This window comes from Leucopleurus acutus, assembly GCF_964270905.1.
Source record: "Leucopleurus acutus genome assembly, chromosome: 20".
Taxonomy (NCBI): Eukaryota; Metazoa; Chordata; class Mammalia; order Artiodactyla; family Delphinidae; genus Leucopleurus; species Leucopleurus acutus.
In genome coordinates, this window is record NC_139162.1 from 27,988,674 (window position 1) to 28,042,325 (window position 53,652).

Here is a 53,652-nt window from a genome sequence, read left to right on the forward strand (position 1 = left end):
TAACTCTATGAAATTTTTATTTTTTACTTAACTGGTACTGAGGTATAATTTACATATAGTAAGATACATGGATCTTAAATGTACAGTTCAAAGAGTTTTGGTAGGTGTCTTCACCTGTGTGAATTCCTATCATTCCAGATACATTCCTATCATTCTAGAGAGTTCCCCAGTGCCCCCTCCCAGCCAACCTGCTCACCCCCCCACCAATCCTGGTCCCAGACATTACGGGTCTGCTTTCTGTCACTCCAGTTTCGTCGGGCCTGTTCTAGAAGTTCATATAAGTGAAATCATACAACATATATTCCTTTGTGCCTCTCAAGAATAGAAAGTAAAGCGGCTCAGGGAAAGAAAGATAGTGAGTTCAAGGAAAATCCATACTCTTTGTTTTGTTTTTCTTTTTTGGCCGTGCCATGCGACATGTAGGATCTATAGTTCCCCCACCAGGGATAGAACCCATGCCCCCTGCAGTGGAAGTGCAGAGTCTTAATCCCTGGACAGCCAGGGAAGTCTCGGAAAATCCATATTCTTAAATGAGGTTTCTGGAAATGTGGAAATGAAAGACTATGGCAATTTTAAAACTTAAAACTTGATGGTTAGAAGCACCTCTGTGGTGCTATGTCTCTGCTGTGACCTAACTCATCTTTAAATTCTGAGGGGGGAGAGGGAAGGAGCCGAGACCTGTTTTATTTTGTACTCAGGCTGTGAGGGTCTAGAATCCTTTGCAGAACCTGAGCAGGCAAAAGGTCACTGACAGTGCACGTGCTTTATTTCAAACAATCTGGTGTCTTAGGCCCTGCTGAACTTCTGTACTTTGTTCTTGGAATTCTTGTTTTTACTTGGTTTCTAGAGATTCTCCCAAATAATTCAAGCTCCAACCAGAAACCTTGCCTTTTATAGTCATTTCTGAAATCCTAATTTGGCCACACACACGAGCCATCTCCTTTAGGCCAGGAAATGGACATCCTGTTCTGTACTCATGAAATCCATCCCATGGTGACCCATGCCCACGCTAAGCCGGAAGCAGCTTTCTTTCCTCACCAGAAGTAGCGCCCACAGTAAATCCTCCCAAACAATGTGGTCAGTGATCGGGAAGTGGTTTTGTTCGATAAAGGAAGGAGGTGTCTCGGACTGGGATGCCCAAACTTCGAGTGTGACACCCACTTCCCTGTTACCTTCTTATATCTGTTTCTTAAAAGTGCATGTTACATACATTTTTATAATCAAAGAGAATGAAAACTGATTTGGCTTTGAGAACCCCAAGTATCTCTTGAATGGGAGACACTGAGGTCAGTCAAGACTGACCACTGGGGGCAACAGTGGGCCTGGTAGTTAAATTCAGGGTGCACTTCTTTTTTTTTAAATAATTTTAAAAAATAGATCTATTTATTTTTATTTACTTATTTTTGGCTGCGTTGGGTCTTCGTTGCTGCTCGTGGGCTTTCTCTTGTTGAGACGAGCGGGGGCTACTCTTCATCACAGTGCACGTGCTTCTCATTGCGGTGGCTTCTCTTGTTGCGGAGCATGGGCTCTAGGCACGTGGGCTTCAGTAGTTGTGGCTCACGGGCTTAGTTGCTCTGCAGCATGTGGGATCTTCCCGGACCAAGGATCAAACCCATGTCCCCTGTATTGGCAGGCGAATTCTTAACCACTGCGCCACCAGGGAAGTCCATGCATGGTGCACTTCTAAACTCAGCCCTAAACAGAGTTATCATATGACCCAGCAATTCCACTCCTAGGGTTATATCTAAAGGAATTGAAATCAGGAATTTAAACAAAAACTTGTTTATGAATATTCACAGTGGCAACATTCATAATAGCCAAAACGTAGAAATAACTGAAATGTCCAAGAACTGATGAATGGATAAACAAAATGCGGTCTATCCATGCAATGGAATATTATTCAGCCATGGAATAATACTGGAAAGGAATGGAAAGGAATGAAGCCATGGAAAGGAATTAAATACTGATACTTGCTATAACATGGATGAACATTGAAAACACTGTACTAAGTGAAAGAAGGCAGACCCCAAAGGCCACATATTGTATGGTTTTTATTCATATGAAATATCTAGAATAAGGAAATCCATAGAGACATAAAGCAGATTAGTGGTTGCCAGCGGTTAATGGAGGGTGATTGCTTAATGGGTCCATGATTTCCTCTCGGGATGATGGAAATTTTTTGGAGCTAGATAGTGGTGATGGTCGCACAACATTGTGAATGTGCTAATTGTCACTGAATTACACACTTTAAAATAGTTAACATGGTGAATTATATATATATATATACACACATACACACATATATTTGGAGTAGACATTAATTCCTTTTATGTTTTAATTGAAGTATAGTTGATTTACAATGTATATATACCTTGATTTACAATGTATATATACCTTGATTTACAAGGTATATAGCAAAATGATTCCGTTATACCTACTATATAAATGTACATATATATGTGTATATATATATTCTTTTTTATCATTTAGTATGATAATCTCTAGGTCCATCCCATCTATGTTACTGCAAGTGGCATTACTTCATTCTATTTTATGGCTAAGTAATATTCCATTGTATATGTTTCTTTTTTTTTTTAGCCACACCGCACAGCTTGTAGGACCTTAGTTCTCCAACCAGGGATTAAACCCGGGTCCTCAGCAGTGACAGCAGAGTCCTAACCACTGGACCACCAGGGAATTCCCCCATTGTATATGTTTGCCACATCTTCTTTGTCCATTCATCTGTCGACGGACATTTAGGTTGCTTCCATGTCTTGGCTATTGTAAATAGTGCTGTTGATACTATGAGGTGAATTTTATATTATACAGTTGAAAAAATCAGAAGTCCTACTTGGTTCCCTCTTTCCTGTTGAATGCTATCTCACAGCCTTTCCTCCAATGGAGGGAGGAACCCAAATAAAATAACCGCCACTGGACAACAAAAATCCTTCCGATTACCGCAGGAAGGACGGGGTAGATGAATGGGTGGTGTCTGCTTGATTCAATAATCTCTCTCACAGAGCACGTGCTTGGCTCTTCTCTAGGCTGCAGGCGCAGCCAGCTCCAGGTTTATGACTCTCCTGGCTGCTTGGGTTTGGTTTCAGGGCAAACACCACTCAGGTGAGCCCTGCCCTCCAGGCCTGCATCCTGGGCAGGATCATGGCTGAACTCTGAGGCCCAGGAAACCTCAAAAGCCCTCACTTCCCCATCACAGGTGCCAGTCCAGCCCTCTTCTAAATATTCTGATCGTAGTCCAGCATTTTACTTTAAAAAGAAAAGAAAAAAACCCATATTTATTCATCTTAAGTTTTATAGTACCTTTTCATAAATACAGAATCTTTCCTGTACTCTAAGTAAAATTTTGACTGGGTGTTAGTTTCTTTCTTTTTTCTCTAGCAAAACCCCCAGCTTCCCCAAGCTGGTTTCAGACTAGACCTAGCACTTAGGCAAAGATGAATAAGACTACAGAGATAGCTATAGCAATATAGCAATATTCTTGTCAAAATGGTGGGACTGGGCTTCCCTGGTGGTGCAGTGGTTGAGAGTCCGCCTGCCGATGTGGGGGACGCGGGTTTGTGCCCCGGTCCGAGAAGATCCCACATGCCGCGGAGCGGCTGGGCCTGTGAGACATGGCCGCTGAGCCTGCGCGTCCGGAGCCTGTGCTCCGCAACGGGAGAGGCCACAAGAGTGAGAGGCCCACGTACTGCAAAAAAAAAAAAAAAAAAAAAAATGGTGGGACTTGATACTTTCCTCCATGAATTTCCTTGCTCAGCCCTCCCATTCAACTCTGGACTTTTCCTTTCCCAGCCCATAACAAACATCTCCACTCATTCCCCTCTTATCTCTGCCCTGGTTCCATCAGCTTTCCCTGCCCAAGGCCTACATCAATCACTCAGGTCAGCAAGATTCCACTTGCGGGTCTGGTTCTTTGTAAACAAGCTCTGGCCCCCTCCCCCTGCACCTTGCCCTAATTCCCCAAACCTCCTTAAGTTAACCAACCCTGCCTTTCTCCAAGACAGGACCCTTGAACATCTCCCGTTGCAGGCAGCCCTGTCTCCCCCTCCTCCTCCCCATTGTTGCTTCTAGGCTGGTGTGCATCTTAGCAGCCACTTCTCACCGGAAGGCTTACCTGGCTGCAAGTATAATCTCTTGACCTCTAGGGCTCTCTTCCAAGATCACAAGCTTCCCTCCCATCCCTTCCCCATCTTAATAATTCCAGCTTCCAGATCATACTCCCTTTCATTCAGTTCTACTTACATTTATCTCTGCTCTGCTCCCACTGCTCACTGGCATAATCCATTCTTTTGCCATTCATTCATTCATTCATTCGACAAACATTTATTGAGTGCCTACTCTGTGCTAAGCCCTGTGATGGGTGCTGGGTTGCAAAGATGAGTTGATGTGGTCACAATCAGGGCTGATATGCACTCACTCAGCCATTTCAGCAGTTACGATATTGAAATACCACCATGCCAGCTGGCAAGCATGCCTTGAATACCCTCCAGCTGCCCCGGCCCTGAGACCACCAGATCTTCCTACCATCCAGTAACTAAAAGTTTCATCCCAACTGCCACCTTCATAGAGCTCACAGTCAAATGATAGACACCCTAGATTTTGCTCAAAAATGTTTACCTCCTGGGACTTCCCTGGTGGCGCAGTGGTTAAGAATCCGCCTGCCAATGCAGGGGACACGGGTTGGAGCCCTGGTCTGGGAAAATCCCACATGCCGCGGAGCAACTAAGCCCATGCGCCACAACTACTGAGCCTGCGCTCTAGAGCTTGCGGGGCACAACTACTGAACCCGCGCGGCAACTACTGAAGCCCGTGCGCCTACAGCCCACGCTCCACAACAAGAGAAGCCACCACAATGAGAAGCCCGTGCACCGCAACGAAGAATAGCCCCCGCTCGCCACAACTAGAGAAAGCCTGTGCACAGCAACGAAGACCCGATGCAGCCCAAAATTTAAAAAAATAAAATAAAATAAAGTTTACCTCCGCAGAATCTCAAACTTTGAAATGCACACATACTGACCACTTCTTTCGATCTCTTCTCTGGTACCTTCTAAGGCCCTTGGTTACCTGGGTTCTCCTTCTACCTCACCAATGATCTTTTCTAGGCTGCTTTGCTGGCTGCCTATTCTTCCTCCTACCCCTAAATGTAGCCCTTGCCAAGGTCCAGCCTCCAGCCCTCTCCATTCTCTTTACTTTCTTTCCTGGTGATCTCACCCAAGGTATGACTTCGATTTCCTGTCATTTAGTGTTGACTCCCAAATCTACGGATGGTCTCTGTTCTTACAGTGTCAGGCTAACAGTGGACACCCTGAGCTCTTCCTGAGCTCCGGGATCACAATTCTGACCACTGGGATGTCTTCATACTTAAAGTGTCCAAAACCAAACCCACCTACTTGCTCATTTTCTACAGCAGAAAGCCTGTTACCTCGCCCTCCATATTACATGGTTTGTTCATTCTTACAGCTGCTCAGGCTCAACTCCTGGGGCCCTGTTCCTCCCACACATGCATCCAGGCAATTCCCAGTTCTGGAAGGTACTATTCTTCCTCCTCTTTTCCCGGCTCTTCGCCACTCTTAGAGTGTTGAGACTTGCTGACTTGCCTTTGCAATTCTGCACAGCCTCCTCTCTGGGTGCCCTGCCTTTTCTCCTCCAGCCTCCTTCATCTCCTGTCTGGCCAAGCTTCCTCAGGCTCCCATTGCCCCTTCCCCTTCAGTGGCTCTCCAGCACCCCTGAGTCAGTCCTGAGCTCCTCAGCCTCTCAGTGGGGGCCTTGCACACTACAACCTTCTCAGTCTTATTCTCCCCGGGTATGCATCCCTCATACACCAGGAAGACTGGTTTATTTCTTGTTCTCCAAACACACCTAGTAAGCTGGTCCTTGCTCAAGGCATCCTGCCACTTGGGTTACCTTCTCCCAATCCCAGCTCCCATCTCTGTCTATAGAATCCTATCAACTGTTCAAACCTATTTTAAATACCATTTTCTCTAGAGAGAGTTTCTTAATTCCCTTGACCTTAGTGTTTGCTCCCTCTTTTGCATCCTTAGAGTGTTTTATTTTGTAACTCTCCTATGAGAAAATGAAAACACTTGTCCTTTCTTGCCACCATCTTTTGTCCGTATGATGTTCTGCTCTTCAGCCTCCCAGCCAGGTGGTTCTTCTTAACGCTCTACCACAGGGTATTTTTAGAAATTGAGTTTGTTGTGGCTCCCTTTCAGGAAGCGGCGCTCATGTCACGCTTGTGTTTTTAGTCATAAGGTTGACCCTCACTTCAAGTGGCCAATTAACAATGAAGCTGGTGGCTGGGCTTTCCTGGGCCCCGTTTCTGTAAACACTTTTGAAGTGGGCGGTATGTATTTTCTGATATCCTGAGCTATACACATCTACAAGTGAAACCTGGCTGTTTTGCATGTGCTTGGGGGCCTCCCAGCCAGGTGGTTCTTCTGGAACGTTCCAGCTATTCTCTTCCCTGTGAAACCCACCTCTCCCTCCTAGCCACACGAGAGGCTAGGCAGGTGTGTAAAAGGGAATTCAGTCCAAATGGGGCTCTGCATGCTCTAATGAGACCTGGGAGGCGGAGCTCAGAGAGACTATCTGGTGAGCTAGATAGGCGCTAACAGGCGCTGCTGTACTTACGTCAAAGCCATGACAAGTCTGGGCAGGAACTGAAAGAGGATGTGAAATCTGGAGGCTGAAATGCCAAGGGGAAAATAAGGAGCTATCTGAGCAGTGGATCCTGGGGGAGATAAATGAGGAATTCCTTCTGCAGTGGCCGTTGTGGCTGCTGGTGGGGGCTGGGTCCCAGCTCTGATGACCCAGCTCTCTGTGGCTTTCCATGCACAGTGCAAGGGTAGACTACTCACTGATGTGGAGTATCTACTCGTCCAAAAGCAGAGAAAGACACACACACACTGTTGACCAAAATCTCATACCCTCTCAGGGCCCAATATGCCCAACAATGACTTGGAGGGCCTTCAGAGCCTCTGAGCACACAGTAGGGCAGCAGGAAGTGGTGGGCCAAGTGGGGGGGACTGAAGAATGTGTCCTCCCTCTGACCCCTCCCCTCACTTCCACAACTTTGATCAATCATGCGTGGGCCAAACCACAGTCAGCAGCAGGCCAGCTGGCTGGTGACACATGCTTTGGTCCAATTCTCTCATTTCACAGACCAAAGCTCAGAGAGGTTAAGGGGGCATAGCTGAGGTCACAAGCCAGTTTTGGGGGGAGACAGAAACTCAAGTCCAGGTTCCTTGGTGGCCACGCTGTGGCTCTTTCCACTCAATCTCTCTGCCCCTCGGTTTGAGGCAAGATTGAAAATTCTGGGAGACTTTTTAAAAGACTAAAGGGACTTCCCTGGTGGTCCAGTGATTAAGGCTCTGTGCTCCCACTGCAGCGGTCACAGGTTCGATCCCTGGTAGGGAAACTAAGATCTTGCATGCCGCGCGGCACGGCCACCAAAGAAAAAAAGACTGAAGAAAACAGGTTCCCTGTGTGTCTGCAAAGACATGTAAGAGAAGCAAAGGGAAAACAAGTGGCTCCTGTAAATGTCCATGTGGAAATCTGGCAATATGACCTGTAGAACCAGTGGAAGCTCAGCACAAAGTTCAATCTAGGGTTGAAAAAACAACACAGTTTTTTCATAACACTCAGCCTAGTTGAAACACAGTGTGTTCCAAAACAAATGAATTCTGTTGACTGAATAAATGTATTTTTATTCATTTCATTGTTTTTCACCTTACTGTTAACTCAAGACTTTAAAAAAATTTTTTTAATTAATTAATTAATTACATTTATTTTTGGCTGCGTTGGGTCTTTGGTGCTGTGCGCGGGCTTTCTCTAGTTGCGGTAAGCGGGGGCTGCTCTTCATTGTGGTACAGGCCTTCTCATTGCCGTGGCTTCTCTTGTTGCGGAGCACGGGCTCTAGGCACGCGGGCTTCAGTAGTTGTGACACATGGACTCAGTAGTTGTGTCTCACAGGCTCTAGAGCGCAGGCTCAGTAGTTGTGGCACAGGGGCTTAGTTGCTCTGCGGCATGTGGGATCGTCCCGGACCAGGGCTCGAACCCATGTCCCCTGCATTGGCAGGCGGATTCTTAACCACTGCGCCACCAGGGAAGTCCAAGGCTTTTTAAAAATTATTTATTTATTTATTTTTGGCTGCATTGGGTCTTCGTTGCTGTGTGTGTGCTTTTCTCTAATTGTGGAGAGTGGGGGGCTACTCTTCACTGTGGTGCATGGGCTTCTCATTGCGGTGGCTTCTCTTGTTGTGGAGCACGGGCTCTAGGCACACGGGCTTCAGTAGTTGTGGCACGCAGGCTCAGTAGTTGTAGCTCACAAGCTTAGTTGCTCCACGGCGTGTGAGATCTTCCCAGACCAAGCATCGAACCCGTGTCCCCTGCATGGGCAGGCGGATTCTTAACCACTGCACCACCAGGGAAGTCCCCAAAGCCTTTGTTTTTTTTAAACAAAGTTATTATCATTGTTCAAAATTTGGTTTCCAACATGGTGAATTTTTTTTTTTTAATTCCCAAAAGCAAAGCATTCTCTGTTCTTGGATCAGTGACTCCCTAAGGTCAGAAGAGGGAGCACCTGTTTGCCAGGAAATGGTTTTCCATGCGGCTCTAGAAAGGCAAGCATTCCCTGATGGAGCCTTTGCCTTATCTGGAGTTAGAGTTGGTCCAGGTCCACTGAAAGGCTCAGAGGCAGCCCCCTCTCCATCCTTCAGGAGCTCAGCCAGGCGCTCTGGCTCCCTCAGCAAAGGCCTGATGCAGTAACAGGACAGTGGGTCTTATCACAGCCTGGGAACCCAGGGCCTTGGTCTCTGTAGTGGGACGAACACTAAAGTCCTTTGAGTCCCAACCCCAAGAAAGAGACTTTCGCCTTCATGACTAAGTGGGTGCTTCAGTGCACTTGTAGGGGGTCAACCAGACCCAAAGATGTCTGGTTCCTTGGCCACCCCAGTGCAATTGGAAGAAGGCTCAGCCAGTGGAATCCCCCAACAGCTCACCTTTATGCTGCTTGGGTACGTCTGAGCTGAAATGCCCTTTCAGAGAGCCCCACGCACCAGCATTGGACATATCTTAATGTACATTCTGCACCTGCATCCCAGGTGGTGGTGCAAACATTCTGGGGGGGTTCCATCCACAGTAACCTGAACACACTTACCTGAGCAAGGTTCGTCTGCCCCAGGTTCTCTCTCTTCTCTGAGCCCCATCTTACGTTCCCCGCACTGCAGCCCCTCTGCTACTTACTCTGTTTCCATCTCTTACTGGTGGTTCCTCCTCCCTGTCCTTCCCCCCAGCCTTGGGCTGGGTTTGGACCTTTCTGATTCTTTGCCCAACGTTGCCATCTTTACACCCACCTCTCTGCTTCCCCATTCCTGACTCACCAAACCTGCACCCCCAACCAAACCTGAAATTTAACACTCCTGCATGAGACTCCCTAAACCATGCCCCTTCTTTGAAGCTCTTTCCTGACACACCCACCATCCATACCCCTCCTCCTGGTGTTTTTGTTGGTTCCCTTTCCTTCCCTGTGGGATGAGCTGGGGAAAATGGCAGTGATGCCCACCATGGCCTTTCTCCAAATAGATGAACTCCCTGTTGTATAGAAAAACACAGGGCACAGAGGAAAGTCTAAGCTGTATTTTTCAAATCATGAGTCAGCACCCATTAGTGGATCCCAAACTCATTTTAGTGGATTGCAACCAACATTAAAAGGAGAACAAGAAGTAGAAAGAATAGAAAATACCAAAGTGCATCACTCATAGTAAGGATAAGGATTGTTTTGTGACACTTCAATTTCACTCTGTTTGTTCCAAACCTCAATGTAAAATAGATTTCTTACTGTGGGTTGCAGTCTGAAAATGTTTGAAAGTCCCGGTCTACCAAAGAACCAACCAAAACACTGAAGACATGCTATTGAAAGCAAAGGAAGTGAGAGGTGGTTAAAAAAATTTGCATTGCTATGGAGGCTCAACGAGCCCCTGTATTCCCCCTGTAAGGGCTGTAGGTGGGGTGCCCACTCTCCTGATATTGGAGGGGGGAGGCGTGTTTAGGGGGTGCTCCCAGGAAAGGTCTGTAGAAACGGCCCAAATTCACACTCAGCACTCTGACTAAAATTTGTATACAAATCAAAGATTGAAATCTTAATTTGTTGTAATCAAGAGCAAAAGAAAACTTAAAAGGAATATGAATCCACCAGAGAGTTTTCCAGACAGCTCCACCTGCTACTTCTCCAGCCCAGAAAAACAAAGCCCAGAGGACTTGTCTGATGGGAGTGGGGTCCAGATGAAATTTGGAAATCTCCCAGCTTCTTCCATGAGATCATCAGATGCTACCACTTCAAGTGCGTTGGGGCGTGTGTCCTGTCCCCGTGGACAGGCGGGCACCCCCTGCATCCTGGCTTTGGGCAGGCGCAGACAAGCCCAGGGTTACTGACAGTAAAAGGTGAGCACGTTTTCCTGGTTTCCTCGGATCAGGACGACCGGAGGTCTGAGGTCCTGGGACAGCGTCTCCAGCCAGGCCATGTAGAGCGAGCTCGGGCACTTCCCCTTCCTCCCTATGGGCAAGGTGCTGTGGGGCAGGAAGAAGCAGCAGATGGGGAATTACCAAGGGGCCTTCCCCACACGGCCCAGTTCCTGGTTTGCTTTCTGAACAGCGTCTCTGTGTATTGGCCCCTTCAGAGCTCTTTCTTCCCAGCCACCCTAAGAAGGACCTGCTGCTCTCCTTGAAAGCATGACCTGAAATGTACCTTCAGCCGCAAAGCATTTCTTTTCTTTTCTTTTTTGGCCGCGCCCCACAGTTTGTAGGATCTTAGTTCCACGACCAGATATCGAACCTGAGCCCCGGCAGTGAAAGCACTGAGTCCTAACCACTGGACCGCCAGGGAACTCCCACAACGCATTTCTAAACAAAGCCATGGCCTGCAACATCCCCATGATCTGGTCCCCACCAGCCTCCACAACCTCACCTCCCACCACCCGCAGCCTCACTCACACTGCTACAGTCACAGAAGCTTCCTTTCCACTCCTGAAAAAAATGGCAAGCTTGCTCCTGCCCCAGGGCCTTGGCATGTGATGTTCTTTCCACCCAGAAGGCAGTGGCCCCAGCTCTTCACCGGGTTGGCTCCTTCGATTCCCTCAGGTCTTGGCTCAAGGGCACCTCCTTCTCTGATCACCCTCTTCGATAACATCTTCCCATCTCTCTTCATCATGTCACCCTGTTTCATTATCTTCATAGCACTTCACACTCTCAAATCCTATTTTTATTTATTTGTGTGTTGTCTGTCTCCCCCCACTAGATGTATGTTCGCTCACGAGCAGGCTGGGTCTGTCTTATCCGCCTGTGCCTAGAACACAGTCTGACACAGTGAGGCTGTATGCCACTCATCCGACCACTCAGGTCATGCCAGCCTCGCCTCTCCAGCTACACACCTGCCTGTGGCCACAACAAAGTGATATGTTCACGTGTTTCAGCTGAGCGGCCTGGTCCTGCTCCCTGCCCCGTAGGTAAGGCCCTGGGAGCAGGACTCCGTTGTCGCCTGGGGAGGGCCCCTTGTCCGAACTGCAATGCTGTGCAAATAACAACATGCCCTGGGAATGCTCTTCAGCCACATTTTCACGGCTATGTTGGGAAGTGACTTTTCTACCACACTGAGATTCCAAAGACACGTGGTGATGCCTGCAGCCGTCCTGCTCTTGGCTCTTGGAGGTGGCAGCATCGCAGCTGCCAGCTGGCGCTACGTGAAGCTGGGGCACCAGCACCTTACGTGGGACTGCATTTTGTTTTCCCAGAGTACATCCACAGGTACTATTTCATCTGAACCTCAGAACCACCCTGGGGAACAGCTGAGGGAACTGGGCAGCCAGGAGGGTGCTGTGCGACACTGGGCTTCAGAGCCTGGCTCTGGGGTCAGAGAAGCTGTAGGAGTCATGGCTTTGTTACTCCCTCAGCCACGTGGCTTTGACAAATGGCTCACTGGCCCTGAGCCTCGGTTTTCTCTTCCCCGAAGTGAGAACACACATGCCTCCTTCATGGACGCTTGTAAGCTCTAACGAAAACCCAACTTAGGAAGGGTGCTGCACAACAATGCTCGCACAGAGTAAGCACTTCACGGTGTCAGCAGTACTGTCACCACGTATTACTATTTACCAGCTCGAGATGACCAGCCAGTGAGTGGCAGAGCTGGGACTTGACCCGAGGTCCTGGGATCTTTCCATCCCAGCGGCCCCTGCTCACTGCAACTCCCACCTCCACTGAGAAGGTGAATTGAGGTCCCTAAACAGCTGTCCCTTATTTAAAATTCCATCCTCAAAGCTTCACTTGCCACAAACACTATCCTCCCTTAAAAAGCAAGGTCCCCAGGATTGGGGAACCCGGTGGGAACAAGGACATTCCATTAAGCCAGTGTCACTTTAGTTAGTAGACTGTGTTTATGTTTGTCTGGTGCCTTTCCAGGGAAAAGGGAAGTGGGAATATGGAAAGCAAACTTTCCTGATTTAACAGTTACGCTAAAGGCTGGAAATGCCCTCCCGGAACTTCTACATCATTTTCCGGGACTGAATTCAAAAACTTCAAAGGCCACGAGGGGACTGGTGGCTGCGTTATCCAGGGCAGGGGACTCCCATAGCTCCTGCTGTGGCCTTTCCCTCCTGGAGCGGACCCTGTGCACCTGTCCATGCTACTGATTCCCTCGGCAATCTCCCCCAGTGCCAGCCAATGACACACTCTATTTATGTTCACAGGATGTGTGTGCTGTAAGCGACTAATCTTTAGAAATAAAGCTGCTTCAGAACAAAGGAGCTTCTTGTTCAGAACTGCATCTCTTAGCCACAAAGAAAGGCAGCCTTGGATCAAACCTAGATGCGGAAATATAACCGTGCTTCAGAATCAGCATCTCAGGCTTCAAAACCCAGTTGCCACTTGACAGCTGTGAGATCCCGGCAGGTGCTGAATTTCTCTGAGACTCAGTTTCCTCATCTCCTAAGTGTGTGTGCTGCGGAGGGGACGGGGGTAAAATAGAACCACTTCATAGAGTTTTGAAAATTAATAAGGCCCCAGTGGGTTGGGATTTGGGGATTAGCAGATACAAACTATTATATGTAGAATGGATAAACAACAAGGTCCTACTGTATATAGCACAGGAAGCTATATTCAATATCCTGTCATAGGAACTTCCCTGGCGGTCTAGTGGTTAAGGCTTTGCCTTCCAGTACAGGGGGTGTGGGTTCGATCTCTGGTTGGGGAGCTAAGATCCCACACGTCTCGTGGCCAAAAAGCTAAACATAAAACAGAAGCAATACTGTAACAAATTCAATAGACTTTAAAAATGGTCCACATCAAAAAAAAAAACAACTTAAAAAAAAAGCCTATGATAAACCATAATGGAAAAGAATATGAAAAAGAATGTATATATATATATATGTATAACGTAATCACTTTGCTGTAGAGCAGAAATTGACACAACATTGTAAATCAATTATACTTCAAAATAAATGTTTAAAAATAAAAAAATAAAATTAATAAGGCCCAGTGCCTTGAGTGTCATAGAGGCCCAACCGATAAAATGCAATGTCGATCACTGTTATTTTGACTACTACTATTTGGCTTTGAGGAGGGAGCCTTTATAGAAGAAACAGGGGTCTAGACCCAAAAGTTATGCCAGAAGTAGGCTGTTAGTGTGGTCAAAGTTTGTTGCGCTGGTTACGAGGCTGCTTTATCAGCAGCGCAGGTTAAGTTGAGCTCAAATGTGGGCCGTTAATCAGATAAACCGCTGATCAGCAGACGGCAAACGAGCCAGTTCTGCCTCAGAGCTGCTCTAGAAAAGCGTCCAAGTGCGCTGACGTGCTGGAAAATGTGATTTTTGTCATTTCATGGAGGCTTGGGAGGGTTTTTTCATCCTTAGAATTTCTGGGAAATGCAGGCTCCTGGGCCCCACCCCAGGCCCTGATCTGGAAGGAATTGAGGAATTTGCCGTTTTCCACAGTCTCCCGGTGCTTCTGATGAAGGTGACCCTCAGAGTGAACTTTTACGGGCACGTCTCCGGGCTGGAGACTGAGCAGCGCAGCTGCTGCGCCCTCCCAGTGGATCTGGCTTGACAGCCAGGGCCCCTTTGGGCAACAGCTGCGGCTGCCGCCATTGCGGGGGGACGCTGTGTGCAGGCCTCTTCTCTAAGGTGACTGGACTCCTGATTATTTGTATCAGCCAATCCCACAAAGACTGGTGGGTGGGGGATTGGTTTTCCCTATGAGATCCAGGGCATAGAGGAGTGGGAAGGGAGAGGTGACAGCAGGTAGTCACCTCCTTGGATGAAATTCCTCATCTTACTGCTTGAGAGATGGACTCATTTTAGCGGCGAATAAACTTAGAATCATAGCATGTTAGCGTGAAAAAGAATCTTGGAAATAATTTAGTTTAACTCTTCTCTATAATCAGGGAAACTGAGTCTCAGAGAAGGAGGGTTACCTGCCCCAGGCCACACAGCGTGCTGGCCGATGGCAGAGACAAAACGCAAATCTGTTTTGGAGGTGGCACTCAGGAAGAGGAGGTTTGGCACACCCACACCCCCTGGCTGGCACACAACAGGTACCACACCCAGGGAAAGTCGGGGAGCCATCCCAGGATGAAGCCATTGCCACCGTCTTGCCGTCTGACCCAGTCAACGGCCAGGCTAACCTGGCCCTTGAAACATTTTCTGCAAGATGTTAGCCAGAGGCTTGGAGATAAACCCACTTTCCTTATACCACAGTCCCCACATCAAAGGCAACATGAAGCACTTTCTTTGTACAAAAAATGATCTTCCTAAAAGCTCCAGGAAACATGGCTTCATAGAGCCATCTTCGTGGGCAGCCACCTGTGCATTCACAAAATGCCCCACTGAGAAGGGTCCCAGGCTGGGCTTCATGCTCTGCTGTCACTATCTTGACATTCTTAATCACTTTTGAACAAGGGGCCCCACCTTTTCATTGCACGCGGGGCCCTAGAAATCGCGTGCTCCATCTTGATTTCTGGGTACGAACAAACAGGTTCCACAGGCTTCCCTGCTGTCCTGCGGAATCCGGAATCCGCATGTGGCTCACCCCAGGAAATGTCAGGTACTCCGCTTGGCAAATGCCCACATCGCCTCTTGAGCTGGGCCTTTCCCAGCCACGGTCTGCCACCCTGAGACTCCCTGTGCCACTGTTACCTTCCACTCAGCCTCAGCCAATACCTGCCCTAGCGAGGCAGCTCCTAACCAGACACAAGCAGCAGCAACGAAAGCTCGAGGAGCTGACAGGCACGGAGACTGGAACAGCCAGGGCTGGGGCCGGGCTCTGCTTCCACTGCCTAGACCTGGCACCAACATCAATTGGGGGTGGCTGGTGGCCAAGGAGGGCTGGGTGGTTCCCAAACAACTAGGAATCGATTTTCTTCTGGAATGAGCTGGGTCTCCTTTGTCAAGCCAAGTTTGGCAGGAAAAAGCAGTGGATAAGGGAAAAGCGGTGGTGAGGGGAGTCGGTGAGACCCGGGACACTGGGGCCCCAAGACCTCTGCCAGCTGGCGCTCAGGCGAGGGGCACGGGGCAGATGCAGGCCCGGCCACGTGCTGAGAACCCACCCGGGCTGTGTTTACAGGAGCTTGGGGCCCTGCATCCTCACAGGGGAAGGCTTGGGTCCTCAGCCAGTGGCCACCCCTGCAGAGCTGACACCTTTGGGCTCGGCGACAGACTTCTCCTTCTGCAGGGTGCTACTTACATGATGACCAGAGCGGCATCCCGGGAGTAATCCAGCAGAATCTCGTTCAGCCTCACCTGCCGAAGGGACTGGGCGAGGAAAAGCCACGTGGTCACTTCCCATGTCTGGTGAGTGGTCCCGGCCAAGTCCAGTGGCCTCTTTGAACATCTCAAACCAGGTGTGTGAATTGTTGCCCCTAAATTATTATAGACTCTCCCACCCCCAAGAAGGTAAGTGAATGCCAAGCTCACCTCCTGGAGAAGCCCCCTGGGTGTTTCCATCCTGACTTTATTACCATGACCAGCAGGATCATGGCAGGGAAGAACCCCTCACATGGCTGGGAAAGCTGGGCTCAAATCTCAGCCCTGAGGGTTCCTGGCAGAGAGCCAGAGCAGGTAGCTCACCTCCCTGAACGTCACTGTCCACAGCTGTGCAATGGGTACAACAGTGCCCTCTCCCGGGGAATTTGGGGAGGCCTGAGGGAGATAATCTATGCAAAACCTGCAGGCCGAGGGGAAGCACTTGATAGGCGGACTTGGAGCAGGGGTGGAGCTGCTCCACCTCTCCCGGAACAGAGTAGCCAAGAGGCTTCTGTGGACACGATGCTTTACTCAGCGTTTTCCAAGGAGCTGGGCAGCTGTGGGAGGGTCTGGGGCCTCAGGGCTGCTGGGTCAGGGAATTCCCCAAAGCTGGGGTGGGCGCTGGGTTGTGTGGGGCTCCCTCCCACACCAAGGCCTGTCTCCAAATTGTTCAGAAACGACTGACACTCAGGGTCTCATAGTGGACGGCCACCCCACGTGAGAGAATGGAAAACCGAGGGGAAGTGAGTTCACGTAAACGTCCCAAGGTCGGCATTTGGGTGGAATCATTCTTCGCTGTGGACCCGTCCGGTGGGGTGGAGGATGTTTAGCAGCATCCAGGCCTCTACTCGCTAAATGACAGTAGCAATCCCGTCCGCACCCCCCACCGGAGGTGACAGCCAAAAATGTCTCCAGAAGTCACCAGGTGTCACACTGCCCCTCAGAACCACTGACGCAGAGCACACGGGGAGCAGAACTGTGGTCCCCAGGCCCCCAACTGCTCACCCTACCTAAAAATGGCCTTGGCAGCCACCACTCTCCTTTAGGCCCTATCAGCGTCCTGCAGATGCTGCCTGGGAGGCGGGGCGGGGTCTACAGCTAAGGGGAGAAGATCAGCCAGCTTTGTTGGCCCACAGGACAAATTGTGCCTTGACCTTCACCACCTGCCTTATGCATCCCTTCCTGCACACATGGAGGAACAGGGGAGGGGAGGGAGAAGGACTCCGGGCAGTCCATTGCCACGGCCAGGGGGCGGTGACTCAAAATGGGCAGGGGGACCAGGCTCCCACGCCAAGGAGGCTCCGAGATCAACCACTGGGTCACCCGTCAGCCCGAGCATGTATGGCTTGAGGACACCTCAGAGGCTTGGGGCAGGGAGAGTAGAATCGAGGGTTGGGGAGGGGGTTAAGGAAGCCCAGGACAGATGGGGCACAGGTGCTGACCCTGGGGAGCCCCTGGACCCCCACCCCACACCAGCAAGGCCCATCTCTCTCCTGCACCTTGATTCTATTCTTGTTAATCTCCTCATCTGAGATCTTCCAGGGGCAGTCTCGCCTCATCTCGGTGACCGTGGCCTCGTCTTTGAAACCATCATTCAGGCGGAAGGGCGCAATCATGTCCTCAAACCGCTTGGTGCTGGGGACAGAGAGAGCAAGTGAGACCGGGTGAGATGCCCGTTTCCAGGGGAATCAGGTCCTCAGAGGGAGATGGAAGTGGGTGCCACGGGGACATACATTTCAGGCTAAAACCCATTCTGACATTGCCTCTTACATCAAAGCAGCCTCTGTGTTGAATTCAGCACTGACGGGTGGGTCTGACTTTCAACAGAACTTCCACAAGTCGTCCACGAAGACCAACCTGTGATCCACCTCCATCCACCTGTCCATCCCCAGGTATTTACTGAGCACTATTCTGTGCCAGGCTCTGTGCTACACAACAGTGAACAAACCAGACAACATACCCCATCCTCACAGAGCTCACGGTCTGCTGGGCAACAAATAAGCAAATAAATACATATTGGAAGTATTATGAAGGCACAAACTGAGTACCGGGATGGGGACTAATTGGGCAGGAAGACCTCCCTGGACCCAAGGATGCCCGTCCTTCTGAAACCAGCTATGCACAGGGCAGGGGGTGCTGGAGCAAACAGAAACGAATGTGCAAAGGCCCTGAGGCAGAAGCATGCTTGGGCTGTTTGAGGAGCAGCGAAGGAGCCCATGAGTCCGGAGCAAGGCAAGTGCAGGGGAGAATGGGATGCCAACCAGTGTAAGTCAGGTAAAGGATGCCAACCAGTGTAAGTCAGGTAAAGTCAGGTAAAGGAGGAGCCCAAACATGTTTGGGCTGTTTGAGGAGCAGCGAAGGAGCCCATGAGTCTGGAGCAAGGCAAGCGCGGGGGAGAATGGGATGCCAACCAGTGTAAGTCAGGTAAAGGAGAAAGAGCCAGCAAAGGATACTGAAAGGAGGAACACAGAGGTAGGTGGGAACCAGGAGAGGGTGGTGTCTTAGAAGCCAAAAGAAGGACTGTTTCAAGAAGGATCACTGTGTCAAATGCCGCTGAGAGGCAGAGAAAGATGAGGACAGCAGTGGGCTCTGCGGATCTGGTGGTGTGGAGGTCACGGCCGAGGCTGGAGAGAATGATTTCAGTGGAGCAGTGGGAGGGCAGCCAGACTGGAGTGAGCTGGAGAATGAGGGATGGGGAGGAAGCGGCCACAAAGAGTGTAGCATCACTTTGGAGAAGGTTGGCTGTGCAAGGGAGGAGAGAAATGGTCCAGGAGGTGGAGGCAGATGTAGGGGCAAAGGGGGGCTTAAATATAATATGTGCTGGATGGGGTCTGCACGCTGGCTTGCGCTATCCTCTGCACTGAGGAAGGTCTTCCCCCATCTCTGTTCACGGCCTTTCTCAAGGCTCTGCTCCTTCACCAGCAGAGACGACCCTATATCCTCCTGTGCATTCTGGTCCCTGTCTGCAGCATTCTGATGGCTCTTGATATCCTCCCTACACCTAAGCCGGGGTAAACCCTGCAGGACAGGGCTGCAATTTACTCATCTCTGCCCCTGCAGCTCAAGCACAGTCCTGAGAGAATGGGAGAGTCAGTATATCTGTCACTATTAAATAGTTCCTTTCTTCTCTTCTTGATTTCCTTCCCTCTCCAGGTAAACAAGGGCTAAAGAGGTCAGGACAGACCTTACTTTATTGAGAAGATAGAGTCCTGGAAAACCTCACGTAGACAGATTGAGATAAAGCAATCCTATTGTAAATGTCTTCTTTTAAGAATATAAAATTGAACCATTAGGAGAGTAAATCATCCCTTCTGGCCCCACAATTGAGCCCTGATACAAATTCACACAGGAGTTTGCTTAAAGTCCACCAACTTGCCATTGCATGGGCAGGCAGGGGGAGTGGTCCCTCAGACCATTCGACATCTTCCCCCCTCCAAGTGCCAGTGGGTTAATATAACATCAGGGCCCGCAGCTGCCATGTTTCTGCCTCAGGGCCTTTGCACCTTCTGTTCTGTTTGCTCCAGCATCCCTCAGCCCCGTGGAGGGGACGTGCCTCTGACATGGCCCCTGCAGAAGGAGCTACCCTTTAGCTGTGTATTTCGGGGCATATGATTCTGCCATTCCTGGCCACAGCTAACTGGACCAAAGGTAGCCAAGAAATAGGCCTTCCAGTGGACTTTACCTTAGCTTGGCAGGAAGGGATGAGCTGGGCCAGTCACAGTCCCTTTTTTAGGCACTTAAATTAAGCAATGCCCAGAGAAGGAAGGAGGCAGCTTGTAGAGGATTGGGACTGCAGGGAAAGTTCGAGACGCAGAAAGAGCTCGGAAGCTACAAGCAGGCAGAAGCCACAAATCTGAAGAAAACGAGTGGAGGTAAAATCAGCCTTTTGTGAATAGCAAGCAGCCTGGGTTCCTGAAGTGTGAAGCTGGAGACTCCCTCAGCCCCCAGGTCTGTGGGGTAGGTGGGGGGGTGGTCCCTGGCAGATGAAACACAGGCTTCTGCTCGAGAGGCAGGATAGCCATGATTTGTACCAGAAGAGCTTCAAAAACACTTGGTGTGTGATAAAGCGTAAATGTGAACACTCTTTGGCCTCCCGCCCAGGTGTGTTTCTGGCAAAGACCACAGCTCTGATATGCAAAGGACCAGCAGGCAGGGGGAAGAAACACAAACAGAAATTAACGGCTGCACACTCGACCCTTCCTCTTTCTTTCCATGAGCCCAGTCTAGGTGGGGGCAGGAAGGACCATGTCCTTGCCCTTGGCTCACCAGAGAGAAAGGGCCGACCCTTCTGCCTGGAACCCCCAGCACAGAAAACTCACTGCTCAGCCTGCGGCTTCTGGTTGATGTCGGGAAGGATGTGAACTTCGTGGAATCCCAGCCGGAACTTGCTCAGCAGAGAAATGATCCTGGGAGATGGAGGTTTTTTTTTTTAATGTATTCATTCATTCAGTGAGTTTTTATTGAGCTCCTGTGGAGGATATAGCAGCAAGCAAAACAAACCCTGCCCTCGGGGAGTTCACATTCTAACCTGGGAGGAGGGCAGACAATAAATAAATATTGATAAAGCAGGTCAGGTGACATGAGTGACATGGGAAGGGAATTGTCCTGAGTATCTGGTGGCCACCTCTGGACTAGGGCGCCTCACATTTTAATGTCTGAGCACCTGCTGGGGTGTTACAGTGCAGATTCTGATCCAGCTGGTCTGGGCTGGGACCTGGGATTCTGCATTTCTCACCAGCTCCCAGGTTATGTGAGGCCAGCTGGTTCACCGGCCACACTTTGAGAAGGAAGGGTCTAAGGGATGGGAGGTGAACTGCAGGAAACTCCTCAGGTGGCTGAGGAAACAGATAACACACATGAACTAAGTACAGAACCAGGAGCAGCAAGCCAGATGGCCCTGACTTTGCATCCACAGGGAGGAGACGCCAACTGTGGTTTGCGGCAGTCAGGGAAGGCTTCACAGAGGAGTTGGTGATCTGGCTGGATGGTGAATGGTGGGTAAGACTTATAGGCCAAAGAGGGTGTCCGCACTGGAATCACTCAAGGAGCCTTCCAGACAGTACACGTGCCTCGGCCCTAGCCCCCCCATTGCATCAGAATCCCGGGGCAGGACACAGCGTTGGTGATGCCCCAGGACGAGGTGGTGGGGAGTGAGCACCCCAGGAGGGGAGTCCAAATGACCAAAGACATGGGGGTGCAGGGGATGGTGTGGAGCACGCTAGGGGACAAAAAGGAGATAAGCCCGAAGGAGCAGGCTGGGGCCCATCTGTCAAGCCACTGCTGGTCCCTGAACTGGGGAGTGAACTTAGGAACGCAGAGCTGTGGGCAAACATCTTGGTGTGCGGTGCTGGTTGGCAGGCCTGGGCAGGGCCTGGGTGGAGGCAGTCATGAGGAAGGCAGAGGACGTGGCCTGGTCAAGAGTCAGCTGGGGGGCAGAGGAGATTTCACACCCTTTGCTTGAAAGACATCCTATGACCCCACAGTGCTGCAGCCTTGAACTAAACTAAACCTGCTGAACCCAGCTTTCAGTTGGAGCTGGAACAGGAAGTCGAGAGGGCAAAGCAGCCTTCGAGGTGTGTTTACCTTTTGGAGAGCACAGGGAAGCTGATGCTGCGTCTCCCAGGCAGTGCTCTCCTCTGCATTGCTGAGAAGGGCCCTCCGGTAGAGAAGTTCTCAGTGGGGGATGAGGACAATGAGATGGGATTGCTGGTCACCCTTAACTCACGCAGTGGGTGATTCAGAAGGGGTCGTGGGGATGTGGTCCTGGCATAGGACTAAAGTGGCACAAGCCACGGGGTCCTGACCCTGGGGCGTCATGGCAGGCACTAAAGGCTGGGCAGGGTTTTCTCTCTGGTTAATTAACTGCGTGATTTGAGGCAAGCCACCCACCCCGTCCTTCCCAGCCCGGCTGCACCCTCCAGCAGTCCTCCATCCTACGACCTTAGACCTCACTTGACCTTGCTCTAAAGAAGCAGGTGCCCAAATCTAGGCACATATGTGCCACCTGCCCAATTCCTGCCACCTCCACACCTGTGCACCTGCCTACTATTTACTTCCTTCTCAGCTTAAGTCAACTCATATTCTTACTTAGATACATCCTGAAAGGAAATTGTCATCACAATTTAAACGGAAAACCAGCACCTCTTGCCAGAAAGATATGACCAATAAAGCCAGTAAACCAATGTCACTAAATTCTGGTGGATCCCATTTCCTGCCGAGCACTCCAGCCAGGCCTGCTTCCTCTTGTTTAGACAGAGAATCAGCCACAGAACTGGAGAATTAAGTCACTTCTCACCAAGAGATTCTTCAGGATTTTCCGCCCCTTATCCTGGCCACTGAAGTCACCTCTGGTCTCACCACGGGCAGCAACCCAAGCTTGGGGGGACTTTGCCCTGAAAGATTCTAAGCTCCGCCTCATTTCTGAGGAGGAGGGGCCTTCTCCATCCTTCATTTCACACAAATCTCCTTGAGGTTTGTGGGTTTAAAATTTAACAGCTCTCCCTGTCATGGCCGGGACTAGGGCATGTGCATCTTATTAAAGGGGGACAGGACACCAAAACCACCTCTGAAATGGAGAGAAACCTGCTCCTGCCCAGAGCTTCCTCACCACGGCTGTGACCTGAGAGGGGCAAGCCCCCGGGGGCAGTGGAGTGGGGGAGGCAGGCTGGGGCAGTGCTGGGATGACATCTACCGCTCCCGCGCGACCCACACAGTGCCCCCCACTTACGCCTTTCTCTCCTGGTCCAGCCTGTTGATCTGGCCCCCCACGAACACACGGGTCCTGCATTTATTCCATCTCTTCTTGCGGCCGAGGAGATAGGGGATGAGGAGGGTGAGGCCTGGCAAGGAGGGTCTCATGAGTCAAGAGGAAAATGCTCTCAGGATCCAGCCCTCTCTGAGTTCCTGCCCCGCTCTGCCACTAGCAAACCGCTTCCCCTCTCTGGACCTCAGTGTACCCACCTCTGTAATGAGTGTGTCAGACTAAACCAGGGGTGAAACGCGGGGCTCTGTGGGCTGGGGTTTATGTGGCCTGCACGATGCTTTTAAACAAGTGAGCTGGCATTTAACAATTGGGATATTTCACACGTAAATCTAGATCGCTGTCACTTATCACTGTGTAATCCACAAATGACCTCACTACTCTGTGCCTCAGTTTCCTTATTTGTAAACGGGGTTAATAATCGTTCCTACCTGGGGATTGCATTAGGTTAACCCATGCAAGCACTTAGTGTCAAGCATACAGTAAGTGCTCATTCAATACTATCTATCACATCCTATATACAATAGGATATATCTTACTGGAACAGAACATTTTCTCTGCATCTAGGACTCAATCAGGGTGGGAACAATAAAGCTGAGAATGATATGCTTTAAGAAAAATGGGAGAGAGTGTTTTTCTTTGGGAAGTGATGGATATCCCTACAGCTTTCCTGCGCACCAGGCCATCTCTCCCATTTATGTCTTGTGCCTGTGACCCCAAGGGCCTGTCCAGTCTGAAGGTTCCACCTCATGTTGACCTCAGCTGCTCCCCTAAGTCTCCCATTTTATAGTTGAAAAGCATGGGGCCAAGAGAGGGGCCCAGCCAGGCTCCTGTGAGCCCAGGGGCCCCTATTTCCCTTTGCTGGGCTCCAAGGTCCCACAAGAAGCCTTGTCGAGAGTGACCAGGAGGGGCATGCTGAGAGAGTAAGTTATAGAGGGGAGACGGCTGGGGGGGATCCGGCATCCTGGGGGCGCTGACCTCCATCGTCGAATAGCCAGTAGATGTCAATGGTCTTCTTTCCCTGCTCCGACTGGAAGATGGTGCTGGCCTGCTCTTCCTGCACCAGGCCCTCGGGGTCCACTGCAGGAGCAGAGGGGCAGGTCACATGGGAGCAGAGCCCAACCAAATACCTGAGTGTGTCTGAAAACAGAGCGAGCTGCCCTGGGAGGTGGGCTTGCCGTCACTGGGGCTGTACACGTGGTGGCCGGAAGCCCCTGCTGCAGGCATGCACTTGGGGACTGGCCCGGAGCACCGCCAATGGGCCCTCCTGATGCCGAGACTCAAGGAGCAGGGACCCGGGATGGGCAGGGCTGGGATGCGCCCCTCCCCTGCTCCCAGCTTCTCTCTCCTGGGATTCTGGTTGGCACTGGGGGGTTGGGGTCATTCTCTTAACAACTCCACTGTGCCCCTCACAGATGCGCACAGGATGCCCCCAGCTCCTGCACTGCAGGTTCCCCTGCCTGCCAGAGAATCGCTGCCCCTCCTGGTTGAAGCCTGGCCAGGGGGGCCTCGGAGGGGTTGGGACTTGGGCTCCAGAGCTCACTGGGTGGGGGTCCCATGATGCCTGGACACTGAATTCTCCAGCAGGGCTGGCAGTCTTTATCCTGCTCCCTGCCCCACCCCCCGACTACCTGTTGCTTAATCCCAGGGGTCTCAGGCACCACTGTCACGAGCAAAAACCTCCTGCCCTTGCCCAAGTTCCCCGGTGGCCCGTCACTAGCTGCTCCCAGGGTGAGAGCGCCCTGAGCCTCTGAGTGGGTGGGACTGACCCGTGCCGGAGACAGACGGCCTGGCTCCACTGGCTCTGGCTTCCTTGCCATCCTCCGCTGGGTCAAACACGGGGTTAACTGCAAAAAAGGGGGAGCTCTGTTCCTAGGTTCTCCTGCCTGGGGCTCTTCCGGGCTCCCCCTTACCCTGGGAAGAAGGTCCTGACTCTCAGCTTCCACAGATCTGGCCTCTGCCTCCTTTCATGCTTCGGCCCCACCCGGCCTCCTTCTGCTGCTCCGACAGGCTACACTCCTTCCCACCAGGCCTCAGTGGTGGGTGGCGTAGTGAGAGGTCCCTGGGCCGGGAGCCCTCTTTCCCCAGCCCTCCCCTTCTAGCCACAAGCCCCCTCCTCAGAGAAGCCCTCCTGCCCGCATGCCCTGTGTTGGCCTCCTCAGGGCACCTCCTCAGGACGCTGTCGCTGCCTGAAGTGAGCCCAGTGTCCGTGTGTTTCCCGCCCGAATGTCAGCTCCTCAAGGGCAGACTTTGTTTTGCTCCCTGCTGCACGCCCAGCGCCTAGAGCAGCCTCGGTCAGGAGTGTGGCCACTGCTCTGTAAATTCTGGTTGCATAAATATTCAGTGAACTACTGCTGGGTGCCAGGCATGCCCTCGGTGACCTGGATGAACAAGACTCAGGCCAGCCTGCGGCGTTCACACCTCCCGGTTCCTTCAGCACTGCCTCCCTGTTTGTCTTCACATGCGTTCTTTCTTTCACATCTCTAAAAATTACTCATTCAGATCTGCCTGTTTACATGTGACTTTACATGTAACACACATCCCTACTCAGTGCCCCAATCCTGGTTTTGGAGACCAAAACACCCAGTTTTCATGGCCTTTCTGGGTGTGTTTTCATACTCTGTTGTCTTTACGTGACCCTCTCTCACCCCTCTTTTCCTTTTTCCTGGCTATTAAATCCTCTTTATCCCACTGGTTACAAAAGTTCTTATCGTGATTCGGGGGTCCAGTTCTGGTTCTGGCCCCAGCTGGAAGTAAGACCCTGAGCTCATCACATCCCCTTTCTGGACCTCAGTTTCTCCATTTAGAAACCTGATGATCTACATCAAAAGCTGACTTTCTAGGAGTCTGTGACCTTTTATTTACTAATTTCCCCCTGTCTTCCCTGTACCACTTTTAAAAAATGTGTTCTAGAACTTCCTGATATCCTGCTCTGATTCTGATGGGGTGTCAAGAAGGTGGGGTGTGTACTCACTGTGCGCCTGCATCACCTTCGAGATGTTGAGCCCCTCACGCATCCTCATGACACACACACTGTAGTTGAAATCAAAAGCGTCGCTGGAAAGAGAGGAGGTGGGGTCAGCCTCCCCTTGGCCCCAGCCCCCAGCAGGCCAGGTGTCTAGAGCTGACCCTGCCTCCCCCCATACCCTTCCTCCTCTCTGGGCCTCAGTCTCCCCATCTGTATAATGTGCAGGCAGGACTGGAAAGGCCCCCAGGACCTCTCTAGCTCTACCGTCTGTGGCACTATGGATTCTACAGACCCTGTACTTGGGGAAAACTGAGTCAGGCCAGTCTTAGGGCCAGGCCCTGTCCTCCTGATACATGCAGCTACTCCTCACAACTCTGCCAGCAGAGGTGGGGATGGGAATTACTCTCTCCATTTGACAGATGCAAAACCTGAGTTTTAGGGAGTAACTTGCCCATGACACACACTAAGGAAGTGGCCAACTGGGATTAGAATTAAATAGCTGAGGCTGGAAACCCTGAGGACAGGTATGCACACAAGAATGGCCTCGCTCATGAAGACATCAATAGGTTGTCTATATAAATGTCTACAAGGCTCCTACCCCACAAGTATATTTACTGCCTGGTTGACACAGTGCCCAAGAGCCCACCACTAGGGCTAATCTAATAGGTTAAGCACTGCCCTCTCTGGACTCCTTTAACTACACATCACTGGGACAGGGGCCTTTCAGGCCCCAGCAATTTGGAGTTTCGGCATGTTGAAGCTGGGGGTTCCTGAAAAGCAGGTATACACCGCCTCCTATTGTAATTTTGTTAGAGGCAGTGAGATGCACTGCTCAGAGTCATATAGCTGGTTCACAGCAGACCTGGAAGCAGGGCCCAGGTCCCCAACACTCAGCCTCACGTTCTTTAAATGCTCCTGCACACTGCCTCTCTGTACCACGTCAATGCAGAAAACAACTCAGGTAGGCATTTTCTGGACCTTGCACAGCAAGAGCTGAAGGAGAAAGAGTTTGGAGTTAACCCTAAAATCCCTAGGGAGTTTATCCCCCTGGTCCCATCTCCCAAGCTTGTCGTCTCCTCGGAGGCCTGGTTTCAGAGGTACCACCTCACAGCTTGAGAGCTGGCCATCTGCAGGTCTTCTGAAGCCTCCAGGTGGACACAAGATTTTCACCTAAAAACCCACATTTTCATCTTCTCTGAAAAACTAGATCTAGCAACACCGGGCCCACGTTTCTGCCTGGGCACGATTAGCTGGAGCCAAATAGCAGCTGTTCTCTCCAGTTTGCCACAATCCCCACTGCTCCCTAATGCCCATTCTGGGCCCACTTCACTGTGTTACCTGCCTGTTTCTGCTGATCTTGGTGTCTATGACTCACAGGTCAGAGTGGGGAACCCTCAGACTGTCTTTTTCTTCCTCAGCTTCAAACCAGTGGACTCAGCTTCTTACAGTACCCACTGTTTCCTCCTCTACTTCCCAAGGCCCAGGAAACTCAAAAGGCCCAAACTGAGAGACCACAGGCTCTGCCTCCCTCATGCCCTCACTCACTGCAGGATGCCGATGTAGTCTTCCACTGTGGCCGGGTGAGCCGACTGCCAGTTCTTCTTGAACCCGACCACCAGAATGTTGGGCTTCATCTTCCCGAGACCTGCAGCCTGCCATGGGTGGGGGGGGAGGGGATGAGGTGAGGAACCAGGCCGCAGGCCCCACGGGGCTCTGTTCTGTGACTAGGGTGGGGCTCCGTCTCAGCCCCAGCTGTCCTCTCTGCCATGTCATAGGGGCTTAGGAAACACATCTGCCAGTTCAGGGTCCTGTCTGCCTGGACACACCCACGAGAAAGGTGAAGCTACAGCCAGAGTTATTCCCCTGTGGCCTCTCCAAGCCGGGGCCAGCGGCTGGACTGTCCCATAAGTTCTGGATTATCCCAGCTCCAGCTTCTCTAGTATATTATTTCTTATAACAAGGGACTTGAATTTGGATGTCAAGCTTGGAGTATTCCTGGGTCATCTAATTCTTACATCTTTTATATTTCTCTTTTTTTTCATGTTAAAAATTTTTTTTTACTTTTTGAGGTGAAACTTACGTAACAGAAAATCAACCATTTAAAAGTGTATAATTCAGTGGCGCTTAGTATACTTAAAATATTGTGCAATCATAACTTCGACCTACTCTCCAAATATTTTTATAATCCCAAAAGGAGACCTCGTATGCTCTTTTTTCTAATTTTGAGAAATACTGAAAAGGATTCCCCTGTGTTGACTCAGAATTCACAACTGTTATTTTATTCATGCATCCCATTACAAATGAAAAAACTGAACAGTAAAATGAATTGCCCAGTGGAATGTTCTAGAACTTGATCTGCCTGGTGGTTTCACAGCACTGAGCAGTGTCTGCATATGTAAACATTTATCAAACTATACACTATTTCAGTTTGCTGTGTAAAATTATATCTCAAAAAAAACAAAATCACAAAATGTGTCATCAGCTCCCACAGGCCTCCAAAGCAGTTTCCCCAGGCCCTGGGCACTTTGAGGAAGTGCCCTGAATCAGCACATCTGGAAAGGCAAGAAAGGCGGTACTCCTGTTGCAGCAAAAGGGGCTTCAACTAGCCCCTCACGGCATCCCGCCTTCCAGGTCGTCACACCAACTAAGTTCTGTGAGGAAGCCCCGGGCCCGCGCACCTGCATGAGAATCTGGACACCACTGCGGAGGTCCTCAGCGATGACGTCGGAGTAGAAGGCCTTGATCTTCCTCTTGTTCAGCCACTTGGTGTGCCCGTTGGCGATGAGCCGGAGCTCAGGCATCCTCTGTTTGCGGGGTCCCTGTGGGTGACAGGGGCAGGTGACATCAGGGGTGGCCTTCACCCTCTGGCCTGGGACTCAGCCCCTCTCCTGCCCCGGAGGCTGTCCCCTGAGCTCATTGCTGGTTCTCCTTTATGGAATTAGGGGAGGAAGAGCAGAGGAGGAGGGAGAGGGAGGGGTGGAAGGAAGATGGAAGGAGCAGGTGAGAGGCAGGACAGTGTGGGCAAGCCAGGGAGAGGGATGGGGGAGGGAGAGAACCTGCTCTGGGCACCACAGCCCCTCCTGCTGCCCCCAGGGGTGGACCTGGTGCCCAGGGGCTCCTCCAGGAGTACAGTCCCGCCCCCCTGCAGGGGGCACTCACAATGAGCACGTGGCCGCAGATCATCAAGCTGAGATTCCGGGTGAAGGTGCCCACAAAGTCCACCAGGGCCGGGCGGAAGTTGGGGGGCCCCGTGAGCACCAGGCACTGGGGGCTGAGGAGGGGAAGGGAAAAGGGTGTGAGCCGTCAGGACAGAGCTGGGGGTCTGGATGCCAAATACAGGTGCCCCTGGAGTTCCACCACCTCCCAGGACTCCCTTGCTAGGACAGGTGAACCACCCTGTGGTCTTCCTGTCTATGATTCCTTTCCAGCTCTCTTGGTGGCCACCACACCGGGTGCCCCTTTTCCTTCCTGCTCAGGCCACCAAATGCTGCATGTGGGCAAACCACCATCTTGCTGCTCCATCTTGTGCTCCTGCCCCGCCCAGCCCAGCAGGATGTGAAAAGAATAAAGACTGGGAGTGGGGAGGCCCATCACTTATGAGATCACTGTGCCACTGGGTAGGTGAGTCAGCCTCTGGGTCAAGAGGCAGCCAAGGGCCATGGTCAAGGGTCCCTACCAGACTCAGCTGGAGCCAGACAAAATTGGCCACTCACCAGCTGTGTGACCTGGCACCAGTTATTTAACCTCTCTGGGCCTCAGTGTTCTCACCTGTGAATGTGGTTAGTAACTTCATGTACCTCAGAGGGTTGTGGTGAGGCTACGTAAGGCACTTTGAGCGGTAATGCAACATAGATACATCCGATTATTAACATGGTGATCTGATGGAAAGGGGGTCCTGGGTGCACACTTTTCCTCACTAAAGAGGGGAATCAGCTTCGAAGGATACTCGGGAGAGGCTCATCCCAGTCAGTCTCATGATCACAACACCAGAGCACCCTTACAGACACAGGTGGCCCTGTGTATCCGCACCCACAGATTCAACCGAGGGTGGTGGTGAATCTGTGGATGTGGAACCATGGGTACTGAGGGCCAACTATGCTAGGCTTTTTATGTAAGGGACTTCAGCATCTGAGGATACTGGTATCTGGGGGGTGGGGGTGGGGAGGTGGGGCTGGAACTAATTCCCCGCAGATACCGAGGGACGACTGTATTGTCCTTTGCATTTGTATTGCCCAGAGCATACCCCGCTGTGGAAACTTAGGTACAGAGAAGTCACTAGACTTGCTTGGTCCCCATTGGGCAGTGTCAGCCCCGGTCTCCTGACTGCTGGGCAGTGTTCCTCCACCCTGTTTCCTCTCTGTAAGGGGGCCGTGCCCACCATGAGTCTGCCGGTCAGGTGACAGGCCTTGGCCTGGAGCGTCCCGGAGCACGGTCAAGGCCAGCCCTGCCTCCCAGGCATCCGCAAGGCTGCACTCACCGATAGTTCTTGATGTGGTCCTCCACCTCGTTGAGACCCACCGAGTAGCTCAGGGCCAGGTTGTAGGAGCCAGCCTGTACCGAGGAGCCCCAGTTCACCTCTGAGGGGCGTGTGCAAGGTTAGAAGTCATGGGAGAAACCAGACATACATATGTTGACCTTCTTCAGGAACCGAGCACCGTGGGAGCAGGTAGACAGCCTGTAGATCTGTTCCTAACGTTTGCACATGCAATATGGCTACACGTTTAAAAGTTATGCATCAAGCTAATGACTCTACAAAACATTCTCCTCCCTTGACGAAAAGATCTTCACAATGATCTGGAAGGCCGGGTTCTACTTTAGAGCGCTAGGCTTTCCTGGCATTCTGCATCCCAACCCCAGATTACTGTCACCCTGGGATCCTTGCCTGCATGCGTGTAGACATCCCTGCCCACACGTCCAGGCTTGGGCTGGCTGCCCTTCAGTCAGGCAGCCCTCAGTCTGGTGTGCACACCAGTGGGCCGGCCACTCTCAGGAGGATGGACCTGGGCAGGCAATGTCAGGTCCTGCCTGTCCGGGGGGGTGGTCTAGTAGTAGAGGTGTGGGCTCTGAGTGGGCACACTCCCGGGGGCTCCTCAACCCGTGGGAAGGGATGAGGCTGGAGCACCAGAGGGGGGCCCTTGAGAGCACAGCGCCTGAGGCAGGCCCTCCGGCTGAGCTGACAGGCAGGACGGCTTGGCAGCCTCAGGGCGAGAAGGGACGCGTGACCCCCTGGGCAGCCTGTGACCGCACACCTGGCTTCTTGTAGATCACATAGAGCAGGAGGAAGAGGACCACACCGATGGCGATGAGGGCCGCCCACCAGGTGAGAAGGAACATGATGACCACGGAGATGATCGCCCCAAACAGCGCCGCCCACTTGCTGTAGTATCGGAATGAGGGTCTCCACCCTGGGCGGGGGGCACAGGGCAGGACGTACGCTCAGTACTCCGGAGCCTCCTCCTGGGCCAGCATAGCTGGGCAGGGCCTGGGTGGCAATGCCCGCAGTGCCCAGGGCTGGGGTCCCAGTCTGTGCCCGACCCCCACCCTGCTTCCTGGAGCTGGGCTTGGAGGCTCTGGTAGGGCCACACACCTGCCTTGGCTGGCATCCTGCCATGTGAACAGGCTACACCAAGGGGGAGGTGTCCAGCTCTGGCCAAATACGGCCACAGGACACCCAACGTCACAGCAGTGCTGGTTTCCGGGGCTCACACAGAGCCGAGGGGGTGAGATGGAGGGGAAGGACATGATTCTGCCTAGCCCCACACCTGCAGGCCATGCCAGGGCCGCCACTAGTGACAGCCGCTCCACGGCACAGCTCCAGGGCACCATGGTCCATGGCCTAGGGAAAAGGTGGCCCCAGGACCAGCCCATCGGCGATTTGGGGCTAACTAGAAAAAGTCTTCCTTGAGACTCTTTACTGCCATCTGCCAGAAAATTTTCATAATAAACATAAAAATCTATAACATCTATGAGTGGTGTCCCCTGGAGTTGGGCAACGTGCAACCTGCAGCCACCCCGTCGGTGACTGACGATTTTGTTCCCTCTCTGGGGAGTCAGACTCCTGACTCCCTTAAAACTGGTGTAGGAAGGCACTAGTAAAGTCTCTGCATACTGTAAACAGTGCATGAATCCATGTATAGTGTACACTGTAAGTGCTTGATAAAGGATAGCTGTTATTACTGTTATTATATGAATGGTCCCTTTAATTGATTTCAATTTGAAAGGTGACCTTGGTCTGCCCACCTGCATCCATGCCTTCTACTCCCCGCTCCATACCCCAGCCCCAGGTGCCTCCCCCCATGAAGGGGGAGGGTCTTGCTTACCGGGTGAGTTGGTGATGGAGGCGTGGAAGCAGCTGAAGTTGATGAGGGCATAGGAGCACAGGAAGAAGTTGGAGATGATGGGGGCGATGGTGTTGAGCTCAGCTTCAGGGACCCAAGGGAGAGAGGAAACAGTCTACTGGGCAACTCCACCAAGGAGTCCTTGGTACCCTCCCTCTCAGGATAAGGGGACCCCAAATGGGCCACCGAGGCTCAGTGAGTCTCAACTTTCTCATCTGTGAAATGGGTCCATCATTTTGTGAATCTCAAAGTCCAGTGTTTTGTAAACTGTAAACTGCCGGCTCTAAAGAGAATGGAGAGCAGTGTGAGGGCAGATCCCATCAGGCTACGGGATGGCCAAGAACAGTGGCTATCACACTTCTTTGTGTGACGACAAATTACAGTAAGAAATACATTTTACAGTGTGACCCAAGACACATGTTTTCTGTTTTCTGAAACCTTGAGACTGTCTCGCAGTTCCACCCACAATGGAAACCCACTCAAGAACCGGCTCCTTCCCTTCCCTGTCTCATGAGCCCCTGCCCTGCTGCAACCCCTGGCATCCCTAGACACACTTTTGCATGTGAATCCTTGTCTCAGGGCCTGCTTCTCTGGATCCCAAAACAAGAAAAACAACTCTTATGTGCCAGGCCTTCTGTACATGAGTCCTTTGAATTAGCACAAGAGCCTTGCCCCAGAGCATTTGAGATCGTGATCCTCCGTCTGAGGTACAGTCAGAACCACCCAGATAAAACGACATCAAACCCGAGGCAGGGGCGGACGGCAGGGTGAGCAGAAAACATCCAGGAACATCTGGGAATGCCAGGCCTGACTAGGTGTTTCCATTCCCTGCTTGTGGCCCTGCTGCCTCTTCATTTGGTGCAGGATCCAGGAGTATCTAGTGTCCAGAAAGGTTCCCTTGAGTGGAAGTGGCTAGACCATTGGGTTATGTCTCATGGCTTGGTGATGCCAGCCTAAGTATTAGAGCAGGGATTCAGCTGTGGCAGGAAGGTGCCCCCCCAGCCTGGGAAGGTTCACCAACAGCTGATCCTGACCCCATTCCTGCATAGGGAGCAGGAACCAGGGGTCATCATGCCAAGGCACGGCGATTGCCCTTGCTTGGTAGGGCCACCTCTCTCCTAGCAAGTTCTGCCTCATTGGCTAAGTAAATCAGGAAGTACTGGGGAGTGTGCACACATGAGTGTGTGCGTATGTGAATGCATGTGTGTGTGTGTGTGTGTGTGTGTGTGATATACACACATGGTCTCTTCCTGCCCATCTGTGACACACCCTCTATGCATTATTACTCCCATTTTTCAGATGAGGAAACAGAGGCTCTAGGAGGTGAAGTGATTTTTTCCAAGGTCACACAATTGGCATATGGCAAAGCCAGGATAGAAAGTCAATCTAATTAACTGATTAACTGGAATCTTTCTCCTAAGGCATCCCCTACCTTGGAGCCCAAGGGATCCAGCGGCTCAAGGTCTGAGAAATGAGGTTGGTCTAGGTTCTATACCTACAGAGATAGTGATCCAGCTGTTTGTACCAGCTCCCGAGGAGGAAGCAGTCAGCTTGTCCTGTGCTCCCAATGTGCTCCTGGGGGCTAGTTCAGACCTGGGCAGGGAGGTCCCAGCTGCCAGGACACAGGAATGCAGAGCCAGGGAAAGCATGTCGGGCCCTGTCCCCATGGCCCTCACGGCTGGCCGGGAGAGGTGGCAGCCCTGCGTACCCTGTGGCCACTCACCGATGATGATGAAGGCCACAGCAATGGCATAGGCCAGCAGGTAGCCACGCACTGGCTCATTGTTCTTGCCATAGCCTTTGCCAAAGAAGCCGATCAGCGGGTACAGCTGGTCTCTGCACAGGCACTGTGGGCACAGGACGACGGGCTCACCCCCTGGCCGGGACCTGCCCCATCCCCTCCCCTGTGGCCACCTGGACCCCAGGCCCTGCTTGCTCTCTCCGTGACCTCAGTAGGGCACTTCCTGAACTGGGTCCCGGCTTCTGTCTTTTGAAAGGGGACAGATCTCCTGCCCTCCCCACCTCACCACGAAGACTGAAAGGGCAAAAGGGGCTGATCACATCAGAGGGAAACTGGGAGGGGGGTTGCAAACGGGGTGCCAGGCTGCACAGAGGGAGTGAGGGGTGGGAAGGGCAGCTGCTCTTCAAAGCTCGGCACAGGAAGGGGCTGCTTCCTGCAAGCGTTTGCTTTACTAGCTCCTTTTCCTTCAGTCTAGACACCGGGTCATATGACTCCTCCAGGCCTTTGTGGCAGTCACCTGGGGCCCCCTGCACCTGGCCTCCTAGACACTCCCGCCCCTTTCCACAGCCTCACCTGGAAAACTTTGGCGGCAGAGACGAGACAGGCCAGGGCTGAGGAGAGGGTGGCCCCAAAGATGCCGGCCGTGATCAGGGGTGCGAAGCCCGACACCATGCTCATGGTCTGCAGGGACATGGGGTTCGGGCCCCCATGGTGAGGGGTGGGGCCCAGAGCCCCCACCCCGGGCACCCCAGTCCCCGCTGCAGGCAGGGGCTGAGTCTGGGAGCTGCCACCTGAGTCTGCAACCCTCACTGGGGACCCAGTGCCCGCCACGGCAAAAACTGGGCCCAGGCCCCTACCTGAAGCTCTTTTCCCAAGCCTGGGGCCAGCCCCCCAAACCTTGTCTACCCCAGCCCAGTCCAGCCTCCACCCGGCCCTCCCTGCCTCTGGCAGGGCCGCGCGTACCTGGTAGTGGTTGATGAGGCCGTAGCGGCAGCTGTGCTGCTGGGAGCACTCGGTAAAGTTCCAGCCGTAGCCACAGGCCAGCCCCTCGCAGGCGCCTGAGCCGGGGGTCACCGTGTCATTCAGGATCCCAGAGGCATCTCGAACCACGCAGGAGCCTGAGGAGGAAGGAGGGCGTGGAGAGGCCTCCTTTCCCTCCTCTCCCCTCCCCTCCCCTCCCCACCTCGAAAACGCCAGACGCTTCTGCAGAGGGCGACATGCTGCTGATGGGCCAGCTCGTCCTTTACTTTATGATAATAATGATGATGATGATGACGACGACAATGACTTTAGCTACCGTGCAGGAGCACCTCCGATGTGCCAGGTCCTGTGTTAAGGACTTTAAACACTCTGGGGAAACAGGTATTACTACTACTTTTATTGTCATTGCCATTCTACAGAGGCACAGGGAGCTTAAGTGACCTGAGGTCACAGTGTCCTCCTTAAAGTGGAGAACCGGATCTCAGGCCCTAAGTGGCTATGACCTGGGCCACGTCCCTTGGCCACCTGCGAGCAGCTCACCCCACGATGTGGCTATTGGGAGCAAGAGCATGTGTGAGGATCTCAGTGAGAGGCGAGTGTCAGCAGCCCAGGCCTGGTCCACAGCCCACCTCTACCACTCAGGCTCTGTGACCTTGGGCAGGTCGCTTCACCTCGCTAAGCCCTTGTTTTCTCCTCCGTCAAGTGGCAGAAATGATAGTGCCCAGATTAAATGCAATAAGGCATGTAAAGGGCTGGGCACGTGGTGATAAGTCAGTTGCTAGAGTCATCTTCCTCCTCCTCCTCCTCATTGTTTTGATCATTATTCCTGGAGTTGGAACATGACTTTTCCTATAGGATTTTCATACCATGGAATCTGTAACCTGAGGTTTGAAGGGACCAGAGGAGCCTGGGGTGATCCCCCATCTCCACCACAAACTACCCCCCAAGGGGCCCCCCAAATAAAGTTCGAGGCTCCACTTCCTGGGGGTGCCGTGTCCTCCCGGCCCAGCCATCCTTGTTAGAGAGCCAGGAGGCACCCTGTGACCCCTCCAGGGTCTGGGTTGGCAGCTTACCTATGGTGGCCGAGATGGCTAGGTAGGAAATGGTGGTCCAGAAAATGGCCATGAGCGTTCCCTTGGGAATGGCTACAGCAGGGTCCTGGAGGAGGGAGGGAGAGAGGGCATCAGGCAGCCCCTGGGCCTCCTCCCAGGCCCTGTCCTTGTCAGGCTGAGGGTGGGGCAGCAAACACTGACCTTGACCCACCAGAACCCCCTTCCCCGGGGCACTGAGAGGAAGGCACCTCGAGATTGAGGACCCACAGAGGGGGACAGGACAGAACCAAGGGGACGGCTGAGACCACATTCAGGGCCCTGGGAGCCCAAGGCAGAGAGAGGAACTCCAAGCAGCCCCAGGCCTGGTCCCCGAGGACACCGGGCTGACGCTTGCTCTGGGGGCTGTGAAGGGTGGGGTGAGGTGGAGGGCTCCCGAGTCAGCCTGCCTGGGGTCAAATCCAGGTGATCGCTGGGCAGCGTGCATGTCCTCCCGTGCTTCAGCCCCTCCAGCCTCACAGGGATGCTGGTGAAACCAATTAATCCTTGTCAAGCTCCTAGACCAGGGCCCAGCTCACCAGCTGGGCTCACTGCGTGCAGTCACTATTATGCACCAGTTGATTTGTCTGGTTCCACAGCAATCAATATATAGACAAGCCCCAAACTCTCTCCTTCCTCTTCGAGAAAGAACTCTGCTGGTGCTTTCCTGGCAGTAGTAGCCGACCTTCACATCCACGTCATGTGTTTCATTCTTCCAGGCACTTTCTCAAACATAGCTTCCTGAGAAGTGGCTGGTGGCGAAACTGAGGCCAGGGAGCTGTGAGCAAGGCCCAGCTCACTGAGGCCCAGCGGCTTGGTCCTGACCACGCCAAGGTCCACAGCCTCAGGCCCCCCGGGGGTGCTGATCCTGGGTGGAGTAACGCAGGCTGGGATTTTTATGGCAAGTTTCCCATCCAGGCACAGACCCCAGCTTGAGGCGAAGGTCACGACAGCCATAGGAAGTAAATTCGTAAACCTGCCAGCCTTTTCTGGGCCGTTCTGCTCACCGCTCAGCTGGCAGGAAGAATCACAGGTGACAGAGCTTGGAGGGACCATGACACTGTTCAAATTCACTGGCAAGTCGAAGCAAAGCTGGCCATGGTCCAGCTCTCTGCCTCAGACACTCGGAGCCCTGTGCTGGAACCCATGGTCAATCTGTGATGACCAGGCCCTGAACCTGCCCTTAAGGAGCCCTGGCCCAAGTGGAGGAGGTACAGGTGGGATCCTGCCAACACAGGGCAGATGGTGCCCGCCACAGAGAGGATCACTGTGCACTGGGAAACAAGGTGGGGGAGACACTGCCAGGAACGCTGGAAGGCCTCAGGGTGGAGGGGACGATTTACATGGCTCTGAAGGCACTGGGGTGGGAGGAAGGGTGCGGCGGGTCAGAGAGAAGTGGGAGCAGAGCTGGAGAGAGGCTGGAGGCTCTGGAGCACCCCAGGCTGCTGAGGTCTCTGCTCTGGGGGCCCTGTGACTATGGGCCAGCCAGCCCTGCCCTGAGTCCCTGGTCCCAAGGCCAACAGACCAGGTCAACCTCCCAGATCTCCTATGGTGGGTGGAATAGTGTCTCCCCAAATTCACATTTATCCAGAACCTCAGAATATGACCTTATTTGGGAATAGCATCTTTGCAAATGTAATTAGCTAAGATGAGGTCACACTGGATTAGGTGGGCCCTAAATCCAATGACTGGTGTCCTTGGAGAGGAGAGGACACACAGAGACACACAGAGGAAAGAAGGCCACATGAAGACAGAGGTAGAGATTGGAGGGATGAAGCTACAAGCCAAGGAATGCTCAGGATTGTTGGAAGCTACCAGAAGCTGGAAGAGGCAAGGAAGTATTCTTCCCTAGAGCCTTCAGAGGGAGCATGGCCCTACTGACACCTTTTTTTGGACTTCTGGCTTCTAGAACTGTGTGGGAATAAATTTCCATTGTCGTCAGCCACCAGGTTTGTGGTAACGTGTTATAGCAGCCACAGGAAATGAATACACCAGGCTTCCATCCTACCCTCATGTCTTGGCATGAAATCTCAGAGCCCAACTCACAAATCAGGCATATCTGGGTCCACATCTTGCTTATCTCTTCCTGGCTGTGTGCCTGGGAACAAACCCTTTAACCTCTCTGAGCCTCATTGTCTCTCCCCCGCTATCTGTGAAATAAGAAAGTAGCCTGGCATGTAGCCAGCACCTGTAAACATAAGTGGTTAGGGGTGGGGACTGTAACGCGACACAACCTGGGACAACACCAGCCTGGCACAGATCCCACGGCAGCCACTAGGAAGTCCCTTGTCTCTGAGCACCCATCCCCCGCATCAGCAAATTGAGTTAATAATGATTTTCTTGGCCTTAGCACAGGGTGGTTGTGAAGATTAAACCAACATGAGATCATGGTCGGTCACGAGACTGCTCTGTAAGCACTAAAGGGTTGGGGGACGTAAAGGATTAACAGTAACAATGACAACTTTGTCATCACCCCTTTAGGTCTCGGCTCACGTGTCACCTTCTCAGGAGTCTCTGGTCACCTTGTGTAAATTCACGCCACGCTTCTGCACCCCGACCCAGGGATTGCCTCCCCACTTCTCTGCCTGATTTTTCTCCCCATCGCTCAACCACCATCAGGCAAAATACAGATTTTACTTATTTATTTGTTGATTGTCTCTCTCACTAGCATGTCAGCTCCATGAGGGCAGGAATTTGTGTCTCTTTTGTTTACTGCTGCATCCACAAGCCTCAAAGCAGGTGCTCAAAAAATATTGGTTGAATGATGGAGTTGTTGTGATAAAGTTGAGGTCTCTTTGTTTTAGAAACTTGAATTCCAGATCCTCTGACACCTGTGTGTGGGACCCTGGGCAAGCCCCTAACCCTCTCTGAGCTTGGTTTGCTCGTCTGTAACATGGGGGTGATGATGGTAGAAGCTTACAGCTGTCCCACAGATACTATTTTTAAAGAAGGAGGCACCGTGCCGGCCACATGGTAAAAATGACATTGACCTTGACAACCAGCCTTTAGCACTTCCTCTGGGCTGGGCACTGTTGTAAGCACTTTATGTAAATTAGCAGGTTGAATCCTTGCTCCCTGCCCTGGGAAGCCAGGGCTGCGTGAGTCCCAGTTTACAGCTGGGGAAGCTGAGGTCCAGAGAGGTTTTAAGGGACTTGCATAAAGTCCCCATGAACGGGAGCTGCTCTTCGCTGAGGACTTACTGTCCCACTGGATGGGCAAGGGGCCAGATCTAGGAGAAAAGTGTCCCTTTAGGGCTTGAGGGCATTTAAGACAGAAGAAGATGCCTGCCCCTGCCCCCAGCTCTGAGACAGCTGCCTGACCCTGATGCCTGCACACTGGGCCGGTTGGTAACCTAAGAAGCTTGATAAAGCATCTAGATAAATCCCCAGGCTATGATGATCTATAACGGGGCTGGGAGGGGAACCAGGCCACCTGAGCACAAGCCCGAGCTCTGCAGAGAACTCAGGGCAGGCAGACCAGGCCCCTGCTGGCTGCTCCCCAGAGAAGGGAGAGGAGCCGGGCAAACACAGCCTCCCTCCGATTTCCAGGTCCTGCTAGAGCCACGCTGCAACTCGAGATTGCCTCCAGTGCACAATTCTTAACTCATTTAAGAAAATGCATCAGGGAGCACCTTTCGAGCGGGACTGAGATGGAGGGTGAAGGTCCCCAGCACAAAGCCAGGCTTCTCACTGTTCATCCCCACTTGTGTACCAGCTCCTTTGATAACCTCCCTCTGGCAAAGATTCCGCTGGCTTTCTCGTCTCTCAGAGCCCAGCTTCAGCCCCACCTTCAGCCAGAAGTTTTGCTGGAGCCCCTGCCACCTCAGTCTGCACTTCTCCCCCACTTGTGCGCATTGTACTTCTGCTCTAACACTTCCCATTTGCCACATCCCACCACTGTTCACTCAACACACAGGCACCAAGCACCTAGCACGCGTCAGACCCTGAGCTGGGAATAGGGACATAGAGGTAGGCCCCAGTTCTCCAGATGCGGCGGGGCAGAGACATAAGTGGCCTGACATCACTAAATTAGAGGAACCAAGACTCTGACAAAAGGGCTGGGAGAGGTGTAAGGATGGAGGCTTTAATCTGCAGGAGGAACAGAACTTTACAAGGTAAAGAAATGAGGAGAGCGAGTCCCAGGTAGAGAGCACAGCAGAGGCAAAGGTGTGGAGGGAGGGACAGGGCAACAGGGGCAAAGCAGTAGATCCTCAGGGCTGGGGCAGGGGTCATGGGAACAGCAACAGTTCCCATGGGGCTGGGGCCTCACATGCCGTGCCAAGGAGCCTGCCCGCATCAAGACGGTGGAGAGCCCTGGGAGGATGTGCCCGATCCCGTCTGAGTTTTGGAAGGTCAAGCTGAGTCAGTCTTCCCCTTAGGCTGGGAGTCCCAGGGTCGAGGGAGGAGACTAGCCCATTTGGGGGTGGCCCTCAAGGCCTAGAGTGCAGTGGTGCCAATCAACAGCCTCAGAATGGAGTGGGATGAATGGGATGGATTTGGGTTGGCTTGGATTGCGTCGCACAGAAGTTTAGAAGCTGTGGCCCTGGGGTCTCAGGGCTCCGCTCAGTGCCCAGTGGGACATCCTGGTAGGATAGGGCCAGGAGGCAGGAGGGCTGGGCGTCTTGCTCACCTTGAGGTCCCCGGAGATGTTGGCTCCCGCCAGGATGCCCGTGGCCGAAGGGAAGAAGATGGAAAACATCCCGAAGAAGCTGCCGTCCACGCCCCGCCAGTCAGGCACCAAGTTCTGGGCAAAAATGTCCGCTGGAAAAACAAGGCCTGAGTCAGGGCCTCCTGGAAGGCCTGGGCACCCTCTCTGGGCCCAGCCGGGCGGGCAGGAGGTTCCCATGGCAGCTCCTGGCTGTGGGGGTCGGGGGTGCCAGCCTCCCCATGTAACCGAGCAGGACCCTACGGGGTCTTCCCAGAATTGACCCCCACCCATGTCCTCTGCCTGCCTTTTGTCTGTAGATAAGCTTTAGTCAAAGAATACATTTAATCAGAGAAGTGAGAACATGCTGGAAGAAAACAGTCAAGCAAGACAAAATAATAGTAGCTTAACCATTAAACAAAGTCAAGGACTTTTAGTTCCTCCTCAAGGGCTATAGATAATATTCTGGGCCAGATCCTCTGAGCTGTTTTGCAGCTACTGAAACCTCCATCAGGTGGGAGAAGTTAACTGCGTGCTGCCCACAAGCACGTAGATCCCAGACCAGCTGGAACCAGAAGGCTGATGATGTTGACTCCCGATTACCTCACCACCAGCCAATCAGAAGAATGTCCACCGGCTGATCACACACCCCACACCCCCCCTCCCTCACTCTATCTTTATAAACCTTTCCCTGAAAGCTTTCAGGGAGTCTGGGTCTTTTAAGCACTTGCTGCCCTGGACTCCTTGCTTGACCCTGAAATAAACACTGCACTTTCCTTCACCACAACCCAGTGTCAGTAGATTGGCTTTACTGCACACGGGTAAGCGGACCCAAGTTTGGTTCAGTAACACCGGTGCCCACATAATGGGCCAGATTGGTGGGCAGACTGTCCCTGTCCCCAGAGCCACGGGCAGTGGCCCCAACCCGCACGTACCCCGGTAGCTGAAGAAGCCTTTGGAGGCCTTGTCCTCAGAGGGGGGGATCAGTGTCCCAACCAGGTAGTTGGCAAAAGAGACCATGATGACGAGGAAGAAGAGCACCTGGGCCTGGGAGGAAGGGAGCCTGGAGGTCAGACGGTCTGGCTCCGCCTGTTCAGGGAGCCCCAGCAGGGAAGAGCTTGCCCCAGGTCCCTTAGTCTCTCATTCATTCATTCATTCACTCATTCAACACCCATTACTCCACAGGCTCTGTTCTAGGAGCTGGTGACATAGCAAGGCTCCTGTCTTGCTGATAAAGAAGGAGGATGAATCTAGAGTAAGAACAGGGGGTGTCCCGGGGACTGGGTTGAGGCTACTTTAGCAGGGTGGCCTGAGAAGGTGTCTTCAAGGGTCCTAAAGGAGGAGGATAATGGAGCAGCAGAATGATGGGGGCATAAGCTTGGTGCATTCAAGGAACAGTGGGGAGGTGGTGGAGCTGGAGGTCAGAGCCAGGGGGCGAGAGGCGGGGCGGCCGGGGCCTGGGCTGTGCTGGTCAAGGCTGCCGGCTGTGGCCCAACATCTCTTCCCTTATTTCATGCAGAACCTCTGACTCGGGGCTTGGGATAGGTTCAGATAAAGACCACGTTTCCCCAGCCCCCCTTACAGTGAGGTGTGGCCATGGACCATGTTCCGGCCAACGGAAAGTGAGCAGAAGGAATATGTACAACTTCCAGGCTGGGACAGAAAAGGAAAGGGGAAGGGGATTCTCTCCTTTCCACCCTCTTTCCCCTTCCTGCTGACTGGGCTGTGGACATGGAGGTGGGGGCCGTCATGGGCCAGGTGGATGAGGGCCACACCCCAGGGGTAGAGAGGCCACAGGATGGAAGGCGCCTGAATACCTGGTCCCCAGGGGCCACACACACACACACCTGGACTGTTCCATGAGAGAGAAATGAACGATTCTGGCTTAAGGCCCCCTTCCTTAGGGTCTGTGTCACAGCAGCAGAACTTAAAGCTCATCTGACACACACAAGAGGCAGAACCAAGACTGGGACCAGGTCCCGCGATTCCCGCTTCTGCACTCGACCGTGCCCACATCCCTCCCCAACATCCTGTCCTTACCTTGGACTCCCACTCCATGCCAGCCAGGGAGATGGCCAGCAGCACAGTGACGGTGACCACGCCAACGATGCGGATATCGTTGGTGGGGTCCACGATGGGCGAGCCGTACTCCTGGGGGAGGTGACAGGCTAGGCTGCGTGCTGCCTCTGAACAGCCCACCCCACCCCCCAGACTCCTCCACCGTGATTTACCTCATTTATGGTTGCCCTCTCATAGGAAAACACAAACTCAAACTCCTCCCCTGCCCACAAGTCCTCCAAAGCAGCTACTGCATGGGTCTGGACAATTTGGCCCTAAAGGCAACACGCAACCCTGAAGGAGACTTCTGGGGACGGTCTTTATTTGAAGAGATCATCAGAGTCACCCACAATGATCGGACGGTGGCTTTGGTCCCTAAAGGCCAAATTGGGTAGAGGGGCAGGAAGGCCCGGCCCAGAAGGTGTGGAGGAGAATGTGGCAGGCGGCCGGGGCTCTGTCTGCCCGGGGTCCAGCCCCTACCTCACCTGGAGCAAGTCCTGCACGGTCTCTGCGAAGCCCACAGTGTGCATGGCCACACCCACAGCGTTGGCGAAGGCAAAGATGAGGCCAATGGAGCCCCCTAGCTCTGGGCCAAGACTCCGGGAGATGAGGAAGTAGGTGCCGCCTATTGGGGACAGAGCCAGGAGCCATGAAACCAGAGGAGTCACCTGGCTGGGGTGGACTTGGGGCAGGCAGAGCTGAGGCTGGGAGGGGGTGAGCATGGGGCCCAGGGGGTTCATGGAGCAGGAGACAACCAAGGCCATCCCATCCCATAGGTGTGGAGAGCCTGCCCGAAGCCTACATCTGGAATCAACAGGGGCAGCCTGGGGTGTCCCTGTCTGGGTGGGGGTGGAGGGTAGGGAGTGGTTCAGAGACCCGTTCCCGGGGTGAATACTCGGGGACCTACACGAGGAGGACCTTGGGGCTGGGGTGGGGCCCACCTGACTTGACCTTGCCGTTGGTGGAGATGGCCGAGATGGAGAGGCCCGTGATGGAGGTCACCGTGACCGAGAGCAGGATGATGATCCAGGTCAGGACTGTGGGGGTGGGCGGGGAGGTGAGCGCCCCAAAACTCAGTCAGGGCATTTCTCAGAAGGAGCCATTTGAGGAGCCTGAATCAGCCAACTGATTCACCACATGACTTAAGTCACTTTCCTTCTCTGAGCCTCACTTTTCTCATCTGAAAAATGGGTCTCTGTCTACCTCCTGGTATATTCTAAATAGCCAGGGAGCTGATAAGCCAACATGTAAAGAATCATTACGTATGGAAGGGTAGGTATCCTCTCTTAATAATAAAAAATAAAGTAATAGTTACCACTTGATGAGCACCTCTGGGTGCCAAACCCTGTGCTGTTTTATGTGCATCAGAGGAACCCCACAATAGATCTGTGAGGTGGGGACAGTTATTGCCCCCATTTAACTGATGAGGAAACCAAAGCTCAGAGAGGTTAAAAACTTGTCCAAGGTCACACAGCATGGTACAGAGCTAGCAGCTGGTCTGTCCACAGTGTGAGTTCCTAACCCAGATGCTCTGCAGAAGAAACTTGGCTCCAAGAGGTTAAGTGACTTACTGAGGGCAAACTGAGCCAGGGAGAGCCCCCAGGCCTGCTGACTCCACGTCCAGTGCTCCTTGGCCACACTGCCCTGACCTCTGTAACCCGTGGGCTCTGTAACCCAAGTTCAAGATTGCTCCCGTGGAGCCTGGGAGGACCAGGACCCGGGCGCACCGTCCCCCTGCCCCCCAGAGGCAGCACTCACCAATGCCTGCCTGGGCGGTAATCCAGGGGAGCCGCAGATAGAGGATCACACCCCAGATATTGAGCATGCAACGGATCTGGGAGGAGAGGGGGGTCAGAGGCCACCTGGGGGGGGGCTGAGTACACCAAGGTCAAGCACATAAGTCCCTGTCCCCAGTCTTGGCATGGCATCGGGCACCTAGGGGACACCTGGGTTCTTTCCTTGCTTCACCCACTTTAGTGGGTGCCCACTTCAGTGCCTCTCTGGTTCTGTGGGGCAGGGAGGGGAGGGGTACCCAGAGACCCCCCTGTCCCTCCCACCACTCTCCTACCCTCCTTCCATCGAGGCCTGAGGATGGGCAGCAAGCATTATCACCCCTCACCCTGCTCCAAGCCCAGGGTCCTGTGTCTGCCAGCCCCATTCATGGCCCAGTGGCCAGCTGTTGGCCCAGAGCCTGGCATTCAGGGGGAACTCAGCAAAGGCCAGCTGAGCCAGTGCCCTACATACAAGCAGAAATCAGGGCTCAGGTGGCTTTGACTTCAGCTTCTGAATTTAAAGCAAAGCCAGACGCCACAGCTGAGGCTGGAATCCCATGTGGGAGGGGCTGGTGTGGTCTTTGACCCCAGCCACGTCTTGGGGTGGGGGACATATGGCATTTACAAGCCCAGGGGGATTTCTTTTTTCTTTCTCTTTTCTTTTTCTTTTTTTTTTTTAAGCCTTTAAAAATTTTTTGAATGTAATTTATTTTAAAAAATTGAGGTATAGTTGATTTACAATATTATATTAGCTTCAGGTATATAACATAGTGATTCAAAATTTTAGGCCTGGGAAATTTCGAAGGCCCTCCATATGCTCTGAGGTACTGAATGGGCCCACACCAGGCTCTGGCCACCACAGTGAGGGAGGGAGACCCAGACTCCGGATTACGGGCCTCTGGAGCTAGAGGGGGGTTGACTGTTCAGATGGAGAAAGAGGCACAGCCAAGCAGGCAGTTGGCAGAACCCAGGCTTCCTGCCTCCCAGAGCGGGAAGCTTTCTCCTAGATCTCATGCGATCCCCTCTGTAAAGTGCCATAATGTCTTCCAAAGCCAAGTACATTAGATTGTTTGCTATCTTGGGGTCTAAAACAGCAAACCTTCTCCTTCCCATCGTGGAGAATGAGAAAACAATGTTGTGGATTTGTGTTTAGTACTGCCCTCTGGTGGCTCTTTGGGGAAACACAGTTTCTCTCAATAACTCCAAGGTGGGCATTCATCCAAGCGCTTTACATCTATTAATTCATTGAATGCTCATCATTTCATAGACGATGAAAGTGAGGCATAGACAGGTTAAGTAACTTGTCTAAGGTCACATGATGACTGAGCAGACAAATAGAGATCTTCCCCAGGGTTAGGTCTCAGTCTGGGAGGTAAACGGAGGTCAGGAAGTACAAAAGCAGAGAAAATTTGAGGTCACTAGGCAGATGGGGAAACTGAGGCCCGGGCTGAGTCTTGGGTCTGCCTTGACTACTAAGGCCCGAGAGTCCAAGCTGAGCCTGAATGGAGCTCTGTCACCCTACCCCCATCCCTGAACATCCCATCCACGCCCCACTCACCATCACTCCCTTGACCCAGCCAAAGCGCACAGGCTCCTCAGGGTTCTTCTCGCCGTTGGTACCTGCCTCATCCTCCACCAGCCCATCGGTCATCTCATGGCTGGGCCGGCTGTCAAAGGCCAGGGCATGCAGGTGGCTGCCTTCCTGCTGGGAGCGCAGAGACCGTGGGTCAGGCAGGCAGGGGTCATGACAATCCAGCTCCCCCGCCTCCCCACCCTCCACCGTCCAGCCTCCCAAGTAGCAAACCAGCAAGCCCCGTCTCTGCTGCAGACCTTTCTTACCCTCCTCTCCCCATCTCCTTTAGGTGAGTGTAAACTCTGTAAACTTCCACTGACCGGGAGCTCATTACCTCTCTGAGCAACCCTAGATTGCTTGACTGGGTCGCCAATGACTGGGCAATGAATATTACATGTGCCCAGAGCTTTACAGCTCCCATACCTGCATTCCATGTGGGCCTCTCAACCCATGAGGAAGACACCTGTTTGTCCCCATGACACAGATGACAGAGCCAAGGCTCAGAGAGGTTAGGTAACTGGTCAAGGTCACACAGCAGGAAGGGCCACTCCTCTGGGACGGTGTTTACCTTGAGGAAGGAGTGCAGGTCGGCCAGCGTGGGCCGGGCCTTTCGGGGCTCGCCGGGCAGGGTGCTGTTGGCATAGTGCTCGTAGGCAGGCACCACATCGATAGTGTTGTAGCCAAAGGTGCGCATGTAGAAGGTGCTGCCGTGGGTCAGGTGGCTGGGGTGGCTGCTCTCATAGGCGGCCGGTGGGGGGGGCTCATCGCCCCCCAGCAACGTGCTGATGGTGAAGCGCCCACTGCACAGAGCAGGGTCCCTGGGCATCTCCGACACCGGCAGCTCTGCCATTGTGGCTCTGGGTGTTGGGGGAGGGGGCCAGGGTCGGCGGGTACACGCAGGGTGGCTTTATAGGCTGGGGCCACAGCAGGGAGGAGGCGGAGAGGTTGGCCCAAACCGCCCACAGCTGGCGAGCAAGGTCCCTGGACGGGGTGGGAGGCAGAGCACGTGCCTGATGCTGTCCTACCCACCATCTGATCTTGGAGATAGCAACATGGCCTTGGACTGGGAGCCGGGGCTGGGTCAGCAGAGAAGGGGGGCATGCCCAGCCCCTGGGTCCTAGAGAGGCTCTTCTGAGTTTGGGGGCAGTGGACATCAGCAGCCGGACCCTAGGAAGGAGTGTTCACCAAGAGGATCCTTAGGGACCCTACGAGGGTCCCCAGAGACAGCCTGATGGCCTGAGGACCCACTCCACGCAGGTTCAAAAACCTCTTGTTTCAGTATATGGTATTTAGTTTTATATTTTGTTTAGTTAGTATGTTCGAATAGATGAATGGTATGACATTTAAAAAGATACACACACACACACATATAAAAGGTTAGTCTCTCTTACTATGAGAGAGGTAGTGTGGTGGCCACCTGATGTGCCACCAGAAAAGAAGGACAACCCCCAGCTGCTGCGAGGGGTCTCAGTGTCAGCTCCTATGGCAATGGCCTTGCCTACGGCTGAGGTCCCCCATGGAGTTCTCATCCAATGATAGGTGTGGGATGCAAAGGCCTGATGCCCTGCCCCCGGATCTGAGGAGCCACCCCACCTCCAGAAGTCCCCAGGGTCAGCTGAGGCTTTGTCTACACAGCAGCCCACTCCTCCCTCTGTCCTGTCCTGCTTCCTTCTCTTCTCGCCAGAGGTACTGACCCCAAGAGCTCTACTGGTGAGTGCCCTGCAGGCTCACCTTTCTCTCAGAGTCTGCTTCCTGGGGGTGGGTGGCCTAAAGCTCACAGGAAAACCACTCATCTCTTTGTTATCCCTGCTGCGTTTTGCATCTTTCAGCCATTCAACTAACAAACCTTATTGACCATCGACCATGTCATGGGTGGAGACAGGAGGCAGGAACACAGACGGCGGGCACAGGCCTACGTTCACAGGGCTGCTGAGTTAGTGGGGAAACAGACCTGGAAAGAGGCCAGCTCCGCTGTGTGAAGAGGGCGGCGATGGGAGAGATGCACATGGAGGAGGGTCAGAGTGGGGACAACCAGGGACAGGACAGACCCCTGACCGGAGTCTTGGAGGACAAGCTGCTCTTCTGAAGGCAGGGGATGGATGGAGGCCTCAAGGCCACCACCAGCCACAGGCCTCTAAGCTTGGCTTATGCCCAGGCTCTGGCCCTCCTCATGAGGGACACACTTTCTCTATCTCCCTGCCCTGCCTCTCAGACCTGAGCCGAGCTCTCAAAGCTCACCTACGTCCCCAGAGACCAGCTCTGAGATGCTCAGAGCCCCCCGGGGCTCCATGACGTCCATCAGCAAGTCAGCACCAGTGGACTGAGAACTTGCGGGGGGCCTGGCTGGCTTCTGCCGCCCCCTCACTCCTGGTTCAGAGGGGCCCAGGACAGGAGGAAATGCTCAGACTGTGTTAGGTAGCAAGCTGCGTTAGGGAATCACCCCTCTAAGATGAAGGTGCTTCAATTGGGGTCCAGGAGCCCCACAAATTTGTAGACAAGTTTTCATACCTAAGTGCATTTTCCTGGAAAGGGGGGCATAAAGTTCATCCAACTTGCTAGAAGACCAGTCCACGGGGGCAGGGATCTGGGCCCATCTTGTTCACTGACATTCCCAAGCAGTTAGAACAGCACAGAGCAGGTCCTCATTAAACGCTTGTTGAATGAGTAACGAAGGGAAGCCAGAACCAAAGAGAGGCTGCCACAGAAACCCTTGGCTGACAGAACTACCCCGGGGGCGGGGATGGGGACAAAGGGTAGGTCCTCGGGGTCCTCCCAGCTCAACCAGGCACAGAGGTGAGCTGAGGACGGCTGGTCCTCGATGACAAACCCAAAAGATTATGATCACTGTGCACTGTTTTGCAAAGTTGATATATTTACTATGTGTTCAATTCTTTAAAAGACTCTTCTCGGGGCTCCCCAGACCCCCAGACTTGCCTACTCCCTCTCCAGGACGTCTGGCCCCTCCTCAGAGAGGCTTCTGCAGGAGGGTGTCCCCAAGCCCAAGCCAGCTGCCAGCACGGGGGAAGGCTCCAAGGTGAGGACTCCAGGGCCAGGACCACAGCTGTGGTCAGTTTTCCACCTTCCCTGCAGCGCCCTGCCCCATCTGCCAATTACTCCTTCCCTCCCACGGGGCCTCAGGGTAGAGCTTACAGACCTTATCGCCCTCTCCATCTTTAACTGCCACTTGACTGGTGAAAATCACAGCTGCCCAACACCCCCTTATGCCGTCCCTACATACCCTGTACCCGGAGCAGCTGTGGAAAATTCGTGATTAAGATCTCAGGCGAGGAAGTGGTCAGAGGGACCAAGGCTGGTTTCCAGCAGCACTGGGGCCCCGGCAGAATGAGGGCCCACAGCTTTGCTGGATGACCTTGAGCAAGCCACTTCCTCCCCTTCTACAATCCCAGGCCTGGGTCAGCTCCAAGGTCCCTTCCAGCCCTGGAGGGGAGCATTTGCTTTTTCGAGAAGCCTTTCCTGTGCCCCCCATACCTGTATGTCTCTGGGTGGGGGGATTTAAGCAGGACCCCTCAAAAGGCTTATCAATAGGACAGTTGAAGGGACTGTTGGAACTCCTTGTCCCAAAGCACAGATGCCAAAGAAAGGGGCTTGCTGCCCTTGGATGGAAGTCCATCCCTTTGAGAAATGCTCACAGAGGCACTCTTCTTGATGGGAGCACCATGTGGGTCACACACGACTCCTGCCTTCCAGGGCTTCAGCTGCCAGGTTGCCCAGAGCCTGTCAGGTCTGAGACCAGGAGTGGAAGTTGGAGGAACCCTGAGTGAAACCCTGGGATTTGGCCTCAGGGGCTGTCAGGCTCCCAGTCTCAGTTGTCAGTTTCTCCAGGGCTCTGAGCAAGTCGTTCCCTCAGCCCCCTCAGCCCCCACTTAGCAGCCAAATGGAAATGACACCTACATCAGGCTGGCTCTCACTCACTCAAGGGCCCCTGGCTGGGTGACTTAGGGCCCCTGGACTCTCCCAGATCTCGGAGGAGGAAGAATGGGGTATTAAAGGAACAGAAAGACTCAGGAAACTCCCTGGAAGGGAAAACCCCAGGCACAGGGGGCTGAAATGGTGAGGACAGAAGGGCCTGCTGTCTTCACAGCCACTGAGGCACCTAAGCCTTTATGCACCAGGACTGGAACTCACAGCCTAGCCTGGCAGACTAACCAGCAAGGAGATCGCAGCAACTGGCTAGCAGAGGAGGGAGGCTGCCCTGGAGGAGGGGGAGCCTTGAGGGGAGACGTAGGCAAGGATGGAGGGGGCTCTGGGTCATGGGGGCTTGGGAAGGCACGGTCAGTGGGAGGGACCAGGTGGTGGGACTGGAGCTCACAGTGCCATGGTGGGCGGGGGAGGGAAGAAATGGTGGGAGATGAGGCTGAAAGTGGTCCGATTGTTTCTTCAGTCACTCACATTTATTGAGTGCCTACTGCATACCATACCCTGTGCTAGGTAAGGAAGGCACCACGGGGAACAAGACAAAGGCCCTGCCCTCCTGGAGCTCACATTCTAGTGGAAGAGACAGACAAGCAGTAAACAAGCAATCATCATGGTACATTCAGTGATAAGTGCTATGAAGAAAACAAAGCTTTTTTTTTTTTTTTAAAGGAGGGGCATTTAGGCCTCTCTGAGAATGAGAATTTTGAGCTGAGATCCAACAATAAGGAGGAGACACCCATAAGTGAGCAGGTGTGAGCACAGGGGTTCCAGAAAGAGGAGAGAGCATGTGCAAAGGCTCTGGGGTAGGAGTGTGGCTGGGGATTCAAGATGGCAAGGAGGCCAGGATGGCAGGAGCCGAGGGACTGAGGAGATGGGTTTGAGACATGGAAGGGGGGACACCAGGCCTTATAAGCCAGGGTTAGAAGTTGCACGTTCTATTATGTGATGGTCAGATTTATATTTTTCAAAGTTCACTTTGGTCATTGTGTGGAGATTGGATGGAGGGAGGCAAGGGCAAAGCAAGACTAGTGGGGCCACTGTGGGTGCATGAAGGTGGTGGCCGGGCCGGGGAGTAGATGTGGATGGAAGGGTCGTGAGAAGTGTTGGGAGTTGAGATATATTCTGAAGGCAGAGCCGATAGAACCAGCACACGGATTCATGTAGGACAGGAGTTGGAGAGAAGAGGGGAACAGGGAGGACTCTATGGGGGAAATGTGGTGTCATTTCTGAGTAGGGACACCTGGCAAGGAGGGCCTTGAATGCCAGGGTAGGAGACTGGCCTTTGTCCTGGGGAATCAGATCTCATCTGTTTCTGGAAAGCTGGTGGGGAGCATAGTGGTGTGGTGAGCAGTGCCAGGAAAAAAGAACAGGGCCAGGGAGGGCCGGGAGGGGCTCTGGTGACAGTCAGGCAGAACAGACAACTGCACAGCTCTGAGCCCTAGGGCTCATCCCTGACTGCACACAACACTCAACCATCTCACTGGGGCCTCTGACAAATGCTGACTCCTCCACTGGAGATGCTATGGGCCTGGGGCCGAAAAGGGGGTGAGGGGCCGGCATCAGTATTCTTAGAAATCTCCCCAGGTGGAACTGGGCAGTCAGGCTGAGACCCAGTGGGCTAAAGAGAACAATCTTTCACACGCAGACTGCCCACCCCCACACCAACCCCCGCCCAATCCCCACTTCCACATCCGCCCCGGTCCCACGAGGCTCGCCTGGAGAGGATGGGTATGATGCAACCCTGGTGTCGTGAAATAGCCGGGTAAGAGGATGCGCTGCTCGTCGGCCTGATTCACAACACCAGCTGCAGCAACGATACCAGAACTCGGCGAGCTTCCTCCTCTGGATGTGGCTCCGAGGGTTTGAGGCAGTGATGACAAGCCTGGGCAAACATCCTCCCCGACCGATGGCTGCCCTCGGCCAGCGCCATGCAGAGGCCCAGGGCTGCAAATGATGGAGGCTGGGTCCCTGCCCACAGGGGGGGCGCACAGACTTGATGGTAGTGAGGAAGTGGGGAGCAGACACAAAACCCTGTATACAGTGTAGGGGGAAGGGCAACAATGGAGGTGTCTGGCACTGGAAAGGTCTGGGAAGCCAGAGGCTGACTGCAACCTCTGCAAGCAATCAGGACCAAGAAAACTGAGATTTCTCTTGAGCCTTGCAAACCACATAAGTGTATCTATTGCAATCCTGGTCCTTCTATCCGGACAGTGTTACAGCAGTTGAACACTGAAGTACCTTGAAGCTACTGGCAGCTAAAGCAAAAGGGAAACATGTTTGATGATTAAGATATTTTCATTGTTAAAGGAACAACTCCTGGTTCCTTTTTCTTCACGGTTAGACTTGCTTTTTTAAAAAAGTCTTTTTAGCCAAATTCATTCCACAGTAATTGTAGGTAGTAATAATGTATTAGACACAGCCTGGCTGTTTTGGAGGATACACAGAAGGACAGGGCACAATGTCCTCAAGTAGCATATAGTTCCTCAGAGGAGGTAACGACCACAACAGCCACAACCCAAGGCCCAAAGGCAGAAATCCCTGATAAAATGCTACATGGGTTCAGAGAAGGGATGACTTCCTCTGGCTGGGGTAATGATGGAGTGGGATGTATGAAGTAGCACAGTTAGAATAAAGGCAAAAAGAGATAACAAACATTTAAGGCAGGAGAGTGCCATGTGTTAGCTTGGAGCTTCCTGGCAGCCAAGGCAAAAAGTAGAATTATAATCAGTAGTCACTATCTGATAAAAAGAGATTTCACTTTTTTTCCCCCTCTTCCTCTTCTCATAAAGAAAATAAATCTCCATCAACCCTTGACCCCTCCACCCAAACTTGGAAAAGATTCCAAAACAAGGGTGGCTTGAGCTCATTCCTGCTGCATCAACACAAACTGAAGCAGTGATTCTAACAGAAATTCGGTCCTGTAGTCACAGGCATGACCATGTGCTCTTCACCCTGATGACTCAGCCTATGTGCTCTCCAAGAGACCACGGAGCCAAACCCATTGTTTCTCCTAGCCCCAGCTTTTCACTTTTAAATACACCTTCAGTTTTTCTAACTTTCCTGTAAACCTTTTTGTCTTTCTTGAAAAAAATAGAGGAAAAACATGGTCATTCTGCTTGATTTTGAACTCCACAGTGCATTCCTAATCAGAATACTCCTTAATGGCAGCTTTTGGAGCTCAGGAGCCTCTGACCTGATACTGGAGCTGGGGCCAGGGGACCTAGAATCAAGGAACTGCTTTAAAAGCTCAGCTTCCCCCACCCCATCGCCCAAATTGGGTCCAGCCCTAGACACATGGAGGGAGTGGGAAGGATAAGAGTCAAAGGAGGCCTGGACCTGGCTCTGCACCACCTACCTCATGACCTCAGGCCTGTGTGCCTTAGTTTCATCATCTGCCAAATGGATAATTCTTCTCAATGAGTGTTTTGATGATCGAGAGAGGGAACTTGTGAAAGAAGCATTTCAGAGGACATTAATATTGCTCTGCAAATATGTGTGTGTGTGTGTGTGTGTGTGTGTATGTGTGTGTGTGTGTGCGTGTGTGTGTGTATATTCCGCCCCCCACCCTTCCCCCAGCTCTTTAGCTACCAGAAAAGAAAGGTGGGGGTGGGGGAAGAAACCAACTCATTCTTGACTATTTAAGGCAATGCTTTTTAGTAAGGGCAGGCACTAAAATTTATTAACAAACAAACAAAAAAGTTAGGGCATTAGGAGGAGTTGCGGGGAAGGGTTGCTTGGGATCAGAAGGTGGAAACCCAAAGAGAGTTGGATTTGGTCATTTGCATTCATCACAACTCGGGCTTCGACAGGGCAAATGTCCAGAGGATCCCAGAAGCCCAGAGAGAGGGTCTCCCCCATCATCTTGTTGCCCCTTTACCAGACACTTGAAATAAGCTACTGACCTCCTTAATATATATCCCAAAAGATCTTCTGCCGGTGGTCACCAAGGGTTCAGCTGCAAGATGACACTTGCCATCCGGAATGCATTTGTGCT

General features: G+C 52.8%; 1 protein-coding gene across 6 annotated transcripts; it reads right to left on the reverse strand.

Moving 5' to 3' along the window:
- Positions 1-10,439: 10,439 nt before the first annotated feature.
- SLC12A3 (solute carrier family 12 member 3) lies at positions 10,440-46,572 on the reverse strand (the record flags this gene model as incomplete). 6 transcript variants are annotated; one of them, XM_082862163.1, is made up of 26 exons in its annotated part: positions 10,440-10,581; positions 15,741-15,808; positions 17,299-17,434; positions 20,119-20,205; positions 22,527-22,638; positions 23,538-23,639; positions 24,359-24,406; positions 25,534-25,616; positions 27,073-27,179; positions 28,206-28,346; positions 28,687-28,798; positions 30,005-30,104; positions 30,777-30,932; positions 31,848-31,949; positions 33,589-33,712; positions 34,180-34,287; positions 34,570-34,724; positions 35,661-35,745; positions 40,305-40,435; positions 41,255-41,366; positions 42,360-42,470; positions 42,863-43,002; positions 43,319-43,414; positions 44,136-44,211; positions 45,708-45,851; positions 46,291-46,572. In XM_082862163.1, the coding sequence occupies 26 exons, from the start codon at positions 46,570-46,572 to the stop codon at positions 10,440-10,442; spliced, it is 3,060 nt and encodes a 1,019-aa protein (XP_082718289.1). The 6 variants fall into 6 exon arrangements, with proteins under 6 accessions (XP_082718289.1, XP_082718287.1, XP_082718288.1 ...); XM_082862161.1 differs by having other exon boundaries at positions 24,329-24,406; XM_082862162.1 differs by having other exon boundaries at positions 45,708-45,854.
- Between the last annotated feature and the right edge of the window lie 7,080 nt (positions 46,573-53,652).